The sequence below is a fragment of the Corythoichthys intestinalis genome, chromosome 16 (genome assembly GCF_030265065.1).
Source record: "Corythoichthys intestinalis isolate RoL2023-P3 chromosome 16, ASM3026506v1, whole genome shotgun sequence".
Classification (NCBI taxonomy): Eukaryota; Metazoa; Chordata; class Actinopteri; order Syngnathiformes; family Syngnathidae; genus Corythoichthys; species Corythoichthys intestinalis.
Genome location: NC_080410.1, coordinates 1,519,702 through 1,575,407, shown reverse-complemented (window position 1 = coordinate 1,575,407; position 55,706 = coordinate 1,519,702). Strand labels below are relative to the sequence as shown.

General features: G+C 40.0%; 1 protein-coding gene across 1 annotated transcript; it reads right to left on the bottom strand.

Moving 5' to 3' along the window:
- Positions 1 to 997: 997 nt before the first annotated feature.
- aoc2 (amine oxidase copper containing 2) lies at positions 998 to 54,956 on the bottom strand. Its single transcript, XM_057817181.1, has 5 exons — positions 53,383 to 54,956; positions 19,906 to 20,024; positions 15,570 to 15,736; positions 4,434 to 4,566; positions 998 to 4,324 (listed from the first exon to the last, which is right to left on the bottom strand). Exons 1-5 carry the CDS (start codon positions 54,932 to 54,934, stop codon positions 4,040 to 4,042), a joined length of 2,256 nt encoding a protein of 751 aa, XP_057673164.1. The 5' UTR covers positions 54,935 to 54,956; the 3' UTR covers positions 998 to 4,039.
- Between the last annotated feature and the right edge of the window lie 750 nt (positions 54,957 to 55,706).

The following is a 55,706-nucleotide window of genomic DNA, read 5'->3' as shown; positions in this document are numbered from 1 at the left end:
TTGCTCTTTAGGTCTCCTGAGGCAGAAGGTTCACTTACTTATTTTTCCCTCTTCTGTCGTTGTTTGCATTCTATCATCATAAAAATATGGAAACCTGTAAATGATTGGGTGGTTTTAGTAAAGGCACACGCTTTTGACAAAGATCAGATCACATTTGATGGTGATTTTATGCAGAAATGTGAAAAATTCCAAAAGGTTCAGATACTTTTTCATCCTACTGTATTTGATTTTTTTTTTCTTAGTGATTGATCTTTTAATACTGTTTGTTCTTGCGCAGTTATAGTATGACGCAAACACAGGTTGCAAAATATATGCTGTGATGAATAAGTAGCTTGTAAAACATGCACAGTTGATGCCTGAGCTAGATACAATTTTATGAAGGTTGAGAACTTGCTTTCGTTTAAAACATAATGAACTAAATGGTATTTGTCGCTCAATTGCAGTTTTTTTGTTTTGTTTTGTTTTTTAAATAAATATATATTATTCACTTTGTAAATGAGCAATGTGAATGATTGGATGGACGTTTAAAAAAATGACATCATTAAATTCTTTTGTACATTCAACTGAATTGGCCACCTGATTTTGTTTTTGGGTTACTATTTTAGTAAAAATGGCGTTCTCTCTCTCTCTCTCTCTCTCTCTCTCTCTCTCTCTCTCTCTCTCTCTCTCTCTCTGTTTTTTTTTTTTTTTTTTTTTTTTTTTTTTTAATTATTTGACAAAGGTAGGTAATTCGCAAGTAAAGTGGAAGACGAACTTTCAACGCTTGGCAAGTCAAAAATTAAAGCTTAAACCTAAACTTCTATTTGTAAACACCAGGTGGTGGTAGAGATCTTAAGAAATCTTCTAACGTCTTTGTCGCAGTTGTCATCCCAGTCACATGGAAGAGGAATGCGCGTATACAAGCACAGAGCTTTACAAGCACAGAAAAAATACAACAAAGACTCCTTCTGCCTTTACAAAATAATAATAATAATAAAATACACAATCCAAACTCGGTACTTTTTTAATTCATTGAAGGGAATATAAAGTCATTTTCACGAATTGTTTCTAAATACATAAACTGTGAAAATAAGTGCTGAAAACGTACATAGGTTGAGAGAAATTTACTGTGTGTTGTAGCAATAAACACTTTTTGTCCACCTTGTCCTTAACCAGCAGGTTTTGGGAGTTTAAGACAACTCCCTTCAACTATATGACACAGAGCAATCTATTTATTCATTCTAATTTGGCAGGCTTAATAATGACACCCAATCATAACACATCAAAGTTAAATATTCCATACAATCTTTAATTCTTAAGATTTATTAAGTGAAACATTCAACTTTACAATATAAGTATTGGCGTGTCACATTCAGTGTAAGGCCTACATTCATATAATACCTTCAAAATACAGGCATAATGCATTACAATGCAAAATAAGGGTTACCACAGCAGAATGCTTTTGTTTTGCTTGCATGAATGAACTACATGATTAGCACAGTGGGATGCCCTTTTGCAGTGGCGGAACTTATGTGAATAAGGTCCAGGTGCAATTAATGACAACGGGCTCCTCGAGCGGACGGTACAACGTTGGAGGGTTGCTAGTGGAAAATTTTCAACAGGCCCCGCCACACTTTCACAGGCCCGTTTATACAATCGTGGGTGGGGTGCTACTGGTGGAGAGATTAAAACACTTATACTCTCTATTAGAGCACCACATTATTTTGAGAACCTACCCTACCTCAACTATTCCCCTTGACATCCAAACACCGGGACCCCCAGAGGCTTGGTGCCGCTCGGCCAGTAACCCCCTAAGTTCTGCCCCAATATTTTTGCATGTTTAGGCACGTAATACGCAAGCCAATGTCATGAAAGCAAATGTGCGTGACAATGTGCAATACAGAGCTTAAAACATGACGAGTGAGCATGACAAAGCGTGTGCATTAATTTTATAATATGCTTTGTTTTTGATTTGGGCAAAAATTAACCTCTGTGAAGTTGGCACCCCCATCAGATGCAAATGTCAGTCGTTTGTTCCAGGTTTGTGCTCGTTTGTGCTGAAAAAAAAAATGTTTGTGCTGCTGTCATTTTTGAGATATTAACACTTCTTTTATAGGTAAATCTGAGGTCAACCAGTCCCCCATTTTAGGTAAAAATGGCTTAAAATCGTGTCAATTGTTTGTGTTGTAAAAATTTTCGCTCGTGCTGCTACCATTTTTGAGATATTGAAATCTTAATTTCGAGTGATGACGTGACTCGCAGCGCCCCATTTACTGCAAAATGGACCCGAATGGGTCCCATTGGTTTGTGCTAAGTTTGCGTTAATTGTTGGGACACCCCTCTGTTAAGAAAGTTGGAACCATTCGTCAGCCGCGACGGAGGGGCTGCGATTGACGTAATCACTCAAAATTAATATCTCAGTAGTAAAAAAAAATACCACCACAGACAAAAAAAAAATTACAGCACAAATGCTCAAACGTAGCTTAAAAGAATGGCACAATTTTCGGTCCATTTTGCAATAAATGGGGGGCTGCATGACATCATCACTCGAAATTAATATCTCAAAAACGATAGAAGCAAAAACGGAAAATTTTACAGCACAAACAATTGACACCATTTTCATTCATTTGTAATCTAAATTGGGGGCTGGTTGACCTCAGATTGACCTTTAAAAGAAATGTTAATATCTCAAAAACGATAGCAGCATCAGTGTTTTTTTTCCAGCACAAACCTAGCACAAACAAATGACATCATTTTTCTATAAATTTGCGTCTGATGGGGGGCTAACGTTACAGAGGTCAAAAATGACCATTACCCCTATTTGTAATATACTGATTTAAAAAAGCAAACACACACATTACATTTATGGTAAAATACTGACGGCTGATGTTGCCAGAATTTTAAGGGGAAAAACGTGAAATACGCGTAAATGGTGTAGGGTTTTAACAACCATGATATTTATGGTTTAATTTTTGCAGATCTTTTGTTTATAATGTAATTGACATGTAACCAGTTTTGATGGCGTTGATGTCATGTCAAACCTTTTTATGTTGTCACTTGGCAGTCTAACATGCTAACTATAGAGCTACTGAAGATAGACTGTGCTACTGGCTCAGTAGTTAGCATACCTGATTGCCACAGTGACAGTATTGGTTCAAACTCCAGTTGGAAAAGGGGAAGAACAAGAAACATATGTACTTTTAACAGTCGTTTTACAGTTCATAAAATCAAATAAAATGGTATTTTACGTTTGTTTGCTGTGAATTTAACAATGAACATTTTTTGGTTTTCCTGTTTCATTAACAGCACTATTCGGGCAACCACAGCTGCCAGTGTTTTACAATAAATTCCAGGGATGTCCCGATCGCATATTTTTGCACCAGAGTCCGAGTCATCTGATTTTGAGTATCTGCCAATACCGAGTCCCCCAACCGATACCGATTTTTTTTTAACTGAAGTTCCAAACATGTTACTCTCCCACCGTGCCGCCTTCATTACGTGAATTATTATTAAACAAGAGTAACTTAGAAAATGCTTGTCTTTGTCATCAACGTCGCTCGTTAAATGCTTCATTGAGTGAGTCCACTCATGCTTTGACGCTTACACTGCAGAGAACAGCCTGTCACTAACACAAGTAAGCTTAATGATGGTTGACAGATTTGTGCCTTTGATCGTAGAGCTACCTAGCATCTCTGGCAAGAACAAAGCTACAAACCTGTCAACCATCGTTGACTTTAAGCACCAAACGCCAGCTGGACAGTTTGGCCACACTGCTTCGTGCGAGGCTGAGAGGGTGTTGTGCTGTACGAGCATGAAGCAGAAAAACATGAATTATATATTTTTTAAATTAAAATCCCCGATCCTCTGCAAAATGGAGTGATCGGCCAGATTTCCGATCATGTGATCGGATCAGGACATCCCTAGTAAATTCAGCATGTTTTTTTGCAGTGTGGTTGTTGCTTAAAATATGTTATCCAGCTCTGCTCTTAAAAAAAAAAAAAAAAAAAAAGAATAGACAATAAGGGGGCGGGAAAGAGTGTGGGTGAGGGTAGTGTCACACTCAGTCCTTAAACTTGATGACGCCCTCAAAACCATTGTATTTGAAGGGTTCCAGCACTGGACTGCAGGTCTCTTGAGCCAGGCAGCCCATCCTGTTGTATTCACAGCTTTCTTCACTGCCTGGTAGGAAGTAGACCCCATCAGCAGAGTGAACGGAAGGGTCCTCGTCGAAGTAGTTATGGGGTCGTAGCAAGACCCCTCCGCCGTTGCCTACAGTTACGGTGTTGGGGATGTCCTCGGCATGAGGGATGTGGAGGAATCCAGTGGTCACCCACGCAACCAGATCCTGTAATGAACATTCAGATCATTGCGCACCTCTGTCCAACATAAACACCAGAGATGCATACCTAAGATGAAATTTTCAAACACGATTTGAGAATGGAAACACGATGTACCTCATCTTCAATGTTTTCATCGTCTTCGATGAACATGCTGAAGTCAACTGCTGGGTTCCAAATATTGTTTTGGTTATACAAACTGCTGCTGGTCTGCTCACTGTCCTTATACTTAGTGATGGCAACTTTATACCTACACAGACAAGCAGAGGAGGAACCATGTAAATGATTTATTTCCAAAACAGTGGTGGATAGGTTTTTTTATGTGCCTCAAAACAACTTACTGTACGTTGATGGACATCTATTGAGACTACGTGAAGTCTACATTTTACATATGCTGCCGAAAGTTGTGGATGACTTTGATGATGGAAGGCTCCACTTATGCTCCACCCAGGGGTTAATTTGTGCCGGAACATGCCGGAACATGTTCCGGTACCTCTTGATTTTAGACTCCACGTGACTTATTTGGTCCGTTCCGGCACCTTTTGAGTGTAAATATTCACGATAATAATAATGCCCGGTGTTTTAGAGGAGAGCATAAAGCAATGATAGTCTCCTTTTATGCTGGCGCCCTCTTCAGTACATTACGCCACGACTTGCATTAGTTAAAGAAACACGGAGCACACATTAAATAACACTGGAAACCAACCACCACTCTAAAGTCATGGTTGCCCAAACTTTTCATCGAGCATTTGGGCTTAACAGAAAACAATTGCTTTAAATTGTAACACTTGCTAGGTGAAAGCTTGGCAGCGAAAATAACACAGGAACCTTGCCACCCTTCCGCCACCCTAATGCAAAACAAACAACAAGTCACTGGCGGGTGGCTATGCAGTCCACCAATCGGAGCATCGTGCTGGCGCAACAATAAGAGCCCATAATATTATATAAGTTATATATGTTTTTTTTTTTTTTTTTTAATTCATAAAAAAAATAATAATAATGTGCATAAATTCATTTACAGAAAAAAAAATCCCAAGAATTGTATGCTGTTTATTAAAAAAAAAAAAAAAAAAAAAACGTCATTTGAAAGAGTCGGAGATTTGGTGATGACAAATTACGCCCCTCCCCGACATAAAAAAAAAAAAAAAAAAAAACTTCGGCGGCATCTGGAAAGCACGCAGCCAGGAATCGGATTAAACATTATTTCAACATGCCAAAAAGGCAATTGAATTTACAGTTTTTCTTTCAAAAAAAGGAAGATTCAAAACGAGTCAAAAAAGCCACAGCCGGGGAACAGGGAAGCTGCAGCAAACATGCTAACAATGAGAAGCAGGTGCAGCAGGAGGCTAGTGCCGCAGCAGGTAGCCAGGTTCACGGGGAGCCAGCCAAGCAGAAGGCTACTACCGTGGCAGCAGCTGGTCAGGTTCAGCGCCACCCGGATTCGGGACCAGCTACAGCGCCAGCAGTCAGCCAGGTGAACCACCAAGAGCCGGAACAACAGGCCTGTACCCTGGCATCAGCTAGCCCGGTAAAGCAGCCGGAGCGAAAGGCAGGAACCGCCACATCCTCTCGCTCAAAGGAAGGTCCAGAAGGAGAGGAGAGTGCACTGAGCGGAGAAGAAAGCATGACATCCTCCAGCGACGGGGTTTGGACAGCAGCTCAGTTGAAGGTGAAGCAGACTTACTACCCCTGGCTTCTTATGGGAAATTCGGGTTTGGGTTGTACAATTTGTAAGCCGGTGGGAACTTTGGGGCCAGAGAAGACGGGGGGGATGAAACTAGCCAAAGAATGGCTTTCAAGCACAGTGACCTCATCTGCTCCAGATATTAAAAAACAGCAACGCGCACTTAGAAAAAAAGTATTTGAACATCCCCGTACCAAGGCTCACTTAGCAGCAGCAAACATTCTTGAGAAGGCTAAAGAAAACACTTTAGGACAGCCTATATTTAATAGTCTGTCTGAACAGATGACCACTACAGCTCGCGTATTTCGCACGGCGTACAAGGAGGCTAAACGCGATGTTCAGCGTTACCGGACCAGACCGGTAAATGTGGTTATGTGGGCAATTGCCCATGCTGTGCAGAGAAAAGCCAAAATAATTGTAAATTGTTGTCATAGCATTTATACCATGGATATTATCTGAAATTGAGGCTTGTAAGTCCCACAGTATGGCAAGTGGGCATTTGCGTGTTGTTTTTGACAGCAGTTTTTGCCTGTGTTCCGGGACCTGTGCGTGTCTAGTCATCCCTGCGCTGTCATATGTACTTTGCGTTCCGGCACCTTATGATTTACAAATTAAGCACTGGCTCCACCTATATTAATATTTTTCTAATTTATAAATTGTGATTTATTGACCTGTTTTGCACATGCAGAAATTGTTATATATAAAACAAGAAATTGAATCGTGTTGTCCAAAAGTTTTATTGTGATCAATATCTGCAATAAAAAAAGAATGACAGACTACTTGTGTTTGTATGCGATGCACATGAGTGATGAGCTCATAATACCATAACTATATTCAAACCAGGTGAAAATTACCTTGTAGTATTTATTTGAAACAACAAAATCCTTGTCATATTATTTGTAATTTCGCCTCATTTTGGCCACTCGGGTGGCCGGCGTATCAATCTACACCTCATGTTAACGCAGACTGCACAGACTGCTAGAATTTAGTCCACAAACGATCAACGAAGTGAGAAGAACAAACATACAATCTTTTAGTTGGATCCTTTAAGTTTAAAGGAGCAAGCCACATAAATTAAGTTATTGTCTGCTGCTGGTTTCGATTTAAGGCGTATGGCGGGGTACATCCACACTGGCGCTTTGTATCTGGACGATGATCAAAACATTCCACTTCCAAAGATATATTTAGGTGCTTCCAGGAGTTGACACAACAACACACAGAATAGAAAGTCCCAGAGCCTCATCTTGTCATGCTGAATCCATTTTTGGAGATTCATTTCACTTAAATGTATCATAAAGCAAATGAATACAGTAATATTTGAGAAGTGAAATGAAGTGTATAGGAAAAACCATAGACATCAAGATACACTGACAGGTCAGATTAGGTATTCTCTGCGCACAGCTGGCCCGTAGGGGGCTGTGTGAGTCAGCTTCAATTATTAGAAGTCGATGGGAATGACTGTCACGCATGCTTTTGAACACACAGGCGAAATTACCTTCATAAAGTACGAAATCTGGACCACATACTACTAACAAGGATTGTCTCAGGAGTGATTTGTTCGAGGATTCAAGGTAATTATTATATTTTTCGTACAATGCGTGCATTTTGAAACGTCGTGAAAAAAAAATCAGTGGGAGCCATTGGCGTCATTCTTCGACAAATTTATGTACAATAACTGCCGCACATTCGCCATTTGTACGTGAAGTAAATGCTTCCTGCACAGTTTCTTTTGCTTTTAACCAGGAATCAAGAATGTTTTACATATGTATTTATAAAGAATTCAGGGATTTAAGCGTTTATTCACAAGAATTTCAAGTAAAAATCTCTTTGTTTTGCTACGGCGGCCATGTTGGATTTTGTATCTCTAGCTTTTACGTGTTTTATGTAATATTTCAATATCATAACTTTCAGTGAAACACCGTGGTCCTACACTAACCCCTAGGATGACGGCAACAAGCAGATCTTCGTCTACTTTGACCCCGTGCACCTTTGGAAGAACATCTACAGCAGCTTCAACAACAACGGCTGTATGGTGCTGCCCAAGTGTCCTGGGGCTGAAGTAAATGCGCAGCCTTATTCACTTTATAAAAAGAATGAATCAAATGCCTATCTTTCTAAAACATACATGTTTTTTAGGCGCCTGAGAGGATGAGGACTGGCCAGATTCTTGAGCCTGAAGGGGCTGGCCAGCTGGGAGAACTACATGTCTGTCAAAGCAGGCTACAAGTTGACTCAGAAGGTGCTGGCGCCCTCTTCGATCGAGAAGCAGAGCGTCGGGCTCATCATGGCGGTCGTCAACCCCAACACAGTCGCCGGGCTGAGGCTCCTCGCCATGACCACGGGCAAGGAGGAACACAGGGACACGGCTGACGTTCTGAAGATGTTCCAGAGGAGGATGTCTGTGATGAACGTGCGCGGGCCGGGGCAGGACGTGCGCTGGAATGATAACTACCGATGTGTGCCGCGGCCAAGAGCAGGAGGTGATGAGGGCGGGGAAGTAGGTGTTGAGGACAAGGCTGGCTGTTTTGATGAGCAGTCGGAGGCCAACATCCATTTCCTCCAGGAGATTGGTGAAATTTGCAAGGTACGTAACCACACTGTAGTTGATTAAATTGAATTGAATCGACAGCAAGCTTGTTCAGTTTTTTTTATTTTTTTTTTATAAAATGTTCCAGCTATGGACCATAAAGAAGAAGAAAAAGTAAAGAGGGACAAAGACCGGTAGGCTGCCGACGCCCACTGCCTCGGCTCTGCACATCCAGTGCAATGCCCCCGCCTCCTGCAGGGATATCATCCTCCGCAAGATCACGGGGGTCAAGTATGTCTGCATGGGAAAGGCCAACTCTGACCCAACGGAGCACTCAGTTGGCAAGCGCCGCCAAATGTGCGGCACCAATTATTGGACCAGCATAAAGAACTTCATGGTCAGCAATTGGCTGGCCCAGCGCCTGCACTTGCTTAAGATCGTCGGGTTCTACCCTGTGAACGTGCAGCTGACCTGGACCGTGCCAAGGCTGTGTAGAAAAAGCATGACGAGGTGATCTTGATCTTCCTGGCGGCCTCAGACCCGACCTTGCCGGGGTACAGGTGCCAGGATGGGCACAGGCTGGTCCCCACCACATCAGCGCAGGTCCTTCTTCAACTGTTTTGGTGCAAACTTCTCCAAGGATGTGACTTCCGATGCGAGGACGCACAAAGCCTTAGAGTGGCAAACCAGCAAGAGGGAGATGGCGAGGAACAGAGACTTGTACAAGTCGAGGAAGCTGACCGGAAAACACAGCAATGCCATATTCTATGTTCAATACTTTCTCACCTGCGTTATTCAAAGCATTAACTGCCAAACTGTTGCTCATTCACTTCGATTATTTGCACTGCCTGAACATACGACTATCTCATACGCATTTTATATTTGTTTATTTAGATTTTATACTTGCAGGTCACTTTTGAGATTTTGATTTATAATGTACAGTAAAGGGAACTGCTCCACAATTTCATTGTACAAAATAAAGGGCTATTCTATTCTATTCTATTCTATTCTATTCTATTCTATTCTATTCTATTCTATTCTATTCTATAATAAGTTGTGATTGTATATACAGTTTATTAATAATCTATTTATATATTATTTATAGTTGATTCTGCATGTTTTCCTCAAGTATTAAGTTTCTGATGTGAAAATCGAGTGATTTATTATCTGTTGAAAACTTGCAGTAAATAAGAAAATAAGTTGCTATTTTGGGAAAAAACGTATATGTTTAATAATGCTATTGATCCTGAAATATAGGTGATTATCTCTGCATTTGGTGATTTTTGTGCATCTAGTGTCAAATCTGAGAATTTTATAGCCATTTAAGTTTTTTTATACTTAAATAAAAAAAATATTTAATAGGGATTTTATAAGTGAACGACTTTGAATTTTTTGATGCCGCTGCTCATGGAGACTCAGATATGGCTAAGGTAGGTGCCTGTTTTAGGTCGGTAGCAGCTTTGGTTTTGAAAATATTTGAAATTCAAGTTTTTGAAAATAGGCCCCCTACGGATCGGCCCCGTTTCCTGTGTCCTGTCAAGTATTATGAAGTCTATGGATAAACAGAAAGTGTGTAAAAAAGTATTTAAACAAAAGTAGGCCGGTGCATAAATTTGCCAAACCTTGTGCTTTTGTTGATGAGAAAATCATTGATCCTCTAATTTTTTTAACTCAAGATTTGTGTAATAAGATGAATGAAGATGACCTACATACTGTACACAGCTAAAACCAAAAATGAGAAAGGGTATTTTACGATGGGAAGTTGTTATCCTCTTTGGGGGATGGCTACAATAGCTGTTGCAGAAATTTCAGCTGTCAGTTTCCGCTGTTAGGAACAGTAAATGGAAGACCACAGGCATAGTTCAAGTCAAGGCCCGGAATGGCGGACCTAGTAAAATCTTGGAGAAGCAGAGACGAACGATGATGAGAAGAGTCAAATTGAGCCCACAAACAGATCCAAAGATCTACTACATGATCTTGCTGCAGATGGTGTCACGACGGCTAGGTTCATACTGCAGGTCTTAATGCACAATTCTGATTTTTTTTGTCATATTTGTTTTTTTGGCGTGCCCGTTCAAACTGCCTTTGTCCATTGAGCCCATTCAAGTATTACTCATGCGCATTAATTTGCAGTCCGACACACGCTGAGCAAACTGACCCGCATGCGCAGAAGCATCAAACCAAATACAAACCGGATTCGGTTGAAGTTGGGAAATTGTGTAAAATGCAAATAAAACCAAAATACAACGATTTGAAAATCCTTCTCAACCCATATTAAATTGAATACACAACAAAGACAACATATTTAATGTTCAAACTGATAAACTAATTGTTTTTTGCCAAATAACAATTAACTTAGAATTTCATGGCTGCAACACGTCCAGTAGAAGTTGGGAAGGGTGGCAAAAAATACTGAGAAAGCTGAGGAAAGCTCATCAAACACCTATTTGGAACATCCCACATGTGATCAGGCTCATTGGGAACAGGTGGGTACACTTAAAAGGAGCCTCCCCAAGCATGCTCAGTCATTCACAAGCAAGGATGGGGCGAGGTTCACCACTTTGTCCACAACTGCGTGAGAAAATAGTTGAACAGTTTAAGAACAACATTTCTCAAAGCAAAGTTGCAAGGAATTTAGGGATTTCAACATCTACGGTCCATAATATCATCAAAAGAGAATCTGGTGAAATCAATGCACATAAGCCCCACGGCCGGAAACAAAGACTGAATGACTGTGACCTTCGATCCCTCAGACGGCACTGCCTTAAATACCGACATGAGTGTGTAAAGGATATCACAAAATCGGCTCAGGAAAACTTCAAAAAACCACTGTCAGTAAATACAGTTCGTCACTACATCAGTAAGTGCGGGTTAAAACTCTACCATGCAAAGCAAAAGCCGTTTATGAACAACATCCAGAAACGCTGCCGTGTTTTTGGAAACACTGGACGTCGTGTCCTCCGGACCAAAGAGGAAGCGGACCATCCGGACTGTTATCAACGCAATGTTCAAAAGCCAGCATCTGTGATGGTATGGGGGCGCATTAGTTCCCATGGCATGGGTGACTTACATTTCTGTGAAGGCAACATAAATGCTGAAAAGTACATAGCGATTTTGGAGCAAAATATGCTGCCATCCAAGCGATGTATTTTTCATGGACGCCGCTGCTTATTTAATCAAGATAATGCCAAGCCACATTCTGCACGTGTTACAACAGCGTGGCTTCGAAGTAAAAGAGTCCAGGTTCTCCCGTGGCCCGCTTGCAGTCCAGACCTGTCTCCAATTGAAAATGTGTGGCGCATTATGAAGTGTAAAATACGATAGCGAAGACCCCGGACTGTTGAACAACTGAAGCGGTTCATCAAGCAAGAATGGGAAAGAATTCCACATGAGAATTAGTCTTCTCTCTTTCAAAACGTTTATTGAGAGTTATTAAAAGGAAAGGTGATGTAACGGAGTGGTAAACATGCCCTTTCCCAACTTCTACTGCACGTGTTGCAGCCATGAAATTCTAAGTTAATTTTATTTGAAAAATAAAATAAAGTTTATGAGTTTGAGCACTAAATATGTTGTCTTTGTTGTGTATTCCATTGAATATAGGTTGAAAAGGATTTTCAAATCATTGTATTTTGTTTTTATTTACATTTTACACAATTTCCCAACTTCAACCGAATCCGGTCTGTAACTACGCACTGTGTGTGCATGACGCACACACATAAACCTTATGTGTGTGTGTCAGTTTGCCCCGACTCGGCCATGAAAGCAATGCTAAAATATTGCTCACTTGGCGCACAGTAAGAAACCGAACATTATCAGGCTTATCCTTTTCTTCATTGTATTTTTGTATCACTGTGGTTAAGCCCGCCTCCTGCATAGTAAAAGCCAAGTTCGAGCTAGGCGCTAACGCTAATGAACAGCTAAACTGTTGCCGTCTTGCTTGCTTCTCTCGCTTTTTGCTGACTTTATGAATTCCAATTTGGGAGACATGACAGTTTAGACAGCCGCTACATTCTGGAGAAATGTGTCCCAGATCAGATTTAAACCACACCAGCCACCCAGATCGGATTTAAAATGGTCCACTTCTATGCAATTTGTTGCGTTCAGACCGTAAAGTTAATGCCTTGCTTGAGTTGGAAAAACGCGAAAAAAATCGGATTCGTGCATTAAGACCTGCGGATTGAAACCTAGCCTAAGTGTCAACTATTCAGCGTTGTTTGCACAAGGTGATGCTGTATGGGAGAGTAATGTGGCAGAAGCCTTTTCTGCGCACGTGCCACAAACAGAGTTGCTTGAGGTATGCCAAAGCACCTTTGGATAAACCAGCCTCATTTTGGAATAAGGTTCTGTGGACTGATGAAACAAAAATTGAGCTATTGAGGCATGACAAAGGGCAGTACGCATTGAGATGAAGAACACAGCATTCCAAGACAAACACTTGAGAGATGGCTTGAGTGTCGAGGGCGAAATAAAGACAGAAAAAAAACGAGCCGACCTAAGCATAGCCTTAGTTTTTTCATCAACACCATTTTCTTATGCCACTGACAATGACATTCTCCTGTTTCAACAATCTATCCTTTACCACCATATGCCCTGTCTATCTTATTTACTATATCCTCTGGTTGTCTTACATCTCTGACCGTTCTTTCAGGCAATTTACATTGCTATTTTTGTGTTGTGATTGCAAATGCTACTCGTTGACAGCCAATGAACACATATTTTCATTAATAACAAATCTTAATTCTATAATTTATTTACACATCCCCCTTACTAATGTTGTTTTTTTTTTTTTTTTTTTTTTACAACAGAAAAGGTAACAGAGGCAGTCAAATACCATTATAATTCTTTTTAGGTCATTCATTGTCAGACAGAAGCAGCACAGCAAAACGCCACGCTAAAAAATAAGTAAAAAATATAAAAATAGCTTACCTCTGTCCTCTGAAGGACCAGGCCAACCCAACAAAATGTTTACTGCATATGACATGTGAATGGCTTCACCTAGCTGGCGTTAAACGTCCGCGCAAGTTGATCCATTCTTCACATTTTTTCCTCCGAGTTTTTGGTTTCGTGAAATGTATGAAGAAAACTTCCTTCATATGTCGTAATGTCTAGAGTCGTTTTTACAAGTTCCATAACAGCAATGTTTGATCGTTGATGTTGATTGTTTTTGAAAGAAAAGTAGCAGAAATATAATGGTCTGTTTGCGAGGGCGGGTCTATAACATCCCCCTTCCGCTTTACTTCTGCTTTACGATGCGATGTCACGGTCTAAAAATAGCATTCGTGCTGTATGCTATTGCTAGTTACTGTATGGTATTTTGTAAGACTTTATTTGACAGTGGCGTCATAAGACTGTCATAAGACCGTCATAATTATGACATGACACTATCATTGGGCATTACTGAATGCTTATGACAGATGTCATTAAGTGTCATCCGGCAAATTATGTTTCTAACTCCATTTATGTCCAGCTCGGATTTTTTCAAACCATTCAAATGTGAGATATTTTGCCGGATAACACGCAATTAAATCATTCATAAGCATTTATTTATGCTCATGATAGTATCATGTCATGAATATATGACTGTCTAATGAGAGTCTTATGGTGCAACCGTCAAATAAACTGTTACCAAATACCATAACTAGCAATTAATGAAACAACGGGAACAGTAACTAAATAAATAATTAGCATATAACATGAATTTTGATTGTTATTTACATCTGGAGCGCTGCAATGCATGCTAGAAGGCATGTTGGACAACAACAGTGTTAACAGTAGGTGGCAGCAGAGGTTGACTGTCTCCCCCAAGGGAGCAGTGATGGCCAAATTAAGCTTCTTGAGGCAATGAAGCTTTGCAGCCAATTGATTCAAAGCTTCATGGTGGTTCATTTGGTCTTATTGCAGTCGTATGATGCCGCTGTCAAAGAAAGTTAATATTTTTTGGTGTAAATATTCCATAATACAGTGAGGACAGCCGGGGCTTATAAACCAGTATGGCTCATCTATGAACAATTTCTGTTTTCGTGTCACATTATGTGGGTGGCGGTTTATAGTCAGGTGCGCTTTATAGTGTGAAAATTTCGGTACTTTTTGCATGTGTTTGCCTCTGATAGCTATTAACCTTTGTGTTTTCTTGTGGTAGCTTTAAAGCAGATTGTTAATCTGTTGACCACATTAGTCACGTAGCGCATTTAAACCACCCTTATTAGATATTACTACTTTTAAATATTATCTTAAGGCATTTTAGTACATTCTGCCTGTATGCACTGAAACAAAACATGCTAAAAGCACACGGTAGTACTTTGGGTGTCAAATTCGCCTCTTGAAGGACACTTCATTAGTGTAGTCATTTTGGCAGAACACAGGTTTTGTCTACTCTAGTCTCATCCTGTCTTTCCTGTTTATTTGGTTTTTGCTGCTCGTTCTGTGAAATATTGACACTGCTGTCCCGCTAATTAATATTCATCTCGGGTTCAAATTGAAAGGGCCGAACAGATGACGTGTTTATGTCGCTAGAGTCATACTCTGAAAGCACGGCAGCACTGTTCGTTGACGTCACTGCCCACAATGCATTGTAGTGTCAACAACAATGGCAACTTACTAGTTACACTTATTTTACAAATTTTAATAAACGGAAAACATCAAAAGGGGTTTTAATATGAAATTATTAGAACTCATACTAACATTTATATTTTAGGAACTACGAGTCCTTCTATCCGTGGTTCCCTTTAAATGATTGTGTTCAATGTGTATATAATATTATATTCAATCAATTATAGGCCCTTGAATTAAAGCTTATCAAATTAAGACAGACTTAGTAATATCGGTATTCATCGTATTTTTGTCCAAAGAATCAAGATCATAATATCGTCATGAACAAAATTCAGATTGTACTGAGAGCACTACTTTGCTTTGGTCCAACTGCGACAGTCTAACACAGTATTTTTTGTCACTTCTGTTCTGTTTTTTTTTGTTTGTTTTGTTTTTTGTTTTACTTTAAAGACAAAATATTGATTTCTTTTCAATATGTCTATCTTGTTCTTACCTGGCCCAGGACATTCCTTTCTCATCTGTCTCACTCTCTGGGAGATGATCTCCAGCGAAGCTCATCACTTGGAGTCTATAGGAACGCTGATGACCCCAAGCGTTGGTTTTGTTGCTTGCAATGTGGAGGTAGCGAGGAATTTTTGTACCATGCCGGAGAGCTGCTTCCTACAAAGGTGGAACCATTTGTCCGTCAGACATTCATTCATTAATATTCTGTACTGCTTATCCTCACGGGGGCGGGGATGCTGGAGCCTATCCTAGCTGACTATGGGAAGGAGGCCGAGTACACCCTGAACTTGTTGTCAGCCAAGTACAAAGCACAAATAGACAACCATTCACAGTCACATTCACCGCTCGATCATTTGTAATGGACAACCAACCTAGCATGCATGCTTTTGAGACGTTAGTGGAAACCATAGTACCCGGAGAAAACCCACGTAGGTACGGGGGAAACCTGAGATACAGCCCTTGAGCTCAGAACTGTGAAGTTGGATAACAAATTCTAGTGGGTGATATATTGTCTCATATGTTATTGCCGACATATGCAACATTATTTTTGATATTATTTTATTTAAGAATAAACATTAATTGCATTTCAATTGATGGATTGTTAGGATAATTTATTTAGTTATTATTAAAATTATAATACATGTTTTGAAAATCACAATGCATAACATGTCATATAAAAGCTACTGTATCTAAGTGTATAATATAAAATAGGTGAGAAACCTAACATCATGTTTGTTCTCTGCCAATTAGAGCCCCTCAAAAGTGTTGATTTACTCCAAAATGACTTTCATTTTGGCCTTCAAAGTGCATATGTTAGCAAATTTGAAGCCATACTTTTATTGCCAAACAATTTTTCATAATGGTTGTCATTTGAAAACTGTTTTAGTGCAGAATCTGAAATATGTGGGAGCAACTGCAGACATGCTAAACATGGCATGCTTTTATTTTTAAATGTTCACCAGAAGCGCGCATGCAAAGCTGCTAACCACCAACAAAAAAAAAAAACACACACACACACACACACACAAAATACACTCGTCATATTTTCCTCAAGCATGTGGTATTAGTTGTACTGTTTTATTCACATCGTTTCCAGAGTTTTCATGTTGAAAGTGTCACCTTTTAAAATAGAGTATTAGATAAGGCTGCCATAGTTAATAGCAGGCATAAGTGGTTATACAACTATATGCTACATTGTCTTTCGCCAATAACCTCAATCATAGACTTCATAATGTATTGACGGGACACGGGGCGAGGGGCCGATAAACACGGGTCTGCGTTGTTGGCGAGGCCGTCAAAGCTGACCAAGTGGAATCACAGCCAAAGAGCTTTTTTCATTGAAAATTCTTTTGAAGAAATAATGCTTAAATTCCTGAATTCTTTATAGATATGGATGTAAAACAGTCTCGATTGTTGGTTAAAAGCAAAAAAAAAAAAAAAAAAAAAAGTGCAGTTAGCATTTATTTTACGTAAATATGTCGAAGTACAATGCTAGTCTGTTAGTGAATGTACCTAGTGGCCGCTTTATGTAATCAGAGCTTTTTCAGTAAAAACTTTTGTGAATAAATGCTTAAATCCCCAAATTAATTATAGATATGGATGTAAAATAGTCTAATTTCTTGGTTAAAAGCAACAACAACAACAAAACGTTTAGTTAGCATTTATTATACGTGAATATGTCGAAGTACAATGCTAGTCTGTTAGTGAATGTAGCTAGCGGCTGCCTTATGTAAACAGAGCTTTTCCGGTGAAAATTCTTGTGAATAAATGCTTAAATCCCCGAATTCTTTATAGCTATTGATGTAAAACAGTCTCGATTCTTGGTCAAAAGAGAAAAAAACAATGCCATGCAGTTAGCATTTATTTTATGTAAATATTGCAAACTATGATGCCAATGCAGTAGCGGTTAATTTCTCCCATTGATTTTTTTTCACAACATTTCAAATACAGGAAGGAAATGAAGGATAGTGTTCTGCTTATTGTGTAGTAGGACTAACATACAGTTTCAGAGAGTTGTTGCAATGGTTAAGTCAGTTTACATTTGTGCTTTCTTAACAGACTGTACTATATTTGATCCAAATAAATACCAAATATTCTAAAATACTGTAAACACTGTTTTTTATTCTTATCTTTCACATCTTTGATGTGGAAGATATTATAGAAGTTAAAAGGCAATAACGGTAAGAAGATAAAAAGTAGCGATAGTCACTTTGTTGAGTAACTAATTACTCTTGCAATGAGGTAACTGAGTCACTAACTCTTATTTTTTGGGAGAAACAATTTGTAACTGTAACTACTTACTTTTTTAAAGTAAGATTGCCAACACTAATCGTGACAGACTTATGTCAAGCGTTATGCAAATCAATCTGCCACCGTACTGCTTCATCAGACACGATAAAATTAATTTTGTGAGAGTGCTACATTTGGCAAAGTAATGGATTTCTCAAAATGGTTTCTCGGTGTGGGAATAACATTCTTTAATACATATGCAACATTTATCAACAATTTACAAATATATTTGAAGTGTCCATGAAATGTGTAAGGACCATTGTTAATGTCATGGCTTTTTTCTTATATGACTTAAATGACACCAAAACGCATGTTTGTTTCATAGTTCATGCGGTGTTTTATGCTCCTGAATGAAATGGACCGCTTGGATGTGTGTGGAATGGATCGTTTTATATATTCAATTTTTGAATCCCGCGCCATAAAAATGAGTGACTTCTGGCTTCAGTCTTGGGTTTAAGACGAATGCGAATGTGCCGTCACCTGGGTCAGCATCTCACAATACAGCGTAGCGTATAGCGTAGCATATCGCAGATGGACTGCGGATTTAGCTGATTTTGTGGATTAAGTGTAGTAATTCGTTTATTTTTTGCATCACGGCAGCCAAAAAAGCTGCAGAAAATTGTTGCTGCACCAGAGGTTTTTTGGGTTTCAAAAGGTCCCCATTCACCACGGATATTGGCCAAAACAAGGCCTACTACTGTGGGACCATCGGACTTACGAGGAAGAGAGTAAACATCGTATTTTGTATGATGTCAAATACTGGGATCATGGCTCACGTTTTAATACGGAGGTGGCTTGCATTTTGTGGCTGATTGTCCCCTCGGCCGACGACCAGCGACTTGTTTGCACACACCCTTCTATACTCGGCTTCTTGCCCTCTTTGTGTGCCCGGTGTTCTGTCAAATTTTCAACCCCATCAGAAATTGCAACTTTGTGTTAAAAATGGCTGCGAATACAGTGATTACAAAGTAAACACGACAAACTTTCGTTAACTAAAGGACTATATATTTGATCATGGACAGACATGTAGAAGTTCTCCTCAGACACATCCTGCCATGTTAGCTGCACGACAACTGCACGCCGCTTTCTCACTTATTACATTTTCGCCTTGCAAAGCATTATTTTACGCCATATTCGTGTTGACCATGTGGCAGCTACGCGCTCTTCCGATGTCAGCCGGTTTGTCCGGCGGTATTCTTCAGCTGCTTCCCAGGCGAGCTCTCCTCTCCGCAGCAGGGGAACGAGTTGTAACTTGCTTGCCACTGGGCGGGATGCCGATCGGCGAAGACAATCGACAACCCCGCCGCCATGTGACATGATCTGGGCTAGTTTTGAGTAATTTTTTTAGCTTTGAAAAGCGAAAATAAGACTTTGAGACGTCACTCGGTTCGGGTTAGCATGTCGGATAGCTGTCACGCTTCTTGGTTTATTTACATTCTCCAAAACCAGGGCAGGGAAATGACAAAAGCCGGACTAACTACGGTGGCATAAAATATCGTTCGGGAGGTGCTACAGTAAAGGTGAAGTCAACAGTTCTGACCATTATGGAGTAACTTTGCCGTGTCGTACTGAATAAATGCATTTTTATTATTTCATATTCCATTTAGCACAAGACTTATTTGTTATGACCATACCATTTATTAAGAAATTTGGGAAAAATAGTTTGATAAAAAGAATATCCTGTAAAAATATTGGAGAGACCGAAACAATGACATTTTGCAGCTATCTTCGTCGCATTTTCCTCGTTCTGAATAATTCCCCCTCAATGGGCTGAATTCTAAATCAGATGAAACCATGACCCCACCGACGTCATTTTCCTGTTGGGGACGCTAGAGCCCTATAATGGTAGGGTAACTAAACAGCAGATTAAAATACTAATTTCTCGTCATCTGCGCTATGCCAAATTGTTGTATATACTGTAGTCGAATCGTCTCAAAATATGATTCTAATTCACATAATAATGCTATTTAAGACTTTTTTATCCTGTCATACGCACTTTATATGTAATTGAATATTTTATGTAGATAAAGGTTTACCTGTTCTGTCTTAAGTTGTCTCTCCACCAGCTGAGGAACCATAGCAGACCGATCAGGCATCCATGGTAATGTCACATTTACAAACGCCATATCTTTGGTCTGGAACACATTCTTCACTCCTGTAGAAATATATTTAAAATGAGTAAATTTATAATAAACGGCACCTCCCTTTAATGACTGACTGGGAACCTACAGGCAACATAAAAAAAACGGGCTCAGAGGCTTGATGCATATAGTCCTGACAATGTATGTACCAAAATTCAATCTGATCCGTCCACGAATAAAGTAGGAGTAGCAAATTTAATTCTGCAATTACTACTTTTAATCGCTTGTAAGAGAGAGAAAATAAAATCTAGCTAGAATATACCTATCACATTTCACTCTGATTCATCCATTCAACTTTAATCCTTTAAACTTTAAGTAATTCATCTGTAGGACTTTAAAGCAGACAGAGGGGGTTGCGGTATGCAGTGGAGCGATATGTCCATGGTGTTAAACTTTACAGTGTCCACAAGTACAAAAAGAAAAACAAGAACCACAACAACTACAGTGGTACCTCGACAGACAATTTTTTTGACATACAAAGTAAAATTTGACTCCATCTGTCTCGAGATACAACGATTTACAACAGCGTCACAATTTCATTGTTTTCCCGTAAGATGGCAGCACATCGAATTTTCTTGAGAGAAAAATCATCATGGGTCCATAGAAGGTAAGTGCAGGTGGTAGTAGTGGAGAAAAAGGAAGGAAAAAGATGAAATTTACCATTTGAAATGAAGAAATATCACAGAAAAATATGAGTGTGGTACAGTATGCGTGTGAGTGAACTGGCTAGACAATACAGCTCACAACACAGCTCCTCCTCTACCTATGCACCCGCTGTCCCCTCTGACCTCTGTTCGCCAGTAAGTTAAGGTGACATTAAAAATGATTTTATTTCTTATTTATTCATGATTTATTTGTTACATGCAAGGGCGTAGGTTTGGTCTCAACATTAGTAGGGACGATATAACAGCATAACCTGCACGTACACTTTTGCTGGGGACGGGACATTAATAAGACCAAACAGATTGCGTGAAGTGGGGCCAGGGCCACATTTCTTATGAATATGAACCTAAATAATTGATAGGCTAAATTATCAAAGCAAAATAAATCTGTATTTTCTTATACTAATTTTCATGTGTATTGGTTTAAGTGATACAACGTTTGTTTCAAACCTTTGTTTTAAAAAACAACTAAAGAAACAAGTAGGGTTAGTCCCTTAAAAAAAAAAAATACAGGGAGCCATCCAAGAATGAGTCCAATTCTGGGGGACACTGGAGCACCCCTATATACAAGTATTGTAATATAAAAGTGAACCGATATACATCTGAGGCATACAAGACTACCCCAAGATTCGAACCAAAGTACTCTCATGAAATTCCGATGTGTGATTTCACTTCAAAGATTCTTTTTTTTCATGTCAGTTTATGTTCATGTCAGTGTCCCCCTGAAGTGGACCCATTCTTGGAGAGCTCCTCGTTTTGTCATATAAAGAGACTTGCCCTCTGAAGCCACCATGCTGCATTACCGTAATGCACATCATGCAAACAATGATCCAAATGAGGGACGGCTAGCTTAACTTTGTTGTTCCTTGTGGAGGCTGGCCTGACCGCAAGTTTTTCACGTTGGCAAGTTCACAATGTTTAATGTTATGCTAACTCTGATGAAGGTTGGCGTTTCAGTGGCAAATTAGTGGTGTTTCCCCCACTTCCACAACATTGATATCTTTTTACATTGCTTACAGTGGCTGCTGCTGGCCAAAAAAACCTCTGATATTCCTCTCCGCTTCGAAGGGAACGGAGGAGGCGGCATGTTGTCGACATGAATCTGTCGGGGCTGTGTGTCTGTGCGTGTTGTGTGTGTGGAGGGGGGCGTCAAGTCATCCGCCAATCAAATGTACGTTTGTACAAGTGAAAGGGCTAAATGTAAGTCCAAACATAATGAAAATAATTCACTTAGCAATGGTACACTGTAAAATATTAAAAGTTGACTTTACTAAAAAAATATATGCAAACTTGCTGCCTTAAAAAAATTAATTTATGTTGACTTAGATGAATTAGATTTGATTAACTTAATTATTGTGAGTTGGCAGTACTCAAATTAACTTAAAACATTTGGATTATAGTCACTTGTTTTTATTGAGTTGGCAGTACTCAAACTAACTAAAATAACTGGATTACAGTAACTTGTTTATTTTGAGTGTACAGTACTCCCATCATATTCAGGTCAACTTAATTTTCTTGACCTAAAAGAATTCCACAATAGAAATTACATCTGCACATACTAATTTCATTAAAAACACATTATCTAACAGTAATGACCCCCAAAACACAATAAATGGAGAACACTCATTGGATTAATTCAATGGAATTAAAATTTACTTTAAAATGCTCAAAAGTGCATTTAATGAGAGACACAGGCTCCTGGCAGGCTGAACGGTGTTTGGTTAATGCTCAGTATCAATGAACAATCAGTGGATTAATTATAAACCTACTTTTGCAAACATTTTGCACCTCATACAAAGTATAAGTACCTAAAATAACCTTTTGCTACAGAAATTACTGAATAATACCTGAACTGCATCAATGTCCACTCCTATCCTGTAATTTCCAAAGACTAACAGGCGAGATCCTATTATCATAATTTCAGGACATTAACTCAGCATTGAAGACATGGCGTCAAACTAGTTTCCCATTACAACATGAGCTTGAGCTCTGGTAAAGCTAACAGTTCTGATTTCTCCAACAATATTAGTGATCAAAACTGGAACTACAATCAACATTGTGCCATGGTTTAAACTGTGCAGCAGTGATAAAATAAACATAAAAATACAGAACTCCTTTTAAAACACACAACTCAGTTCAAATTCAAATTTCACTTTAACACCTGATACAGTAAACAAGATACTTTGTTTTTTTCACATCACTAAAAGAGTAAATGCAAAACGTGTACTGGAGTTATACACCTGAGAAACCTAAAATCTTACCAAGAATATGTGTCATATTTTTATTCAAATTCTAATTTCATATTAAGCTTTTTCCTCAAAAAAAAAAAAAAAAAGTAATTTCTATTCAAAAATATTTCATTAGTATATATATATTTTTTTTTTTTCAATCAAAGAAAAAGTCATGTCAATCAAAGAAATTTGTTTGAATGCAAAAATAAATTTGTAAGTCAAAAAATATGTTTGAAAACTATTTTTCTTTGATTGAAATTTTTTTTAAAAAATTTCATTCTTTTTTTTTTTTTTTTTTTTGAAACAACTTTTTTGATTGATGTAATTCTGCGTTTGGACCACATTTTGGCTAGGACATTTGTGTCTTTATTATTCAATCCAAAAATAAGTTGCTTCAAACAAAAAATGTATATTTTCAAAATAAAATCACTTCAATTAAAAAAAAACAAAAAAAAACAATTGTAGAAAAAAAGGTTTGAATGTGAAAAAATATTTGAGACAAATGGGTAAAGAAGTCTGCTTCTGAGCAGGGCTCCACAAAGTTGCACAACTGATGGTCAAATGCAGTTTCTCCACTTTTGCCTGCATCTTTTTGAGAGTGCCATGTCGATAGGTGTACTTTGAGTGCATCAAAAGATTTAAATGTGCAGAGGCAGTCCTTATGAAGACATGGGAGTTGGGATGTCCGAGTGTGGTATCCATGTTTTAAGCGGTAATGCTTAAGCAAGTAGGCTCTTTTCAGCAGAAAATGTGCAGTACTTGCAAGTCCACTGCATTAGAGAATACTGCTTTGGTTGACCTGAAAAGACATGATAATTTCAGCATTGAGAACTTGTTAGAAAAAAAAAAAGTTAAATTTTTTCTTAACAGTCACAAATTAAAATGTCCAATTATTTTTAACCACAAATTAAAATCTGCAATAAATTATTTTAATATTCACAAACTAAAATGTTTAACAATGAGTTATTGATTATTTTTGAACATTCAAATTGAGATGTACAATTAATTTCTTAATCCATCTGTAAAAACATCAATGCATGTTTGTTATCCCAACCCATGAAACAAATACAAATATTAAATGATTCATTGATCAGTGTATGAAACATACCTGTAATTGCTGAGACTGAGGTATGTGTGGACTTTTGACCATTTGCTTCAGCCTGATTGGGGGATGGTGAAAAAGAACACAAAATTAAGGCAACAATGTCAAAATATAGGCACATAAATGACCAACCTTAAACACACCAGGTTGTTATGGCGTCGAGTGTGATCTCTGCACTCTTTCTATCTGTATTCCTATATTAGGTTAGACCAAAGTTAAAGTGGTGAAATAACAGGGGGAAATGTGATCTAGTCCTCTGATTTTTGCGATTAATGCATTTTAAAACAATTTCAAATTATCAGTGCAGTTTGATCAAACATGGAGGGGGGGCACTGCACATGAAGAAAAGCAAATGGAAGGGCAGATGACAAACACTCTAAAGCAGGGGTCCCCAAACCTTTTCCTGTGAAGGCCACATGACTTTTCCCTTCTCTGATGAGGGGCCGGGTCAGTTTGTAACAGAAAAAGTGTGACGATTGCAGCAGTGCCTAAATGTAAAAAAATTATTGTTTTTCAGAAAGCCATAATTAAATAACCCTTTCTGAATTCTTCTTGGAACAAAATAAAATAAAAATAATTATAACATAATATAATATCATATAATAATGAATAATAATAACACAATTAATTAAATAGATAATAACCAAATAACCCTGTCTGGGTTCTTCACAGAAAAAAGCCAGGAAATAATAACACTATTGGGGGGGGGTTCAGGGGGCCGGACCAATTGTGGAGGCGGGCCGTATCCGGCCGGCCCGCGGGCCGTAGTTTGGGGACCCCTGCTCCAACGCAAGAACCGATTACGTTGGCGCACATAAGGTCTGACTGTGCATTTAGCTCTTACCTGAGCCGAAATAGACAGGCTGAAGCTGACTTAATTCTAGCACTAACTCTGTAAATAAATCACTTTATCGACATTTCTAACATTTTTACGCGAGAAAGTAGCCGTTTAGATCCACAACGTGCAAATTCGGCGCTACTCAAGCTAGCCGTAGTGATTAAGGCACTTCCTGTTAGTTTCACAAAATAAAAGACCCGCTAACGATAGAATTAGTGTTTTTATTTTTAAAACAGGAAGCGAACCTCCCCTCGGTCTAGCTAACTTAAAACCGCTCGGTAACTGTTTTAAATCGGTTTTAAAAACCTCTCCCATCGCCTAAAAAAAGGTTACGAGCCCCGTCTGTCAAGAATTCAAAACGCCGGCCGGCATAAAATGGGAGTCTACCATAAACTGTAGTCTACATTTGTTTCTGAAAATGATGAGGTTACTGTCACGGTCATATAGCATGCTTGCTAGCGGTGATATTTGATGTAATTGACACTTCTCCTCCCTGGCAGCACACAGGCTACTACACTACAACAAGACAAATCGACGGTTTACAAAAGAGTAAAATATGTACTTACCAAATCAGTGTGCTGAGGACAAGTAAACCCACAATGGCGAAAATAACTGAGAAAGGTGTTGGAAAGAGCGCGAAAGTGGGCAGGGCAGATCTGCGCATGTCTGATAGAACGCCCAAAGGACACTGGGTACAAGAAATTATTTTTTCTAATTTGACTTAACTGGGATATATCAAGTTAAGCAAGTTCTCCAACCCCAAATTACTACTTACTTATTTAAAAGTAGTGTTCACAACAGGTTGATGAAAATTGAGTTTAGTTCACTTATCACATTTAATTAATTTGAATGTTAGCATTTACAGTGTAGGGTCTATTCTATCCTTACATCCTAACATATAGGAAGACAATCTAAATTACCTGTATAACTGAAGTCATTATAAAATGCAAATAAGGTTGCTTAAAATTTGGTGGGGATAATTTGAGCATCCTTAAAACTTGGTAGTGTTATGTCCCTACCATCCCTGTGCAAAAGTGCTTGGTTTCATGTGTCTGATTTAATACATTTGTTAAATTTGACCGAACATGGCTCATCATATCTTCTACCTCCACACCTGTCATATCCTCTGACCTTCATTCACCGGTCTCCGTGAGTTAAGGTACGGTAATAATAAAAGCATTTTTTTTATTTTCGATTTATTTATAATTTGTTTGTTTTGCTATGTGTAATTGTACCTGCAGTATTTAGTACAGTGATCCCTCACCACTTCGCGCTTCAAACTTCATGCCCTCAATCCATCGCTTTTTTTTTTCAATATAAAAAAAATAAAAAAATACAGATGAGCTGTCCTGAGCCGATCGCGTAATCTGACTCCCTCCCTCCCTCTCCCTGCTCTTTGTTCGTCAGGCCGTGCACTGGACTAGCTTTTTAAAGTTAACAATGATGAAAGATGTTTGGGTTTGATCTTGCCACAGATGCTTGAACGCCAAAGCTTCAAAGCGTCGCATGCATCAACCATCGTTTAACTTGTTAAGCAGTTGCTGTGGCAACTCATTGTGTGTAAGTGAGCAGTGGAGTGAGTTGACTCACTTAATGAAGTATTTAATAAAGCCAAGCATTTTTCTAGTACTTCATTATTTTTTTAAAATAATTTGGTGGGACTGTAACATGTTTAAAACTTATCATAATTATTACATTGGAAGTGCTTAACTCATTCACTCCCACCCATTTTCACCGGAACAACCCCCTTCGCTCCCGGCTGTTTTACTGGATTTTGACTGATTTTGCAAGGGCCAAAGAAAAATCTGTTCTATTACTATATAAACATGGAACCCACCAAAAGAAAGATTAGACTCTTTTCTTTCAGCAGGAGAAAAGAGTTAGTTCATATCTTTTTCCATTCTTTAGAAATCAGCATTAGAATATAGCTTAGTTTGAGCAATTTTCCAATTTCTGATGAAAAAAAACTGAGAAATTGAGCTTTTTGTAAAAGCATACATTTCAAACATAACTTTGACGTTAACACAGCTATTTTTTGCTTTTGTGACATCCCAAACATCTGAAAAATGTTTTCCTTCTACAAAATAATATGAACAACAAGACAAATAGAGCTTTTGATTGCAGAGTAACAATTTATTTACACATAACTAAACTACTGAACCAAGGGATGACCGTGTTGTGCGCGTTTCCGGCTGAGTCACGAGAGACAGGAGCGGCCGAACACGGCAAAGTGAACTTTACTCAACGAGCAACACAGACTCAACAACATCATCTGCTACACTGGTGATCCCAATCGTTCGGCTCGGTCGTCCAACGCCTGGTATCCCGGACGTCCTACCAATTGTTCTGCTCGATCGTCCGCTGCCTGGCATCCTGGACGTCCTTCTGGTCGTCCGTTCGGTCGTCTTCCACCGGCCATGCGGCCCGACCGTTCGTTCCGTTAAATCGGGTTGCGCCTGGCGTCTTGTGTGGGTGGATTCTAGCGGGGGAACCTGTGTGGTTACCGCTGCCTGAGTTCACCTGGGAAGCTTGTGTGGGGCATGTTGTGTTCCTGGGGGGAACTGGTTTGGCTGTGCGTGTTTCTGGCTGGGTCGTTCTCCACATTTTTCTCACGTTTCTTGCTTCTTCCGACTTCCGTTTCCTGACATATGACTTCTTACCAAATGCGCTACTGCCCTCCAGTGGCCAGTTTTATTGCTTTAAAATTATTTTTGACCATTGTGCTTTGGAGCGAAGTTGCATCAGAACCTAGAGATGTCTCTTGTGAAAAAAAACGTAAAAGACGTATAAATATGTTTTTGGGACACTGAAACAATTAAAAATAGAACGTGTTTTTACGTATTTTGGAGCAAATGAGTTAAAAAAACATTTATTTCTATATACATTTTTTTAAATTATACTTTGGCAAAAAACATGACTTACATGTATCTCTTTCCAATGCTAAATCTGAATACATACATTGAACACACTTTTTTTTTTTTTTTCACTTACTACGGCGGGTTCCGGTCCCCAATAAATGCGAAAAACGAGGGATCACTGTGTATAAAATATAGAAATGAAACATCGCCCATCCAAAGAGCGCCCTCCAGTGGTGAAAACATATTTCCTACTATGAAATGAAAATAGTCATATTTAAGGTTTTTCGTGGGCTCTCGGTGCCAAATAAAAACTGGGTGAGCGCTTAAAATCCACGCTTTTCAGTAATGTTGACTCAATGTCAAATAGTTTAATTTTCACAGCGCTTTAAAGATGCCACGTGATTGAACAGGCCGCTGTAATCATAGGACTTCTGACTGCAAGCTTGTGTGTGGTCATTGTCAAGTTTGATCGGTATTATGGAGTAACTGTCATAATTGTTGCGATGTCTCATTGGGGAAACTGGTAGCGCCACTGTGCTGGCAAAAATAAAGTGAAATTTAATTTGTAGAATAAAGAGGAAAAATGAAACGACTCTGGTGTAGCCTAAAGAAGCAGGGTACAGTCTTTAATACCCCGGTAAATTTCTGTGTAAGGTGACACGGGTAAATCCCACGTCATTGATTTCACAAATGGAGAGATTTCCCCGGAATAACGCAGGTTGGACACTATCACAGACTTGTCCCGTGTTGCTGACTCGGCGCTCTCCGTGTGGGGAGGGCAGCTGGAGTGATTTTTTAACCCGGACATTATGTCATTTTTGGTCGTCATTGGCATACAAAATAAAGCACACATTTCCAAAAATGGACGATGCTCTTCCTCGGCTCTGCGATTTACCGCTTTTCGACTTACTGCGAAGAAAGAGGAAAGCCATCGAACTGTAACACCTGCTCTCACTCGTACCGCTTCCCGGGAAAGTCCCGGACATTATACTAAGACTCGACTCGGTAAATGTCCGCGTCAGATTGACAGGTGAGAGGCAGAGGGTGTTATTTGCCTGTCAAACTGACAGGTGAGTCACGCCTTCATCCATCAGCTGATAAAGACGCGTCACACCATCAACAGTGTTCGCCGAAACATGTCAGATAATTAAATCACCTACTATTGTCTGGGATAAAAGAAAAGTTTGACTAATCTATAAGTGTAGGCAAAATGAACTCAATACAACAATTAGGAGAAAGTTATGGAGAAAATTGCGTCAAGGAGTTTCGCCTCTTGGAAAAGCTGACGAACAAATAGGCCCGCTACGGAAACGACCTGTTATTCAACATGCGCTGCTGGGACGTGGAAGTAATACTGGCCAGCCTGAATATCAAGAACCCGATCCCAACCAGGAACACCGAGCGGCTTATCAGGAAAGTGCGGATGACTCTGGTCAAAGAAGGGATACGATGCACAACCAGTAAACTCAACAACATTAACACTGAACTACAGCGGCTAATAGAGCAGTTCGAATGCCGTTTTCCCCTGGACAACAACAAGGTAGCAACACTACGTGCACACTTGGACAACTTACACCAGGGGTCCCAAACTACGGCCCGCGGGCCGGAAACAGCCCGCCTCCACATTTGGTCCGGTGTTCTGTCAAAATTTGCTCCTTTATAAAATTTTGCTCCCAAAGCTTTTGTGGCGCTGAAAAAGCCCTCTTTTACATTCAATTGGACTCTCAATGTTATCTAAAGGTGCTAACTAAACTAGATACATCATAAACATACATGTGCAACACAAAACTGGCGTAAATTAATACTTAACGACACGGCGATGTCGTTAACAGTGAGAGCGCAGGGTGCAGTTGCTATGTGCAGCTAACATGGTTGGATGTGTTTGAGAACTTTTGTACATGTCTTTACATGATCAAACTTAAGTAAATATTCCTTTCTTTAAAGAAAGTTTGTAGTGTTTACTTTGGAATCGCTGCATTCGCGGCCATTTTTAACGTTACGTGCATGCGCAAAACCGCAAGGTTGCAATTTTTGATGTGTTGCAAAATTTGTCAGAACAGTGGCCCCCTGAACAATACCAGAGAGCTTTTTTTTTTTTTTCCCCCAATAGTGTTATTTATTTCTTGGCTTTTTTCTGTTAAGAACCCAGAGAGGGTTATTTGGTTATTATCTATTTAATTAGTGTCATTATTATTTTTTATTAGATTATTATTTTTATTTTATTTACTTTTGTCTATATAATTAATAGTGTTATTATTATTATATTATGTTTATTATATGATATATTATATTTAGGGCTGTCAAACGATTAAAAATTTTAATCGAGTTGATCACAGCTTAAAAATTAATTAATCGTAATTAATTGCCCTGCGATTGGCTGCAACCAGTTCAGGGTGTCCCCTGCCTACTGCACGTAGTTAGCTGGGATAGGCTCCAGCACCTCCGCGACCCTCGTGAGGAAAAGCGGCATGGAAAATGAATGAATGAATGAATGAATGAATAATCGCAATTCAAACCATCTATAAAATATGCCATATTTTTCTGTAAATTATTGTTGGGATGGAAAGATAAGACACAAGACGGATATATACATTCAACATACCGTACATAAGTACTGTATTTGTTTATGATAACAATAAATCAACAAGATGGCATTAACATTAACATTCTGTTCAAGCGATCTATGGATAGAAAGACTTTTAGTTCTTAAAAGATAAATGCTAGTACAAGTTACAGAAATTTTATATTAAAACCCCTCTTAATGTTTTCGTTTTAATAAAATTTGTAAAATTTTCAATCAAAAAATAAACTAGCAGCTCACCATTGTTGATGTCAATAATTACACAATTCTCATGGTGCTTAAACCCGTAAAATCAGTCGCACCAAAGCGCCAGCAGAGGGAGACAAAAAACACAAGTAACAAGTGGCCATGACACTGTGCTGTCATTTTAATCTGTTTGAGCGGGGCATGTGCGTTAATTGCGTCAAATATTTTAACGTGATTAATTTAAAAAATTAATTACCGCCCGTTAATGCGTTAATTTTGACACCCCTAATTATATTATATTATATTATATTATATTATATTATATTATATTATATTATATTATATTATATTATATTATATTATATTATATTATATTATATTATATTATGTTATTTACTTTTGTTCCGTGAAGAATCCAGAAAGGGTTATTTGATTGTGGCTTTCTGAAAAACAACAAATTTTTACATTTAGGCACTCCTGCAATCGTCACACTTTTTCTGTTAAAAAACTGACCCCGGCCCCTCATCAGAGAAGGGAAAAGTTATGTGGCCTTCACAGTAAAAAGTTTACACGAACATCAATTCACAACCACCAAAAGCCGCCACATCTGCAAACTGGACAGACTCATCGCACAGAAAATAAGGCAGAACCGGACCACACGGAGATTAACGACAAATGGATTCAAAAACTGCCACAACATAAACTCACACAGGCGGAGAGCAGCATATTGGCAAAAGGACTCAACTACGCCATCACACCCAAAAAGATACCGCACAAGGAATCTATTTTAGCAATGGAGCTAGCATGTGAAAAAATACACATCCCAGGGCAAAAAGCAACATTACGCAATGAAATAGCAGGGATACTAAAAACGGCCAAACCACCACCCAACAATATTACTATAACAGGAAGCAAGAGCAATTACAACACTATCAAAAAATAAAGATATCACAATCCGCCCAGCAGATGAAGGCAGAACAGTAGTAATAATGGAGACGGACACATACAGTGTATCACAAAAGTGAGTACACTCCTCGCATTTCTGCAGATATTTAAGTATATCTTTTCATAGGACAACACTGACAAAATGACACTTTGACACATTGAAAAGTAGTGTGTGTGCAGCTTATTTAATAGAGTTAATTTATTTTCCCCTCAAAATAACTCAAAATATAGCCATTAATATCTGAACCCCTGGCAACAAAAGTGAGTACAACGCATAGAAACTACATACATCCCTGAATGTCCAAACTGACTACTGCTTTGTCATTTGCCCTCCAAAATGTCATGTGACTCGTTACAGGAGTGCTGTCAGCATTGCTGCAGAGATTGAAGAGGTGGGGGGGTCAGCCTGTTAGTGCTCAGACCATACATCAAATTGGTGTGCATGGCTGTCATCCCAGGAGGAAGACGGTACGCAAGAAAGCCCGTCCATCTCATCAGACCATAGGACATGGTTCCAGTAACCCATGTGCTGTTCCAGCGATTGAGTCTGGCGACCGTCCGGCGGATCAAATTCCGAGGGCGGAGCAAGACACAGCAAACAGACAGCTGAGTGGACCAATCAGCGATGGGCAGCCATCTTGACTGTTGTCAATGACTTGTTTCGTGTTTTTGGTCATTTTAAACTGGTTTTAGCGCGGATTTACCATGGATTGGAACATATTCTCGGCTCTCCTGTTCGCCATCTGTGTTGTTGTAGAGACGACTTTCGGTGCGCAAGAGTGACGTTACTCGTTAAGAACACGTCACCCAAATAAACGAATCTGATTGGACGGTTGATTTTGTACCTTGCTCGAGAGGCCGTTAATGGGATGGGTCCTGGACTATTTCTCACAGTGTTTGAAAATACAGGGAGAATAGTATGGCTGTGCCAGGCAACGGATGACAGACCACAGGAAGAAAAACATTTAAAACAGGCATCAAAAAGGTGTCAGTATCCACAGTGGGCGATAGCAAAAGGTGCAGGACAGGTCAAAAACAAGAACACCAAAACAAAAGCGTGTTTGGGAAAGAAAACACCCTGACACCCAAAAGAAAAAACAAAACAAGAACACAGAGATATGGTGAGGTTGCCGTACGTGGGGGGAGTCATGGAACGTATCCAAAGGGTCATGAAAAAATACAACATAAACAGACCGGTCAAACCACACACAGCAGTCTGCCAGATATTGGTCCATCCAAAGGACAAAATCCACCCAGAAAACCAATGTAACTCCATATATGTAATTCCATGCAAATCATGCAATAAATCATATGTTGGGGAGACAGGGAGGAGCTTTATTACAAGAAACAAAAAAGACTGTGAAAATGAGACAACAATGAGACAAACAAGGGCAATAAAAGAACAAGCACAAAAAGAACATCACAAATCAGCCATCACCAATCACTACAAAAGGGAAAACCACATCATGGGCTGGGAAAAGGCCAGAGTCATCCGCACCGAAGAGAACAAACATCAGCGCTGGATCAGGGAGGCCATTGAAATCCGCAGGCGGGGCCCGAGGACCATCAACAGGCACGAGGGGGCGTACATGCTCTCTACGACCTGGACCAGCATTCTGGAGGAGTGAATGGTCAGCAGAGGGCGTGACTTGCCTGTCAATCTGACAGGTGAGTAACGCCTTCATTCATCAGCTGATAAAAGACGCGTCACACCAACACCAGTGACCCTCTAACGAAGGCGGAAGTGTTCGCCGAAACATGTCAGGTACCATATTTTTTGGACTATAAGTCGCACCTGAGTATAAGTCGCACCAGCCAAAAAATGCGCAATGAAAAGGAAAAAAAACACAAGTCGCATTTTTGGGGGGAAATGTATTTGATAGAATCCAGCACCAAGAAGAGACATGTCATCTTGAAAGGCAATTTAAAGTCGTAAGTAAAAATACAATAAAGAACAACTGGCTGAATAGGTGTACGGTATGCTAACATTACATGACGCATAAACAACGAACTGAGAACGTGCATGGTTTGTTAATGTAACAGAGCTATTATGAGTTATTCAGATAACTATAGCATAAAGAACATGCTAAGAAGCTACAATAGTATAATAATGTGTTAAGAATTTAACATATATAAGTCACTCCAGAGTATAAGACTCACCCTCTGCCAATCTACCAAAAAAAAAAAAAAAAAAACTGCGACTTATAGTGCGAAAAATACAGTAATTAAATCACCTACTATTATCGGGGATAAAAGAAAATTTTGACTAATACTTCATAACATTTACGTAAAATAAATGCAAACGGCCCGGTTTTTAGCTCTTTTAACCAAGAATCAAGACTGTTTTATGTTCATATCTATATAGAATTCAGGAATTTAAGCATTTATTCCCAAGAATTTTTAATGGAAAAAGCACTTTGTTTACATATGGCGGCCGCTAATTTGCTTACTGACTAGTATCATAGTTTGTAATATTTACGCAAAATAAATGCTAAGCGCACGTTTTTTTTTTTTTTTTTTTTGCTTTTAACCAAGAATCGAGACTGTTTTACATCCATACCTATAAAAATTCAGGGATTTAAGTATTTATTCACACGAATTTTCAATGGAAAAAGCTCTTTGTCTACATATGGCGGCCACTAATTTCCTTACTGATTAGCCTCATAGTTTGCAACATTTACGTAGAATAACAGATAACTGCCAGTTTGTTTGTTTTTTAACCAAGAATCGAGGCTGTTTTACATCCATATCTATAAAGAATACAGGGATTTAAGCATTATTCACAAGAATTTTCAACAGAAAAAGCTCTTTGTCTGTGATATGGCGGCTGCTAATTTGCTTACTGACTAGCATCATAGTTCGCAATATTTATGTAAAATAACTGCTAACTGTCCGTTTTTTTGCTTTTAACCAAGAATCGAGACTGTTTTACGTCCATATCTATTAAGAATTCCGGGATTTAGGCATTTATTCACAAGAATTTTCAACGGAAAAAGCTCTTTGTCTGTGTTTCCACTCGGTCTGCTTTGATAGGCACCCTATGAATTGGCCCCGCGCCCTGAATCCCATCAATACATTATGAAGTCTGTGCATAAGGGCTACCTGTTTAAATTCCAGTATTTCAACCGTGCTTAGGTATGTGTGAAAGGGTCTTAGGACTATCATCTCATCTACTAGTCTTATCTTATATTTTCCTTTCTGTCCCCCATCACCCCTTCCTGCTCGCTGCTTTCTCCTGATAAACGAAACCCAATGAATAACCACAATGGGAGTATAGGATACTCCCATGTGAGACATTAAAACTGTACAGATCATAAGGACACTCAGATTCCCATTCTGTGTGTCGAAACAGCTGAACATGACAGGTTAAAAAAAAAAAAAGTAACTCGTTCACACCCACCCTGAAAGGTCACCATTACAAAAGTGAACAAAGTATTTCTGTTTTCTCTTTGATTCATTGTTCAGCCTCCTTTTTTCACCATGCAATATAATTATATCAGTATTTTTTTCCCCCTATGGTACTGATACCATTCCGTCAGCACAAAACAGTACTTTAAGGCAACTAATTGTTGCCTCTTCAGGAAAACCTGTTTAGAATATAGTTCAAAAGACCACCCGAGTTTTTTGTTGCTCCACTGAATGTCCTCCCCAATTAATAATAGCTCTCTGGTTCTTATCCATCTTAAATTGTAAACTAATCTCTACAGATGGTATGTATGAGCTGAACACCCCAGTTTACAATACCACAACCAACAACATTTGTTGTATTTATCATATTTCATAGCTTACAGTATTACTGTTTTGTCATTATCCTTTGCTTTTTCGTTGTTACATTTCTTTTACTTCCTCTTATGACATTACATGTCATAGAATCATCATTTTTTTCAAGATGCTTGCTGGTATCAGCAACAGCCGACATAAAGCAGCCTTGGCTTTCTCCAGAGAATTTAGTAAAACTAGGCTTTTTGCCAACATTCCAGTATTCCCAGGCTACAGTCTTCCTCTTTATAACTCTCTTCTTATAGCCCAAAAATGTCAAGATGAGAAATATGACAGTAACCCAGAAAACCATTACTCACTGGCAATGTTGCAAAACTCCTGACCCGAAGGAACCTGCTTTGAGAGGATTATTTTAAATAAACTACTGTAAAGTAAACCTAACTTAATTTCATTTATTCATTTTAACTAGACTTAATTTATTCATCACATTCATTCTGTTTTACTGCAGAAAATGTTTAACGTGGTTAATGTTAAGTGTAAATGGACACAAACATTGCAATCTTACTGATGTACATATACTGTATCACATTTTTAAAAATTTAACAGAATCATACTTCTCCTGTAATTATTATGTCTTTAGCAGGGTACAATTCTTAATTGTAGGGCTGTCCCAAATGACTAATTTTCTCCCGATTAGTCAGCCGACTATTTTTTACGATTTGTCGACTAATCTAACATACATGTATATATATATATATATATATATAACTTTTTTTTTTTAAACTAGCTTACTAATGAAATTTTTGTTGATGCTTATAGATTCACAAAAACATTTTGGAACACTTAAATTCGTCATTAAAGTACAAATACACGTAAATAACAATAATAAATCACAAATAATGAGTTCAAATGCTGATAGAATTAACTAGTGCAAAAGAATGGAATGTAAACAGATTCAAAACACTGACTTCGTCTTTCCAACATGATTCAAAACAATTCTTAAAAAAGAAAAAAAAAAATAGCATTAATATTATTGTATAGTACTATATACGTATAATAGTATAATAGTTATTCATTGCCAATCAGATTTTTTATAAAAGCTGTCATTTTAAAGGTATTCGTAGTGTAGAATCTGAATTCTGAAGTATGTGGGATTAACTCCAGAAATCGTTATTTATATTGCGAACATGACATGCTTTTATTATGAAATGTTCACCGGAAGTACATTCGCTAAACAGCTAACTTACACTCCACAAAAAAAAGCACTTTATGTCATTGCATGTGGTGTCAGTAATAGATTTTTTTTTTCTTTTTTTTCGTTTGCAAATGCTGTTAAACAGCAAGACTGCCAATCTTTTATAGCAGGCTAAAGTAGGTTGTTTTTTTTCCCCATTCACCTCAATGTAGCAATGCTAACGTTTACAGTGTTTAATATAGATGTGTTTTCTTATTTTGTATGTCTGAACTTTAATTCTACAGCGTGTTGATAAGAATTAGAACTGGAGTTTTGTCTACCATCAGCACGCGCACGCGCGATAAAACGCAGCCATGAAAATTACCGCCCTCATTTTTATTTACCGTGCGATAAATGGACTCATTGCATACCGCGACAAGCTTAGTAACTTCAATAAAACGTGTCGTTAATTAGTTAGATGGATTTACTCCTGTCCACTTCGAAAATTACAACTTGGTGACAGCGTAGGTGTTTATTCACAGCCGATGTGCAGCCAAGCTTGGCATTGAAGAGACAGGACACAACAGTGTACCCTCCTTTGTTTATTTAAGATAAGTTAATGTTTTGGACACTCTGGTGTGCTTTTTTGGCTTTGTGCCGTTTTCCCCGCTTGCATATCGAGCGTCCGACATTGTGAACTTTCCACGCATATATTTTTTTTAACCCTTCATTAACCGTCGACGGGATGTTGTGCTCATTGACGGATTTACGTCATCGATGACGTCGACTATGTCAACTCGTCGGGACAGCTCTAATTGTGACCAAAAGATGGTAGCTTTGCATGCTTTGTGTAGTGTAAAGCTACTATCTATAATGTTTTGCTTGTTTTTTCAGTGGCATTTTATTCAGCCCGTATCAACAAGAAGTAATGCGATACCAACAGCAAGAGATCCAATATCAACGGGAACTAACTACAGTGGCCCTGAAGTACAAAACACAAAACAGCAAATTAAATAACAACAGCCAAATTTTTTTTTTAAAACAACGGTAAATCACACAACAAAACAGCAAATTCAAAAACACAACCGCAAACTACATAACAAAAAAAACATAACGACAAATCAGAAAACACAAGGGCAAATTCAAAAACAAAATTACATTAAGGAATCGGAAAAGGAAGGTACCATTCAATAAGAATACTCATCCCTGATGGGACAAATCTATTGTTAAGGGTAGGTACTGATAAAATAAGAAGGTATTCCGCTTGTGGCGTGGTATGTGAAAAAGAGCATTACCAAAGACGCTAAAGTGGCTGCCCCTATAAATGAATATTTTTTTTCAGGACATGCGTATGAAGCACTTCATACGTATGTGCCGAATAAAAATATTTATTTAAAGTGGTACCTCTACATACTGAAGGAGATAGTTCCTTTTCTCGTAGGCACCGTCTAACTGTTTGTATTACTCTAACACACACAATATAAAATAAATAGCACATAGTTTAAGGAAAACAAGCAGAATATAGGGCATAAGAGAAAAACAACGCATTCTTATCACGGAAGCCCAGCACGTGCGTTATACAACTGAGCAAGACTGACGCACCAACGCTCACAATCAGTTCTCCCGGACAGTCCAGAACAAATGGCGGGACGCTCTGTCTCAACACAAGGAACACCGGAGAACGCCCGATATCCAACTGATAAGACTCCAAGAGCCCCTTTGATGCTTAGGTGGCAAAATCCACCACCCTCGTTGCCCTGACAACAGTAACTCCCGGCCCACCCCGCGACAGCCTTCAATCGTCTAATCGTTGTCATTTGTCACTCGGGAGCCTTTTGTTGACTTATGATATGGTCACCCTGGAACGAGTTTGCCTCCTCGCCTGAGTCTGTTTCGCCTTGCCGTTTTGATCGCTTTCGACCTGAATAAGTTGTCAACTTGTTTTGGGTGAACCTTCTTTAAACCTTTCAAAATGGAGTCAGTACAAAGGGTTGACACTAGGGTGAACGTGCGGAGTTTGCCCTTCTGGCCAGATTGTCAAGGTCCCACCTGCCCGGGTAGTTGGAGCCGCTCCACTGTATATGAATGAATACTCTATTGTAGCGTCACTAAGAGTGCTGCTGTCAGTGACACTTTCATATTGGTGCGTTCGATGTGCCAAACCGATCCTCCCGTTTGTTGTATAGTTGTTGATTGCATAACATGGGTGAGTGTGGTGTAAACAAAGTATGTGTAAAAAGTGAACTTGACTCTCGTAAGCATATTCCCACTGTTTATCCTCGCTATTTACAATCGCGGCGTCTGTTCAATCTGCGATGACTGTACTTTTTGAGTGGTACCTACCTTTTCCGGTTCTTTAATGTAATTTTTTTTTTTTTTTTTTTTTTTTTTTGCTGCTGTGTTTTCTGATTTGTCGTTGTGTTTTTAAATAGTTTTTTCAAATGTTATTTGTCGTTAAATTTTGGAATTCGTTTTTTTTTTTTTTTTTTTTTTTTTTTTTTTTTTTGTTATGTGTTTTGCCGTTGTCTTTTGATATGCCGTTGTGTTTTTGAATTGTCCATTTTGTTTTTTGATTTGACATTGTGTTTTTGAATTTGCCTTTTTTTTTTTTTTTTCATTTACCGTAGTTGTTCTGCACTTCCGGCCACCGTAACTAACCCCGAAACGACTGAATATCAACAAGAAATGACTCCAAAAGGCCTGATATCAACAGGAAGTGACCCCAAAATGCCTCAAAATCAACAGGAAGTAACGTGATACCAACAGGAAGTAATCCGATATAACAACCATAACAGCAAAGCAAATAGCATTTTGTAGTTATTCTTATTTTATTTAATTATTTATGTATTACATTTTTAAAACTATTTTTCTTTTCCCTTAACCATAGCATGGTGTTCAGGTCCTGGGACCTGTTGTCAGTAATGAAAATAAAAGGGTCCCAGAGTACTGAAAATCTTACAAAGGTTAATTGTTTCAATTACAATCAATAAAAGGAGTGTTAAAGTGTAAGATTCTCAAACATTTTACAGCCAGTAGCACTTCAAACAATACTTGGCTCAGCAAGTACCAATACAGCATCATTGTCAACATTATAGTCGGGTCATAAAGTGAGGTTCTGTGACCATCCTCTAGCAAGGATGTTTTGATGATTGATTTGACATCTATGGACCATTTAGAAAAGATTTAGCCCCCAGGTCCCTTCCAAAATTTCCAGCATTTTTTTCTAGCGAGGTCCCTCCCCCCAAAATTTTTTCTAGAGAGCCAAATTCAAAATGGCGCCCAGCCACACCTCAAAAAAATAACTTTTGATCTGATTGACCTACAATCATGCATGAAGGCACTTTTTCATACAAGTCAACCATGAGGATTTCAAATCTGACATTGGTTTAATCATTAAAACTAGTTTCGACATTAAAATTAAAGATGCCTGCCTTCTAGTGCAGTGGTACTCAACATTTACAGGCCGTGACCCCTTGTTGTGGGCTACATCGTATCTTCCGGGATATTTTTTTTTCTTCAATTTTTAAATAATATTTCAAGGCAGCCTTTAAATATGTATGTTGGCATAACAATCTAATTTTATGCAATTCACCATTTCGTCAAATGTACAGTTATCGTTTCTGAAACTTACCAAGTCAACAAAACCAGGATAAAAAGAAAATTATACGGGAAAATGCTAATGGTTAGTTATGCTCAAATAGAGAATATTCAGACATTTTTATCAACGATGCAGGATAGCTCATGCACTTTGAGACCTCTCTGTTGAATTACAGAAAATAGATACTTAAGACATGCTGCATGGCACAACAGCTTGATTATGGAAGAAAAGAATATACCAACAGGGACAAATATAGCTGCATGTGTTCTTCAAAGTGGTACTCTGTGTAATGAAGCCACAGATACCATTAGGTCAACTCAAAGATGGGAAAACATAAAACAAAAGTCACTTTTATGGAGTGGCCTTGACAGATTTGGGCAGGTCTATGCAACTGTTGATTGGGATAAAGGTCCAGTGGGAAAATTTGTCCATGAAGCATGTAGGTTAACACTATGTAATGCTAAAAGACTGGAACAAGCCAAAACAAGACAGAGAAAACAAGAATACTAATGATTGCCCATCTCAGTTGTCTTCTATATTAGTTGAATGCCCTACAGCTGCAGATCCAGCTGCCAAACGTCTGCGATCAAGTCTTAGGCAGATACATGATAAAACAAAATGTGTCTGGTGTTGTAGGCCTGAGTCCCCAAAGCACCCAGGCACAAAGTTGAGCCTGATATGCTATCATCATGCATGGGCAGCTTTCAAGAACCATACAGTGGCCCTGGAAGATCAGGCAATACGGAACAGAATCAACTGCCTCGTCGATTCTGCAGCTGATCAGCCCTATGCACTTGAGATCCGATATCATTTCACATGTTGGATGAAACATGTGACAAAATACAAGTAAATGACAGAAAATGACAACCTCCCACATATGCACAATGTCTCTCTATGTGAGGCACAGACTAGGTTCGTAACAAAAATTATTTTTGAGGAACATGAGTTAAGGTCACTGCAGAGCCTCCTCCAAGACTACAGCTCTATAATTTCTCGTTATTGATTTCCAAAATCTGTCATTATATCATTTTACATCAAAGATATTCTGACCTGGGAGTTTGGGAATAAGATTTGTTTCCATTCACGCTCACAGAGAAACCAGAGTGACAGGTCTATGACACGTCTGGAGGTGGGTCATATGTGGAAGCTGCACTAAACTCCATTGGCGTCAGTAATGAGCAGCTGAAGTACAATGTGGCTGAGCGGATCATGGATGATATAAATTCTGTAAAACTCATCCAAAGGCTGTCAAGGGTTGAAGAACTGGAGGATGAGGAAGAGCTCTCACATCTCCTTCTGCAGTTGCTATCTGCTCTACGGGGGAAGAAGGAGATAGATCTGTCTCCATGCACACGTTCCCTCACCTCTCTCATCACACAGTGTGCCACAAAACGACCCACCTCAACGGCCATCAATATCTCCATCACCGGTCATGGTTTGACTCGCGGCAAGAAGCTTTTTGACTGCTACTATCAGTTGGGCATGGGGATCAGCTACCATGACGTGCTTGCGTGATAGCTGGACCTTGCATGATATTGAACAGTGTTCTGTGTGTCCTGATGACATTGCTGAGGGAGAACCAAGTATCACTATCATTGAGAATGATGACTTTCAAAATGACACCTTGACAGGGGGTGTACTGAACAATGATGTTACTGGATGTTCCTGCAGCGGCTAGATATTCTTGCACACATGGAGCAGAAAATCCAGGATGCACATGAGCGCAGAAAAGATGCAAAAACTGTTTCACGGGCTCTGACTGAGAAGGCATCAGCGATGCAGGCAGTTAAACCATATAAGATGATCCAGCGTGGAGAACCTCCCATTCGCCCTAGGCCCACTACCTTCTCATCAAGTACAGAGCCTCAACGCAAGCGGAGCATTATTCATGCACTTGTTCCTGCAAGATATAATAGTGAACGTCTAAATTCAGCTGATCAGACTATCCCCTTCCTACAATGGGTTTCATGCCAGCTTGAATAAAGAGCAGTCAAAAAGCAAGACTTATTTCCATATGTCTTACAATCAACCTCCAAACAAGTCAGTTGTGAATGACGTCATAAAAAAGCTAGCTCACATCATCAACTCGAAACACATGCCCTTTGCCTTTTTAGTGGGACATTATCCAGTGTACGTTCTTGTCACTGTTGAAAGCAGAGAATCGGGACAAGTACGGTGCCATTGTGCCCTTTCCATACACAGTGTGTGATGATGGGTACCATCTACATGCACTACATAGGGAGTGAATTAGGAGATGTACTTGTCGCGGCTGGAGTTATTTCAGAGGGATCCGTTGATTCTGCTCTAAAAGGCAAGCATTATAAGAGGGGGCTTCGTTGCTTGAGGCTGATGTATGAGGCACTTATGAGCCAGCTGGCCAAGGAGAGCCTTATACCCAACCTAGCGCAGGAGACAGGAGAGAATCTTGAAATTCTGAGGAATACAAGTCTCTCCCACGAAGCCCGTGCTGCTGCTCACGTAGCCCTGGAGGATGATGCTGATCTAGATCAACAACCTTTTCTCCCAAGAAGATGTCAGTGACATGGCAAAAACTACCCTCTCCGGGAACCGTCACCTTACCGTGGTGGAGGGGTTTGTCTGTCTCTACGACCCGAGAGCTATGTTGTCTGGAGCCTTGTGCTCTTGGTAGGGCCTCCCATGACAAACTGGTCTCTGGTGAGGGGCCTGACAAAGAACGATTCAGGGCAAGATGGCAGGCCCAAAGGGGGAAGTCCCCCAGCTGGTTATCTGGCAATTTTCACTATACCGAATGTCGGCCATCTTGAAATTTAATGTAAAAACTATTTTTAATGATTTAAATGATGTCAGATTTGGAATCCTCATGGTTGACTTGTATGAAAAAATGCCTTCATGCAAGATTCTTTTTCAATCAGATCAAAAGTTATTTTTTTGAGATGTGGACGGGCGCCATTTTGAATTTGGCTCGCTAGAAAAAAATGGTGGAAATTTTGGAAGGGACCTGGGGGCTAAATCTTTTCTAAATGGTCCATAGATGTCAAATCAATCATCAAAACATCCTTGCCAGAGGATGGCCATAGAACCTCATTTTATGACCCGACTATTAAAGTAGCCATTTGTAGTGCTCGACATCCAGTTGATTTTGACTGGGAATGATTAGGTGTTTAGCTCCATAAATGGCACTGAAATATGACCATTCACTGTCATTCTTCCCAATTCAAATGAATTGAGCCTCTATCATCGTCAATACCATTAATTAGTTAAAATATGTTCAATATATGTCCACCAAAACTAAAAAAAAAAAAAAAAAAGTCATAAGTCACGTCTATTTCTATAATACACATTAAGCATAAATACTGCACTTAGATTTGTGTGCGTATGTGTTGGGGAGGGCGCTAATTAAGCATTGAGTTAAATGGTATTACACTTGAAGTCCTAAATGTTTGAAAATAAATGCTTTAAGACAGGGGTCACCAACCTTTTTTGCACCACGGACCGGTGTTATTTGGGTCTTTTTTTTCACAGACCGGTGTTCTGACAAATTTTGCAACCCATCAAAAATTGCAACGATGCGGTTCTGCGCATGCGCGTAATGTTAAACATAGCCGCAAAATGCACAAATGCAGCGATTCCAAAGTAAACACTACAAACTTTCTAGAAAGAAAGGAATATTAAATTACGTTTGATCATGGAAGGACTTGTAGAAAAGTTCTCCTCAGATTCATCCTGCCATGTAAGCTTCACACAACAGCTGCACACCGCGCTCACCATTAACGACTTCGCCTTGTCGTTAAACATTAATTAAGAAGCCCGCTTCACAAATTTACGATGTTGGAAATTGTAGCAAGGTTTTCAACGCTCTTGTCGCGATGTCAGGATATTCCAGAATGACTTTAATTCAGAACCTCGGTAGAGTTGTTGTCTCAAATGTACGTTTAATAAGGTCGCCGTCATTTGCGATCTCTCTGTTTATTCACAAACGGGTCACGAATCCACTCCTTCGCAGTTCGTGGGTCTTCGAGGTTGTAGGCTCGTCAGGTGCCCTTTTCGCCGTAAAAATATTTCCAAAGATGTCTGTTTTCCTGTTATCTTTGCTCGTGTGGGGGCTAATTATTTCCGGGAACAAATGTGCTGCGCCGCGGCCTAGTAATACGCTATTATCGACAAGCGCACATAGATATATTATATACACAAACAAGATGTACTGCTAGCAGTCCAATCAATGGACTTCTATGACAACATTGTAATCTATCCCGTAGTATTATATCTAGAATAGACAGAGATATTGGTGTGTTAAGCAGGGGCACAGGGTTAATTCGGACAGAATGCAGTCGTTATTAAATTATTTTTTCTTTGCGGCCCTGTCGCAAATGCGCCACGGACCGGTACCGGTCCGCGGCCCGGCAGATGGGGACCCCTGCTTTAAAACATTAAACGTGAAACTTTTGAAGACAACTAAACTGTACTTGAAAAATGTGCTATACTAGATTAAAAGAAAAAAAAATTGGTTTGAACATTCAATGTAGTCAATTTACTGGTGGCAGCCATGCCTCGCTTTAGCTGCTTTTCCACCAAAAGCTGCAGTATCCATCAGGAAGACTACTATTTCACCACCAAACGTTTATCATTTGGGTAAGTGGCCCTACTTACAGGCGGGGATTGTTGTGTCAGTATTAAATCATATTAAGCGTAACATGAACATCCCGGAAAAAAAGCATAATGGAAATCCACGTCCCCCTTTTTTCTGTCTTTTATAGTGGTAAATTATCATTGATAGTTCCAACCCACTCGGACCTCCATGAAGTTGGCCCCCCATCAGATGCAAATTTATTGAAAAATTATGTTATTCGTTTGTGCTAGGTTTGTGCTGAAAATGTTTTTGTTTGTGCTGCTGCCATTTTTGAGATACTAACAATTCTTTTATAGATCAATCTGAGGTCAACCAGCACCCCATTTGATTAAACATGGCTAAAAACGGTGTCAATCGTTTGTGCTACGTTTGTGCTGGTTTATGCTCTAAAAAATTTCATCTGCTATCGTTTTTGAGATATTGAGATATTAATTTTGAGTGATGATGTCATGCGGCCTCCCCATTTATAGCAAAATTGACCTGAAATGGTGCCATTTGTTTATCCTACATTTGTGCTGTACGAATTTTGGTTTGAGCTGTTATCGTTTTATAGATATTGAGATACTAATTTCAAGTGATGAAGTCAATCGCAGCGAGTCCGTCGCGGCTGACGAAGCGTACCAACTCTCTCAATAACATAGGAGTCTTCCAAGCTCAACCTCTGCTGCCACCTGCTGTCAATTCTGTTGTTGCCCAACATACCTCCTAGCATGCATTGCAGCGCTAAAGATGTATATAACAATCCAAATTCATATTCTGTGCTAATTATTTATTCAGTAACTGTTCTAGTTGTTTCATTAATCGTTAGTTATGGTATTTGGTAACACTTTATTTGACAGTGGTGCCAAGACTGTCATAAGACAATCACAGCATCAACGAATGCTTATAAAAGATGTAATTTAGTGTTGTCCGGCAAATTATCTCACTTTGAATGGATGTACAAGAGGTAGACATAAATGGAGTTAATGACATAATTTGTTAGATGACACTTAATGACATCTGTCATAAGCAATCAGTAATGCCCGTGATAGTGTCATGTTATAATTATGACGGTCCTATGACGCCACTGTCAAATAAAGTGTTTCCTATTAACCCAAATGAATCTAAAAATAAACCGCACTGGACTGTAAGCCGCAGGATTAAAAACGGAGGAAAAAAGTAGCAGTTTATAGTCCGAAAATTAATCACCCGGAATTAATATCTCAAGCCCCCAAATTCACTGCAAAATGGACTGATTCATTTTTTTGGGACTTTTTTTACCCTTCATGGGTCATTACCTTATCCTGGTGGTGGGGTTTGTGTGTCCCAATGATCCTAGGAGCTATTTTGTCTGGGGCTTTGTGCCCCTGGCAGGGTCACCCATGGCAAACAGGACCTAGGTGAGGGACCAGACAAAGAATGACTCAAAAGACCTTCTATGACGAGTACGAACATTGACTTATGAATTCCCTCGCCCGGACACGGATCAGCGGGTCCCCTCTCTGGAGCTAGGCCTGGAGGTGGGGCACAATGGCGAGCGCCTGGTGGCCGGGCTTGCACCCATGGGGTCGGGCCGGGCACAGCCCGAAGAGGTAACGTGGGTTCTCCTTTCCATGGGCTCACCACTTGTGGGAGGGGCCAAGAAGGTTGGGTGCATAGAATTTTGGGTGGCAGCCAAAGGAGAGGTCCTTGGTGATTGGATCCCCGGCTGCAGAAGCTGACTTTTGGGACGTGGAATGTCACCTCTCTGGTTGGGAACAAGCCCGAGCTTGTGCCTGAGGTTGAGAAATTCCGACTCGATGTAGTCGGGCTCACCTCCACACACGACTTGGGCTCTGGTACCAGTCCTCTCGAGATGGGTTCCACTATTCCACTCTGGAGTTGCCCATGGTGGGAGGCGACGAGCAGGTGTGGGCATGCTTATTGCTCCCCCGACTCGCCGCCTGTACATTGGGGTTCAACCTGGTGGACGAGAGGGTAGCCTCCCTCCACCTTCGGGTGGGGGGACGGGTCCTAACTGTTGTTTGTGTTTATGCACCAAACCACAGTTCAGAGTACCCTTTCTGGAGTCCTTGGAGGGGGCCCTGGAGAGTGCTCCTTCTGGGGAATTTCTCGTTCTGCTGGGGGACGTCAATGCTCACGTCGGCAATGACAGTGAAACCTGGAGGGGCGTGATTGGAAAGAACGGCCCCCCTGATCAGAACCCGAGCAGTGTTCTATTGTTGGACTTCTGCGCTCGTCGCGGATTGTCGATAATGAACACCATTTTCAAGCATAAGGGTGTTCATATGTGCACTTGGCACCAGGACACCCTAGGCCGTAGTTTGATGATCGATTTTATATTCGTGTCATCGGACTTGAGGCCGCATGTCTTGGACACTCGAGTGAAGAGAGGGGCGGAGCTGTCAACCGATCACCACCCAGTGGTGAGTTGGCTCCGATGGTAGGGGAAGATGTCGGTCTGGCCCGGCAGACCCAAACGTTTTGTGAGGGTTTGCTGGGAACGCCTGGCGGAGTCCCCTGTCCGGAGGAGTTTCAACTCCGATCTCCGGCAGAGCTTCTCCCATGTCCAGGGAGAGGTGGGAGACATTGAGTCCAAATGGACCATGTTTCGCACCTCTATCGCTGAAACGGCCGACCGAAGCTGCGGTCGCAAGGTGGTCGGTGCCTGTCGTGGGGGCAATCCCAGAACCCACTGGTGGACAGCATCGGTGAGGAATGCCATCAAGCTGAAGAAGGAGTCCTATCGCGCCTTTTTGGCCTGCGGGACTCCAGAGGCAGCTGATGGGTATCGGCTGGCAAAGCGGCACGCGGCTCGGGTGGTCACTGAAGCGAAAACCCAGGCATGGGAGGAGTTCGATGAGGCCATGGTGAACGACTTCCGGACAGCTTCAAAGAAATTTTGGTCCACAATCGGGCGTCTCAGGAGAGGAAAGCAGTGCACCACCAACACGGTGTATAGTGTGGATGGGGCGCTGCTGAACTCAACCAGGGATGTTGTGAGTCGGTGGGCCGAATAGTTTGAAGACCTCCTCAATCCCACCAACACGGCTTCCCATGAGGAAGCAGAGCTTGGGGACTCCGAGGCGGGTCATCCTATCTCTGGGGTTGAAGTCAATGGGGTGGTTAAAAAGCTCCTCAGTGGCAAAGCCCCCGGGGGTGGATGAGATCCGCCCGGAGTTTCTAAAGGCTCTGGATGTTGTGCGGTTGTCTTGGTTGACACGCCTCTGTTGCCCCCGTGACCCAACCTCGGATAAGCGGGAGAAAATGGATGGATGGATCTTTTTTTTCTTTTTTTGTTGCGACCACTGAAACTATGGCACGACTGTGATGACCAATGCATTTTACTTTTGTTTCTTTTAGCATTTGGCCAAATATAGTAATACTGCTGTTATTTTCTGAGAATTTGCCCCTGGGAGTGATCTATAACAGTTGTTTCCGAGAGAGCGGGAAACGACAATAACTGCCAAGAAGTCATACATTGTAATATTCCGAGAGAAAAGTCAGAAAATTAATGAGATTTAAGTCATAATATTATGAGAGTTAAATCATACATTGTTAATTTACCAGATTAAAATTGTAATTTGCAAGAGAAAAATCATTATAGTAAGAGATTAAAGTCGTTTTGTTGCTTATCTTTATACCACGTGAATTGCAAGTTGGTATAACGGGCTGTGCAAACACAAAACTGCTTTGGGCGTAATATTAGAGATTGAAGTAATATTGGGAGAAAAAAGTCAAAAAATGGTGATATTAAAGTCGTTATATGACTTATTTTTACCTTACGTGAACCAGAAGTTATCCGAGGTCCACAGACTGCAACTTTTGAACTGGCTCAACAGACTGAAATCTGTTGGCTTTGTGTTTGTATGTCTTGTATTCCTGCCAGGATCTCAACTGTGTTCATCCAAACATTCCCAGGTTTCACACTGAATGAGTAAAAATAAAGATTTAGAGGTTGAAATACTTTTTTGTTTGTTCATTTGATTCCTGTTGATAAAACTTTTATGAAAATGACTTTATATTGTTCATATGAGCAAAGGGCGTCAAACTTATTTTGGTTCACAGGCCACATTTATTGCAATTTGATGTTGGCCGGACCAGTTTATTCCCGGCCAAATAAATGAACTCACTGTCTACTACTAATGGCGCTCGACGTCCAAGTAGCAGAGTGCAGTTGTGCATGCACTTGATAACACAAATCACAAATCCACAGTTTTGTTGCAGCTCAATCATCTTCACTTTCACATCCTCCTCCTCCCTGACTCTGCTCTGAACACCTGTCATTAATCTCCACACCTGCCTACACTCCGCAATCAACTGCCTGCCACTATAAGCGACGGGTCTGCACATACAGTATGGTGAAGTGCTACAGGCCACTCACTTGACCAACTTTGTGATTTATTGAATCTTCCTTTTTCACAGCAACGCCAAGCCATCTCGGCCTCCCAACTCTGTCGAGAGATCTGCGGTGCAACCACTTCTCACCAATTTCATTTTTTTACTTTGCTTAATAAACACGCCCTCAAGCTCCTTCTCATTTCTGACTCCTCATTACTAGGCTTTTGGGTCACATCCTCCAGCCACCAAAACAGGTTGTACAGCACCAGTGTCGAAATAAAATCAAGTGATTTTGTATGTACAGTATGAATGAGCTACAACGTGCCTGTCAGGCAGAACAACATCAGATAGGACCTCCTGGTGGGCCGTTTCTTTAATACGACTGTATTAGTACTGCAACGATTAATATATTTACTCGAGTAATTCGATTAGAAAAAAAGCATCGAATGAAATTATGCTGCTTTGAGGATTCGTTTAATAGCGTACCGCACGGATGCTATTTTTAGACCGTACATCGCCATCTTAACCCGGAAGTGGGTCAACATGGACACGCCCTCAATTACAACTCATGTTATTACTCCTTGTTTTCTGCCGGTAATCTTTCAAAAAAGAACATGCAGAGTAAACACTGCTGCTATGGATATTGTAGAAACGACTCTAGACATTACGACATAGGAAGGATGTTTTCTTCATACGTTTCCCAAAACCAAAAACTCGGAGGAAAAAAAAGTGAAGAATGGATCAGCTTGTTTAACGCCAGCAAGGTGAAGCCATTCACCTTCATATGGAGTAAACATTTTGTTGGGGGCCATGGTCCTACAGAGGACGAAGAGGTAAGCCATTATGATATTTTTACTTATTTTTTAGCGTGGGGTTTTGTTGTGCTGCTTCTGTCTGACAATGAATGACCTAAAAGAAATTAAAATGGTATCTGAATGCCACTGTTGTTACCTTTTCTGTTGAAAAAAAAAACAACTTTAGTAAGGGGAAGTGAAAATAGGTTATAGAATTAAGATTTGTTATCAATGAAAAAAGTAAAAGTGTTCGTTGGCTGTCACTGAGTAGCATTTGCGATCGCTACACAAAAATAGCAATGTAAACTAGAAACTGCAATTTCGGGAGAAATTACACCTTGGTCTTTCCTCTGTGGAGATACAGATCTTAGCCCCACTCAGGTCTATCAATAGAATGGATCATAATGCCAGTCAATGGCACAAAACAAAGTAAAAGCCATTAGAAATGAATGGGAGAAGTGGACGTCCATGGACGTCAATGGCGGCACCCTTCATAATTGTTAATGGAATCGGGGAAGTTTGGGGGACACGTCCTATTGATATCGAGTCATTTTCTGTTGATTTGGGGGGGGGGGGTCCCATTGAAAATGAATGGGAAAAAATTTGGACGTCCATGGACGTCAGTGGTATCAATTTACATAGGCGTCAATGGAATCCAAGTACATAGGCATCAATAGAATGAAAAAACATGATTAAAAGCCATTAGAAATGAATGGGAAATTTGGACGTCCATGGCCGTCAATGGCGGCACCCTTCATAAGCGTCAATGTAATTGGGGAAGTTTGGGGGACACGTCCTATTGATATCTAGTCATTTTCTGTTGATTTGGGGAAAAAAAAAAAAAAAAATTCCCATTGAAAATGAATGGGAAAAATTTTGGACGTCAATTGTATCAACTTACATCAGCGTCAATGGAATCCAAGTACATTGGCATCAATAGAATGAACAAACATGAAGAAATGCCATTGGAAATGAATGGGAAGTTTGGAAGTCCATGGACGTCAATGGCATCATCCTCCATAAGCGGCAATGCAATCGGGGACATTTGGGAGACACGTCCTATTGATATCTAGTCATTTTCTGTTGATTTGGGGGAAAAAAAAAAAAAAATTCCCATTGAAAATGAATGGGAAAAATTTTGGACGTCCATGGACGTCAATGGTATCAACTTACATAAGCGTCAATGGATACAAAGTACATTGGCATCAATAGAATGAACAAACATGAAGAAATGCCATTGGAAATGAATAGGAAGTTTGGACGTCCATGAACGTCAATGGCATCACCCTCCATAAGCGGCAATGCAATCGGGGACATTTGGGGTACACGTCCTTTTGATATCTAGTCATTTTCTGTTGATTTGGGGGGGGGGAATTCCCATTGAAAATGAATGGGAAAAATTTTGGACGTCCATGGACGTCAATGGTATCAACTTACATAAGTGTCAATGGAATCCAAGTACATTGGCATCAATAGAATGAACAAACATGAAGACGTGTCCCCCAAACTTCCCCAGTTCCATTGAAGGGTGCCGCAATTGACTTCCATGGACGTCCAAAATTTTTCCCATTTATTTTCAATGGGGAAAAAACTAAATTTCCCCAAATCAACAGAAAATGACCACATATTAATAGGACGTATACCCCAAACGTCCCCAACTCCATTGACGCTTATGGGGGGTGCTGCCATTGACGTCCATGGACGTCCAAAATTTTTCCCATACATTTTCAATAGGAATTTTTTTCCCCCCAAAATCAAAAGAAAATGACCAGATATCAATAGGACGTGTCCCCCAAACTTCCCCAATTACATTGACGCTTATGAAGGGTGCCGCCATTGACGGCCATGGACGTCCAAATTTCCCATTCATTTCTAATGGCTTTTAATCATGTTTTTTCATTCTATTGATGCCAATGTACTTGGATTCCATTGACGCCTATGTAAGTTGATACCAGTGACGTCCATGGAGGTCCAAATTTTTTCCCATTCATTTTCAATGGGAATTTTTTTTTCTCCCCCAAATCAACAGAAAATGACTCGATATCAATAGGACGTGTCCCCCAAACTTCCCCAATTCCATTAACAATTATGAAGGGTGCCGCCATTGACGTCCATGGACGTCCAATTCTCCCAATCATTTCTAATGGCTTTTACTTTGTTTAGTGCCATTGACTGGCATTATGGTCCATTCTATTGATAGACCTGAGTGGGGCTAAGATCTGTATCTCCACAGAGGAAAGACCAAGGTGTAATTTCTCCCGAAATTGCAGTTTCTAGTTACTCTCTGACGTAAGACAACCAGAGGATGTGATATATAAGAAAGACTGGGCATATGGTGGTAAAGGATAGCTTGTTGAAGCACGAGAACGTCATTGTCAGTGGCGTACGGAAAAAGGTGTGGGTCAGGTAGGCTCTTGTTCAGCCCTCGACACTCAAGCCATCTCTTTAACTGAACATTTTGTATGTTCTTCCACATCTTTACCAGTGAATTTGGCACTAGGGACATCATTTTCGGGCAGAACTGGTAGGTTTAGCTCAGTCAACATCTCGTTCGTACACTATTTGCATGCATTTACTATTAAGGAAAAATGGGAGGTTGACCCGCTTAGCCACAATTGCTAACGTCGTGAATATTAATGAGCAAAAGTGACTAGTTGCTTGCGGTATGCCATTAGAGTGGCGTTGTAATGGTTTGTTTCGAAAGTGTTGCATCTGGTTTTATTGATTTGGGTGGATACACTGCCCTCTAGTGGCAACAGTGAATATGCTGGAACTCGTCTAACAGCAGCATAATCCAGCTGCTCCCTGTTAAGACCAACATAAGGTATGTTTTTGTTTGAGCTAATATTTGTTTATGCATTCGTAATTTAGTTTAAAAGTGAATTTTGAATTTTTTTCGCGGGAATATGTGTTTGAACGATTTGTAAAGAACTTTGTAAAAAAAAAAAAAAAAAAAATTTAAGTTGGCATTTTATAGCATTTAAGCTAGCTGCCTTTTGCTATGCCAATAAGTCAATTGTTCTTTCGTTATACTAACATCCTCTGCTTTTCCCTTCAGGGGTCGCCACAGCAAATCAATTTTCTCCATGATCTAAACTTTCATATAAATATACATACATATCGTTTGAGGCTAAGCTCAGGTATTTTTAAATGCGTTTATTGCTCTTGCGAAATGAAAGTGCAATTCTGCATGGTTTGAAGAAACACTCATGAATTCTATTTTGTGTTTGCATTCAATGCTCTTTTGAAAGTGCAATCTCAGAAAGCCAAAATAAGTATTATTGCAGGCATTAAACACTTGTCTTTTTTTTTACATTTAAAATCTGTTCTGCAAAGCATTAAATGTTTGTCATTCGATGACTTGATTATTCGAACTAACTAATCAATAGATTAATCAATTACTGAAATAATCGATAGCTGCGGCCCTAGACTGTTTGACAACCCTGATATAGGCTTGATTTTAAAATTTTAGAATTTTCAGGTGGTGGTCATTGCAATACGTTTTCCTCCGCTCAAAAGGGATTGGGAACAAAAAAAGGGAACAAACACAGGGGAAACAAGGGACCCTTTTGTTATCACGGCATCCAAGCAAAATAATCTCTTAAATTTGTATTTGGCTCATAAGAGCATGCCCGTTAATAAATTTAGACGGTTAAGTGTACCTGAAATGCGAACAGAACGTAAAAAGCTGGGTCATTTATCCTATTTCGACGACTTCCTTTTAGTTTTCCATATAAGGCAACTTCACACTCACCCAACACGTCCAAATCCACTTTGAAGTTGATGAAGTGCGTGTGGATGTTCCCCAGGACATTTTTTGCCACCTGGTGGCCGTGTTTCAAACTGCCGTCCACCAGATAAGAAGACGAGATGTAACCCGTGGCGTGCACCTTGGCTTCGACAGCTCCACTTTGATAGAAGATGAAATCCCACATGTAATCGTAGTTTCCTATAGCAGTGATTGTTCTGAACACCAAAGCGCTGTTGACCAAGCCCCCGTAACTATTGGAGAAAAAGTCAGCAAAGTGCCTCCGCAGAGGCTGACCAAAGTTGTGTTCGAATATACAAATGCAATTCCTGTATCTGACAGGTAATTTCACGTCGATGTAGCGGTACGTCTCCACGTAAGTGGCTTCGTGGGGGCAATCGGTGCCGCGGACCAGTTCGTGCGCGAAACGGCCGATGCCGATGCTGGAGTCCAAAAACTTGGTGATAATCATCCCGGGCGTCACTGAGCCGTACACTGACATGGCTTCCTGTACACTCAACTCATACGCAATCCTCTCTCCCTTGAAGCGCACGTCGAACACCCGCATCCCAGTGAGAGTACTTAACCCAAAAGAAAAGCTCCAGTCCAAGTAGAGGACGTGGTTCCCGTTGACGCTGAAGCGTTTCCCATCTGTGTAGTACTGCAAAGGGCTCAGCTGCAGAGGCTTGCGCTTGGGCTTCAAAGAGCTATAATCCACCCCCTCATTGTAAATTATTCTTTTCACGGATCCTGCGTCATATTTCTGTTGAAGTTCCGCCACGGTGTCGAAATACTGACCGTTATAATAAAGTTTCTCCACTTGCCATTTGGATTCGTTGACGCTCTCGTGATTGACGAGAATCTCGAAACCCACCGGGTGGATGTACATGCCGCTCATGTCTCTGAAGAAAGACATCCATGTTTTCCTGTCCCCCGATCGCACCCCGCGTGGCATTTGCTCGAAGATGTTTATCTTCTTGCCGGCACCAAAACTTTCGTTCATGAGCTTCTGCAGTTTGGAGAAGACTTCTTGCCGCAGAAACTTTAACAACAAGTCATACTCCCCGACGGTAACCGTGCGCGCGTTAATAGGCAGCTCTGTTTTGTACTTCTTCTTGGTGACATCCTTATGATAAGTAGGCTTCGGTAGAGGGCCTACCACATATTCCTTAATGTAACCCATGGATCCGTGAAAGACAACCACGGTGGCTTCGCGCACTGGCTTGGAACCCATTCCGTCCAAGTAAGACAATACCTCCGCTTTCCTGGGCAGGGAAAGCTCTATTAAGAACAAAAAGTTCTCTGAGGGCTTCGTGAGCTGCCTGGTTGATATATTCAATTCCTTCTGGCTCCGCATGTACTGTTGGACCTGCAAATATTCATCCTGAGTGAGATCCGCAAACACGCGGCTGCGCGCGTCGTGTTTGCCTTTCAGATGATGAGCGGGCTGAGAGGAACATTTAGGTACCCTGTTTGAGTAGATGCCGATCAAAATTATATTCAAAAGAAGAGAGACGAGGACAAACAGAAAAAGGGCCCATTTCACTAAGGAGTTCATCTTTTGTCCTATGTGTGGTTGGAGAAAATGAGAAGTACTGAGGGGCGAGGGAAAGATTTTGTGTTCCCCGAAAGTCTGCTGGCCCCTCCCATTTTGCATGGAACCCTGCCTCTACGAACTGCGGTGACGTGAGCCGCGTTTTCGAAATAAGTGGTCAAGCCAGCTGCACTTTCTTTTTAGTTGTCTTTCTCTTTCAGGTTTTACCGCACAGAGACAGACAACGTATGTGGGTTGCTTAAACTTTAAAAATAAAATCATGACTCTGACGTCAAGTAGAAGTGTAGTCGACGTGCTCGTCTGAGGCCAGGGCACAACAGCCAGTTTAAGCGGGGGGGAGACCAGGGGCGCCACTAGGTTTTAGGATCGGGGGGGCTTAGGCCCCAGGAGTTACACAGGATGTAAATGAACTTAGCGTAATTTATGTATACAGTGGGGAGAACAAGTATTTGATACACTGCCAATGCGAAAACCCATTGGCAGTGTATCAAATACTTGTTCAATACAGAAATCTCAGACATCAAGGAATGGTCGAGATTTTCTTTTTCATATATTTACCCTTTTAAGCGACCCCCCCCCCCCCCCCAACTTTTCTTTGTTTGGATCGATTATCTATCATCTAACATATCGGAGAAAATGCGACAGTAACAAAACAAAAAAATACAATTAAGCGATAGTTATGAGGTAGATATCTGTGACTTTTTTACAGACACCATTTTTTTCATTGTGACGTCATATGTTTAAAAGTTTAAAATATGCAAGTGAATAATTTTTC

What these genes read in the sequence shown, in the direction of transcription:
- aoc2 (XM_057817181.1), bottom strand. Translation starts at nt 54,934, where the DNA reads ATGAACTCCTTAGTGAAATGGGCCCTTTTTCTGTTTGTCCTCGTCTCT. An exon ending in GACAACTTAAGACAGAACAG is followed by an intron (nt 15,737 to 19,905) that starts GTAAACCTTTAT and finishes CCACCTTTGTAG; the next exon opens with GAAGCAGCTCTCCGGCATGG. An exon ending in AAAGGAATGTCCTGGGCCAG is followed by an intron (nt 4,567 to 15,569) that starts GTAAGAACAAGA and finishes TTGTCTGTGTAG; the next exon opens with GTATAAAGTTGCCATCACTA.